This window comes from Quercus lobata, chromosome 4 (genome assembly GCF_001633185.2).
Source record: "Quercus lobata isolate SW786 chromosome 4, ValleyOak3.0 Primary Assembly, whole genome shotgun sequence".
Classification (NCBI taxonomy): Eukaryota; Viridiplantae; Streptophyta; class Magnoliopsida; order Fagales; family Fagaceae; genus Quercus; species Quercus lobata.
Genome location: NC_044907.1, coordinates 12,291,007 through 12,349,240, shown reverse-complemented (window position 1 = coordinate 12,349,240; position 58,234 = coordinate 12,291,007). Strand labels below are relative to the sequence as shown.

Below are 58,234 nucleotides of genomic sequence, written 5' to 3'. Positions count from 1 at the left end.
CCTCAAAAATTACCATCTTTTTTTATTGGTGGATTATGAATCGTACACAATATAATGATGGATTATGAATCAATGATTGCTAAAAATACCATAATAATTTACTTGCTTCAACATTTATCAAGTCTTTTCCGTCTAATTCAAAGATGGTTATTCTAATCATTTTCAATTTAGCCAAGATTAGCATTTTCAGTAGCTTCTCTACTTATTAACTAGTGTCTTGCCTTAGCCTTAATTCATGTGCTAAATCAACAACAGAAGCTCAGGCTTCAAACATTCTTCATTGTGATTGCATCATGAAAGCATTTTTTGGAAAATATGGTTATGCTCAAATACAAAATAGTATGCCTTTTAATTTTTGTAATCTCAAACTAATGAAACACTAAAACATACATGATAATGAATCACCTTTTTCAATCAAGTATGATAGTTTAGATGATCTCAGTTGTCTGCTTTTCGAGTACATTATTTAGTACCCAAAAATTTTCGAGATGCTAATTCTTTGTCTATCTTACATTTGGTTAAATAATGTTTTCAAACCACCGCACACCCTCGGTGCAATGGTCACTCCACAAATATAAGTGTTTGTGAGGTGTGGAGAAAAGGGTCGGGGTTCAAATCTTCAGGAGGGAGCTTCGCACACATATACATTTAGATTATACTAGAGTAAAATTTATATCTTATATCATAAAATAATAATTTCAAACATTGGGCTTGTTTGTTAGTGTTGTTTAAACAACAGTTTTCGTTGTTTAAACAATACAACACGTAATTCCACAACACTTTTTCACTCACACGTATTTTTGCAAAACTAAAACAACGTTACTAAATGGCCCTAAATTCCATTCACTATCCATAACTTTCCCATTACTTCTACAACGTCCTTAATGTATTAAACTTCATACCAAACTGTGAGTTCCAGTTAACTCAACTGGTAAAGTTTCTTATTGCTGAATAAAAAATTTAAGGTTCAATCCCCCGCTTACACTATTCAGTGTCTTGGTCTAATGATAAAGAGCCATCATTTAAGGTCCATTTGGTTAAGGGTGAAACATGGAGGATGAAAAATAGAAAAGAGAAAAGTGGAGAAAAAACTAATTTTATGGGTGTTCTGATGGAAAATTGGTGGAGCCTATGTGTTTTATCTCCTAGCCCACCAAAATTGTATCTCTCCAATTTGGGGAAAGAAATAGTTGTAGTCGATGATTGACCTACCACATTTTCTTTTTACATGTTGGACTTGGATATATTGTTGCCTATTTCCTATATTCTTTTTTCTTTCTTTCCTTGTGCTTCCTTTCTTTCTTTCTTTTTGGTTGTTGTTAATGTTGTTGTTGAGAAAATCGTGCTTTCTTGGATAGTGGACATATTGTTTGCCTCCTTTTATTTATTTTTTTTTTTTCCTTAAACTATAAGTGATTATTTCTTTTACTTTTTTTTAGGGCATGATTTTTCTTTTTTTAATAAATTTGGGTGATTGCCTTTTTTATTTTTTTTGCCACTTTTTTGTTTTAATTGGACATCGTTTTTTAAACAATTAATAACATATGAGTAAATTTATACTAACTCACTTTTTCCACTCCCAACCAAACACAAAAGAGGGAAATTAAAATGTTTTCTATCCTCCCACTTTTCCATCCCTTCCCTATTTTTTATTCTTCTCATGGTTTTAAAAACCGGACCGGAGGCAAAACCATTTTTGCCTTCAATTTCCAATTTAACTCGGTTTTTGACCGATTTTGGCTGATTTTGGGGGTTTTCTAACCAAAGTAGTACCCGATTCCCAGTTGAACTGGCCTATCCAGTCCAGTTTTTAAAACCATAATCCTCCCACTTTTCTATCTTCCCAACCAAATAGACCCTAATAGTGGATGCCATAGCTTGAAAATATCTCTAAAAAAAATTACATACCAAACTTTGGAACCCAAAGCCATCATTAAGAGTGGATTTCATAAGTTGAAAATATCCCTAAAAAAATATAAATAAAATAAAAACTACATACCAAACTTTGGGATCCAAAGTTTTGAAAGGATTATTTGTCATCCTATAAAAACGGTCATTAAACCAAATACGTAATGTTAAGTACAAAAAAAAAAAAAAAAGGGCAGATTTTATTATTTTTCATTAATAATGGATAGCTTTCCTTCGAGCTTAAAAATTCTATTAATATTAACATTGGGAAAAAAATGCACAAGATTTAGAACCCAATTCTGTTAAACCTAAACTGGATTCAATTGTTCAAATTAAAATTTAGACAGACACATAAATCTTCCAAAAAATTAATGCATTTGGCTCCTAATAGGTACAAATATATGACAAATCTCCCACATTATTTTTAAGATTGTTCACATTTGAACACAATAATGATTGTCACAAAAGGATATGTCGGGACGTGGAATCCCAAACTTAAGGAAACAACATTGCCGACCTTATAGGGTCCTTAACCCTCAGTCTAGGCATGACTAAACCATTTGAACCAATCAGGATAAATGTACATGGACATAAAGGCATCCTACCAAAGTATGAACTACATCCGAGGATGCCCAAAAGCCTAAGACATCCCACCGAGTTACGTGTACTATCTGAGGATGCCCAATGACCTAAGACACATCACCGAGGTACGTGTGCTATTTGAGGATAACCGAAATACCTAAGACATACCATCGAGGTACACATAATGTCTGAGGATGCCCTCCTAATCTTCCTATTGAATCCATAGCTATCCACCTGATGTAATTGCATTCAATGCAACAGATAACTTATCAGAATAAAACAAATAAACCCCAAAAGTCTTCATTCATTATAACCTCAACAAAAGAAGAGCCTGATGGGATAGAAAGGCCGCCCAACCATGTTAGGACAGCACCTACTGTGACATAAGGGGAAGAAGAAAATAAGAAGAGCCATGCACAGGATAAGAATAAGGAAAAAGGAGAAGAAAAGATATAAAAATGAAAGTAGACAAACAATGAGGGTGTTTGAAACATGAGGAGTTAAAATTATAACTGAAAGAAAGAAGAGAAATAAGAAACTTTTCCCTTTATGAACTTGTATGAGAGTGAGATAAATTCTTGGTTCTTATTTAAACTTTCCATTGTGGATTGTTGCAAACCCACAATCTAAATTAATTGTGTATTTAAGAAAGTTATTAATCATGGATTATTTCCTCTCTTCTGCAGGATATAAAATCATAAATCATGACAAATCTCCCACATTATTTTTAAGGTAGTACACATTTGACCACAATAAAGATGTATAAAAAGATATAAAGCCGTGGAATATTCAACCATTAAGACAATAATACTAAGAACAAGATGATGTATTTAGGGTTTGTTTGGGATCTGTTTATTTTGCTAAAACTGAAAATTTTTTGTTGAAAGTATTATAAATAAAGATAGAAGTTAGTTGAAATAGTACAGTGAGACCTGTAAATAGTAGCAAAAATAAGTAAATAGTAAAATAAGCTGAATTTTTAATCTGAAACCTAACATACACTTAATATTGGAAGAATAACATTATGAAGTACCGTCCATGGGTTTTAAGAACAATAAAAGAGAGTGGGAAATAATAATCTTTTCGTTAGGACACTCTAATTTAAACATAAATATAAACCTAAACATATTAAAAACAATAATTATGAAACAAATATAACTAATATACATAAACGTGAAAAACAAATAACAATAATAATAATGATATTTGAAACATTGTTTCTTCTTTCTTTGTTCCACACCATTTTACTTTTTATTTTATTTTTTTATAATTCCATAGTTATAATGGGTAAGGAGAGAATTAAACCTTAGATGTCTCTATTAAACATCAAGAGGTGTCAATTGAACTATGCCAATTAAAATGTAAGGCTCTTAGCTCACATTATTTTACTAAACTCACATAAAAAATATTACCTTGTTTTTCCTTAATTGATATCCAAAATCAGGATAATGAACTATTTTATTTAAAATATTACAAAAATATTTTACATAGCATCAAACATAAGTGTAAAGATTCTGAAATTATGATACAAATTAATATGCACAAGAAATTAATGTCAAGTATTTTATAAATTTATGAAAGCATCTTAATCATATACCTTAAATGACACTAAAAAAAATTCTTATTTGAATTTTGATAACTATTTTGTCACAAGATTCTTGATAATCATCATGGTATAAGGTTCGTTATATATTTAATTATAACAAAGCTTCGGTTACATTCTTCGTACGTGTATTAAGGACTTTTCCATTAACATACGGATGTAAAGGTAAACAAATTAAATATTTTTACTATGAATAAAGTAACATTATTTTGAAAGGTGTATAAATCACATTGTTTTGTAGTTCATAGAGTATTATTATACACATTAAAAACAAACTTGTAAATTATTTAACTATCTAATAAATAGTAAATTTCAAGTCAACGACAAATTAAATATGAATTAATTATTGACCCACATTTTTTCCAAACTAATGTTTGGTGCAAAATTATGGATTTTATGTGAAAATTGTCAATGACCTTTGAATATATCAAATGGTAAACTCTTAATCCTTTTCAATCCTTACAAAATTATTAATGATAACGTATACATCATTAGTCGCTTGGCACGTTCCAAATGGTAAATTTTCAACCCTTTCTTCAAATAATATATAAAAAAGCATAAACATAAACATAATAAAAATAATAATAACAAGACATAGGGTCTGTTTGGATAGAACTTATTTTGCTGAAATTGAAAACTGAAAACTGAAAACACTGTAGCAAAATAATTTTTAAATGTATGAATAGTATTGTGGGACCCATTTTTAATGAAAAAGTTAATGAAAAATGTAATTTGTGGGACCCGTGAATAGTGCACTGTTCACTGTTGACTTAGTCAAAATGTGCGGCTGAAGCAACAAAAAAAAAAAAAAAAAGGAAAACGCGCATGGCCCAGAAAACACAACGCAGAAACGTGGGATCCAAACTGCCCTATAATCATCACTAATGAAAGGTAAACATAAAAACAATAACACCAATAATGCAACATTGTTTCTGATTTCTTATTTCCCACCATTTTACTAAATTTACATAATCAACCTCTTTTTTGTTTTTTGTTTTTTAAATTGGATATCCAAAATTGGGATTATAAACTAGTTTTTTTTTTTTTTTTTGCTTGGTGTGAAGACACCTTATCTTGTACCAACCTGTATTAAAGTCCTTGATTCCTATGACATAAAGTTATTTTATTTACTAAAATTACTTTACCTCAATGTCAAGTGCAACAGTGTATTTACAAAGACTCAAGCCCACTCCCCAATTTTTCAAACAAAGTGAAGAGGCTACTCAAGGACAAGAACCCTAATATCACTCCATCTCCCACTTACCCCCCCCCCCCCTCCTCCAAATGTGCCTATGAATTCAACTTAGCTAGAAATTCCATACATCCATCCACATACATACATGCTTATTGTTTCCCTTGTTTTGAGTTCATTCTTCCTAAGATAATAATTAAGAAAGGCCTTGTGAGGGGGAGATTCTTTACATTCCATCGTTAGGGAAAAAAAATAGTCTCTCTCTCACAGAAGGCACACCATTTATATTCCATATTATCTTTCTTGAAATCATTAACCATTTCATCTTGAGTCATGCTAGATCATCCATACACCATCTCTAGTTTGCATATCAAACTACAGTAGCAATCAAACGAGGGGCTTATCAATTGATCACACAATTGCTAAGAAAAGAGGGAATGAACTTGTCATAATATTTGTCCTCTTCCTTATATGATTTTATAAACTCCTTTTGTTTGTTTGTTTTCTTGTATGTTACAAGTTGTCTCTTTTATGTTTTGTTGTTTATTTCAAAATAAGTATACACACAACACACAAAGTCAATCTGAGTATATAAGTTAGTTTATTAGCACATTGGGCTTAGGCCCATTTATTGTTGTACTTGTCCAACACTTATATTATTTGTACTACACACATATTGTGCCTATATAAAGGCTTGCTCTTGTACTATTTATACATCGAATATTTAGAAGTGACCCAAACTTAGAGGGTTAAATAGTATTTAGCCCTATCCGAAAAATCTAAAACAAAAAAAAGTATTTAGCCTATAATAAATAATAAATGTAGTGTCCACTTTGATTGGGACAAGTAAATGTTGTCTCCATATGTCATACGAACAATTCTTGTATCATTTTACTTTATTCACTTAAGATTATTGTACATCATGCTTTTGTGTCAAAAGCCTTGTACTTTAATTGGTTGATACCTTCTAATGTATTAATAACGTTTATGGTTCAAATCTCCCCTCCTTCATTGTAACTAATATCAAATTATTAAAAAAAAAAAAAATCTTGTTTTTGGTATGTGACTCACCATAGTATATTAAAATTTTCAAAATAGTTTGCTCTAGCTAAAATTCTATTATTAAGCTTTCATAAAGTTTAAAATACTACTCTAATTAAAATTTTGTTGTCAAAACGTTCCAAAAGAATTTTTATTATTTATTTTAAATTATTTTAATAGTCTAACATGACTTTTTATTTGGCCATGTTATATCATGACTCAAAGTAAGTGTTACATGTCATACAATACTCAATATGTTTAAGATTTAACTTTAATTAAAAATTGATTCTCAAAAAGAAAATACTTTAATTAAAAATTTTATTACCACAATATTTAATATAAAAAAAAATGAAATAAGTTCTATTGTTTGTTTTAAATTATTTAAATAATTATTAGCTTAAAAAAAACTTAGTATTTTCGTCACATATCATAAGATAAATTTCCTTTTCTGAATCTATTTTATTGGGCAATTTCAATGATAATAGTTTATGTTTTAATTACATATAATTTAAGGACTAAATAAAAGTTTGAACCGTTGAAGCCAATTGAAGCCTAATTATATAGGTTCTTTCATTCTGCTTTTCAATTCAGTATAGGAATAGTCTTTATTCTCAAAAAAAAAAAAAAAAAAAAAAAAAAAAAAAAAAAAAAATCAGCATAGGAATAAATTATAACTACAGTGAGGAAAAATGTAATAGCAATATCAGCGTACAAAGCCTAATTCACAATTTTGGGCCTAAACCCATCTACTATGCCTAATAATGCTTCTTGAGCAAAAATCACCCACAGAAATAATGTCCTTCATTTGTGCGATAAATGTTATATTTCACATTACTCTACATGAATACAAATCTTCTATTTTACTTTTAGTATTTCACTTTATTAATCCTTATTCAATGTAATGTCATGTGTCTATTTTTTAATTAAAAAAACTTTAATTATTTTATTAAAAAAGAAAAAAATACGTAACAAATTATAATTGATGGAATATAGAATAAAACATTTGAAATATGATTGATGGGCATTATTCCCCACACGCTCGTGTTTACACTCACTTGCACACTTGAATACACACAAACTACACAAACAGAACACACACAAATAGTAAAAAAGAAAGAAGAGTTCTTAAACAGCCTGGCCAAGACAAAATAAGAGAGTTTTAACTTCTTCTCTTTTTTTTTTTTTAATAAAAGATATTAAAAATTATATATAATTATTGTTCAGTCTGGGACCAAAAATTGAATTTTTAAAAATTAGGACCGGACTCAACCGGATACCTTAGAAAGTTAGAAATCCTTTTTTTTTTTTTTTTTAAATTAGTAGTGGAGAATAAATGGATTTTTTTTTCCTTTTTGGATTTTGGTCTTCTTAAGAAGGGAAAAATATATATTTTTTTGAATTTTAATAGTTGTCAATTTGATTCCTATTATTTTTAATTTACAGCTAATTTGGTCGCTATTGTCAAATCACAAATTTTCTCACATTTTCTTACTCTTCCTTAGTAAATAAACAAAAAAAATACAAATCAAATTTACCAATTTCTAACTCTAGTAAACACAGATTAACTTAGCAATTAAAAGAAACCCAATTTTGAACCTACAATGACTGCAAATTAAAAATAATATGAACTAAATTAATTATAATTTGAAAATAACGGTTGGGTCAAATTGATTACTACCAAAATGCATAGATCAAATTAACACTAATCCCAAATTTAGGGACCAAAATATATAATTTTTTTTTTTGCTATCGAAAAATGGGGGTTAGGTAAGCTACACCAGCTCCCGGATAGGGTGCTTAGGTTTAGACCCACAGACCAATCCTTAAGGATGTCCACTAACAAGGGACTGTTAGTAGTGGAATTCGAATTTAAGTGAGTTAGACGAAGTGTCCGAGCCTTATCAACTAAACCATCCCTATTGCACCAAAATAATATTTTTTCTTATAAAGATTTGGAAAAGAAGAAGCATACGGCAGAATTACCCCAAACATACGGCCAATGTTGCGCAAGGCTCTTGAGGATTTGGGCCCTTTATTTTCTTTATATGGTCTAAAGTTGGATTGTTGTCTTGTCGCTACAAAAAAAGGGCTTCATGCCTAGTACTCTTGTGATTACTGCTTTATGGTGCTACGGCCCATTACAACTTTTTTTTTTTTTTTTTGAAGAGGATAACATCCTCATAATTCATTCACCAGAATAATCGAATAACAAGGCCTCCACCACAGGGGGAGGTGAGTCCTCAATCCATACAATATCTTCCACTAAATCCTTGGCCCATTTAGCTAAAACATGGGCCACATTATTTGCACTTCTCTTAACAAAAGAAATCTGAACCCACGTAAGACCATCAAGCAAACATAAAACATCCTGGAGAACATGGCCCAGCCAAGACGACTTCCTCTGTCTCGTGCGCAAGGCCTCCATGAGAGCTTGATTATCACCCTCAAGAATCAGCTCTGAAAAGCCACACTCCACCGCAAATTCCACTGCTCTCCGACAAGCAAATATCTCCGCCTCATCACTGCCTGTCACCGGTGGACCCTTTGCCGATATCGCCGCCATGACTTCTCCTCTGTCATTTCGAATGATGGCTCCGACCCCGGAAGATTCACCATCCTGGAAAATGGACGCATCAAAGTTCAACTTGAACCGTCCTACAGGTGGTGTTCTCCATCTCGACGGCCACTGTGTGTGAGGTGAAGCGGAGAGCTGAGCGTTGGCTTGCCGAAACTCCGCCAGAAGGTCTTGCGCCCGCTTGATCATCATATCAGGTGGTTGAATCTGTTTTCCATGCATTATACCGTTTTGCTGGTTCCAAATGATCCACGCTTGGACAAGAAAAAGCTCCAATTCTTCAATGGATAATCGATCAATCAGCAGCTCCATTAGCTGAAGAATATCGCCTTGGACTCCAGTACACTTCTGCAACCTCGCCGAGCAACCTGCCCAAACATCTTGCGCCACACCACAGTTCCAGAGTACATGTAAGCCCGTTTCAGCTTCCATTTTGCACAGCTCGCATCTGTTATCCTGTATTACCTTTTTGTGCACCAAATTGACCCGGGTTGGTAATATATTACGACAAGCACGCCAGCCGAATACTTTGATTTTGTTTGGCACTTTCAACTTCCACAAAACCTTCCAAACCGCACCTCCCACCACTCCATTTGAACACTCTGCCCAGTTCGCTTCCTTCTGTACTTGCCGAGCTACATGATACCCAGACCTTACCGTGTACTCCCCTGACTTGGTGAAAGTCCAGAACAGCGTGTCATTGGTAAGCCTTCTGCTAAGCGGCACACGTAGGATAGCCTTCCCATCTTCCTGGTTGAAATGTTGCATGACAAACTCTCTGTCCCACCACCCCGTTTCCGGATCAATGAAGTCGGCAACCATACAATCTTCATCAACAGCTTGGGCCGGATGTAACACTTTATTGGTAGGATAGTTCGGAATCCACGCATCCTTAAGAGCCCGGATTGAATTTCCATTACCCACCCTCCAACACGACCCCCTTTGGATCAATGGCTTGGCTGCTAGAATGCTCTTCCAAGTGAACGAACAATTGGGAGAATCAGTGGCCTCCAAAAAACTGCTTCTAGGAAAGTAACGTGCTTTCAAACATTGGCTAAGCAAGGACTCTTGGTCTTGAACTAATCTCCACCCTTGTTTAGCCAACATGGCCAAATTGAATTGCCGTAAATCCTTGAATCCCATTCCCCCATCCATCTTTGGTCTAGTTAATTTTTCCCAACTCAACCAATGGATTTTCCTCTCATTTCCAACTTGCCCCCACCAAAATCTAGCGCAAAGGGCTTGGAGTTCTTCACATAATTTGACCGGCAATTGAAAAACACTCATCGTATAAGTTGGTATCGATTGAGCCACAGCTTTAATAAGTATCTCCTTACCTGCTCTTGAAAGCATTTTCCCTTTCCATCCCTTTAATAAGTTGTAATGCATTGGCCCATTACAACTTAAATGAATAGTTTTCATTTCTATTCGGTTTAATGATTTAATCAGATAAACAGAGAAACTACGATAACAATCTTATATTATAATTCAACTAAAACACATATGAATGATACTTTTAGTCGGAAGCTTTAGTAATGAAAATATAAGAATTAATTTTCTAAAGGCAATTTTATGAATTTAATTGATTTTGCACGAGACAAAATTAGTCAATTAATTTGTATTATGTGTTTAATGTGCATGAAGTCTACGTTAAATCAAAAAATGATATACAATAACATATTTTTGCATTTTTATTGTTTCTGTAACTGAGACTGATTTGTGAGGAAGACATGGGTTTCACTTAACTCAACTAGTAAAGTCTCTGATGGTTGAATAAGAGATTTGATGTTCAATTTCTGCCTACACCAAAAACTGATTGATGTCTTGGTCTGATGATAAAAATTTTTTATCATGAACAGAAGTTACATGTTGAAATTATCAAAAAAATATTTGTGAGAAAGAGAATGAAGAGGCAGAGAAGGAGGGAGAGGAAGAGATTTGTGAGGATGAAAATGAAGAAGAGATATGAACGTGTAGGTATAGCTAAGTAGGATTGGAAAAGTAAAAATTATTTAAATGAGTGGATGAGAACAGTTCAAGATAAGAGTAAAAAAAAAAAAAAATAGAAAGAGATAAAGCTGAGATAATTTCAAATAAATAAATAAATAAATAACTGTGGAGAAAGGAAAAAACGGATTGGACGTGCGCTAAAAATTTTTAGCTTTTGGCAATACTTAAAGCTATTTTATTTATTTTACCACCTTATGTTATAAAATATCTAATATTAATGGTTTTATTTTAGTATTTAATCACTTAAAATAATATAAAATAAATATCTATTACAATAAACAATAGCCACAACTACAACCATAAGTAAAATATATTACATTGCTTTAACATTTGAGCTACAATGCACAACTATAGATAGTTGTGCACGGTAGCTAATGAGTTAAATTTTTTACTTATAGCACCACCAATATAGCATACTTTTTGTATATTGTGATGTTAAAAATAGCATTTAAGTAATTTCACACTACCAATATGGATAATATTAGGAATTTAAAACTTCTTTCTACCATGTAATTTCTTACCCTCATGTCACTTTCTCTTCAACGGTGCTTATTGATTGATTTTTTTTTTTTTAAAATTATAAAATAGGCTGAGTTATAACTTATAATACTTATTTTCTGGACCCTACTTTCAACTTTAGATAAAGAGCTGCAAACTTAATTATTGCTTCCAAGTTTGTTAACAATTTCTTTAATCTTTTAAAAAAATATTGTTCATATTGCCTATGATTTTTAGGTATTGGAAATAATTATTAATTAATGTCATCTTTAGCATAAATTTTAGGTATAACAAATTATTATTGGTGTTGGACTTTTTGTGTGTGTGACTTATTTAGAGCTTACCATGTAAGTTTGAAAGTCTCACATTTTTCTATATCATCACTATATTTAAAAAAAAAAAAAACCTATTTTTCACTATTTATCCACCTAATACTTCTTCTAAAAAGAAAAACTAGAGCATGATAATCTATATATCTATTTATACTATAAAATCGAAGTTTCTGACTTTTTTTTGAACTTCTTTAAAACTTACCATGTAAGGTTTGAAACTTTCATATTTTTTTAGGTCAGTACTATTTAAAATAGAAAACAAAATAAAAAGGTTGTGTTAACGTGCACCGTTAACAAAGTTTATTGTGTTAACAATAGTTTTTTGACTTTCTGTTTACAATTTTTTTTTTTTTTTTTTTTTTTTTTTTTTTTTTTTGCTTTATGTCAATATTTTTCACCTTTATAAACTGTTGGACCAACTTTATAAAGATAAAATAAATATTAAAATAAACTGTAGGATTCGTTTTGTCTTTTTCTTTTATTTATTTAATTTTTTTTTATTAAATAAGACCTACATTAATCTAAGTGCCCATTAACATTTGCCCAAAAAAAAAAAAAAAAGAAAAAGAAAAAGAAAAAGAAGGTATTTTTTCACTATTTATCCACCTAACTCCTGGTAAAGTAGTTATTAATAAATCTACTTTACATTACCAAAAATTACTTTATTTATTTTAACTACTCACTTTTTAACATATCCTACATCTCTTTATTTTTTTCCTATCCAATCCAACTACCACTCAAATGCCTAGCAGTTTTCACACAAAACCCTACAACCACAGCCACTGCACCACAAAGCCAACACACACCAACCCCCCCCCCCCACCACCACCCCAAAAAAAAAAAATCCTCAACAACCTATGCAAATGACTAGTGCCACCACAACTACAATAGGGCAAAATCTATGCAATCTGGTATACTTATACCAAACCTTTTACTACCTTTTTTTTTTTCTTTCTATCCCACCAGACTTTGCTCATAATGGATCTTTGACCTAACCTAAGTTTTCAGCATTATAATCTTTACCAAATGTTGCTTCTCAACATAATACATTTTTCACAAAAGGCATTTACAAAGAAGGCACTTTTTGGATAAGTTTAATTCCAAGTGGAGTAGCGGATCTAAATGGGGGCTAAATGTGACTAATGTAGATATATTCAGACCACGGTAAGTAGAATGCATCAATGAGACCTGCATTGATGGTTCCTTTTGCACGTTTCAGTTTGTGTGCCAAAAGCCAGAAGCTGAAGTCTATGCTATAGTCTGGTATGTATGTTGATATATGGGGTTTGGATTAGTAAAGGGACTCATGGAGCACCATGCACCGCTCAATATATACCATAGTATAATCCAACCCCATACACACAAACAAAAACTAAGACAAACCATTTTTGTCCACTACATTGAAGGAGGAAGAAATACTCTCATCCGAAAAGAGGTAGTAGCATTAGGCAAGGTACTCAAATTACTGGAAAATGAGCATCCACATCCATGTGCATATGAAGCACATTTTCAAGCGTAGGATAGTGCATTACAAACACCACCAAAATTATTGGGTTGTCACATACTTAGAAAGAAATTGAACCAAAAAAGAAGAAGAAAATTCCACAATAATGGGATACTCTTTTTTTTTTTTCGAGAAACTATAATCGGATACTCTATTTAATCAGTTTCTAGTACAATATCAAATGTTATAAATTGTGCTAGAAATTGGGCCTAGGCCAGCCCAATCTAGGAGCCATTATGAGCCCAACCAAGCTGAAGGGAGCTTACTCTTCCAAGCTATTATAAGGGATTAAGAAAACCGTATCATTAAACAATATGGCAAGTTTGCTTCAAGAAGTATTTATTACCACAGCAACTTGATCAACTGAGATACACAACCTAATACTTTCGAAAGTACCTGCATTTTCACTAACACAAAGATCATACCACATACCGACATACGGCCACTGCCCCCAAGATACTTAACATTAAGTCTAGTACATAAAACCCGACCTTTAACTTGAGATTAATGCACAAAACATTATGGACAAAATAATATAAAAAAGAGAAAATCAAATTGAGGTTTAAGTTAGTCTACCCTCTCAAATGAAAGCTAAACTTCCTATAAGATCCACCACTCTGATCTGGAATCCAATTTCAGCATCAAGATGTCAATAAATTGAGATATGGCAGCTCATATACACAACAGAAAACAATCATAGTAATCGGAATAGAAGCTTTTGTAAGTAACAAGTGAAAACTCAGTAATATCTCTGAAAACAAACTCAATACATTAAAATTGCTCCAGCATTTCAAACCTACCGTCTTCAGCAATGCTTAAGCATAATAAAAGCAATATAAAAGCCTAAGTATGTGTTTATACTATGCTCATAATCCCTACATGTTAGGACATAGGATTCTTCATCTCAAACTGAGTAAATAAAAAGCAGATTAATAGTAGTACACATATGTCTATCCAATTCTCATCATCTTTTCTTAAAACTATATATATCTTACGTTCATAGAATAGGTCCGTTTTGGCACTTCCTAAATTGACAATGATTGATACTCATCTTTTTTTTTTTTTTTTTTTACAACATTTTCATAATAATTTCGTAACAAATTCTAAACAGCTAGTTATTATTGGTTGTTATAGGTGGGTAAAAATGTAATTTAAGTGGTAAATTAAATTAAAATGAAAAATAACTTACTACTATAATTTGTTGTGAAAATATTGTAAAGTAATGGCTATTTTCAAACTTTTTTTTTTTTTTTTTGGTCATAATGCAAGTTATGGATACAATATTTTTACAAAAATTTTGCAATAAAATCTATTTATTTATTTATTTTTTTTTATAAAAAATTATGTAACAAGTTATTAATGGTAGATAAGGGTACAATATTTTCACAAAAAATTCACTATAAAATCTATATAACTTTTTATAAAAAATTTATGTGACAAATTGTTAACGATAGATTAAAAAAAAAAAGTGATATTAATAGTGTAGGGGTAAAATTCCCAAGTCAACAATGGGCCTTGGGCCCCGTACGGAGTCCAACCATGACCAAAGGGGAAAAAGGGCACCAAAAGACTTCCGGCCCAACCCTGTTGAGCCCAACTTATTTAAAAGACGTCCAAGGAGGAATGTCTCCTCGGACGTACCAAATACGGGTCCAATGTGCGCCCTATCCATAGTGAAGAATCACCCCAAACAAATGTGGGTAGTAGGATGAGCCTCACAAAGCAAGAAGAAGGAAGAAAATGTAAGACGTCCAAGAGGAAACCACAACTGCCGCATTAAATGCAAGGAAGTTACTTTTCCAGCCGCATTAATGTGGAGAAGACAGGCGAACAGTGTTACATTGGCCAATGCAACTCACAGAAAGATAGAGTGGATGTCCGATGGGACAGGCACTCAAGTGAAGGTCCAGATGGTTAACAAGTATAAGGCTCTTATTAATTTAAGAAGGCTATATAAGAGAAGGAAATCCCCATGAAGAAAGTATCGAGAGGGAGGGAAGAAAAAGGAGATAGAGAGAGAGAGGAATGCTATAGTCTTTAATCAGAACCAGAGGTGCACCCATACGTCTCCTCGGACCGAGTATCCTGTGGACATAAAAGAGATATTCTTACGTTCAAACTGCTACATGGCATACAATTAACTAACGTCCACTTCGTCAAGCCCTAGTTTTGTAACCCGCTCTCTACAAATTCATTGTCTAGGGTTCTTTGGACCAGAATCACTTACTTGCTGGCCCTGGGCCTCAAAAACCGACCCTACAAATAGTAATTCCAAATAAGAATTAATAATAATTTGCTAAATAAACTTCATTCTAAAACTATTGTGAAATTAGGGTGTCAACCGTGAACTTCCTCCAAAAAAAAAAAAAAAAAAAAAACTGTGTAATAAAATATCATGATATTTTCATAAGAGTCTTTGTTTTTTAACTGTGGTTAGTCCGGTTTAATATTTTATTAATAAATTTAATTTTCTTTTGGCGTTCACACCACGCTATTATGATATATTTTATTTTTAATTTTCATTCCATTTTTTTTTCGTCTTTTTTCTCATCCACCCGTTTGTTCCTAATCTCATCAAATATCTTCTCTTTCCCTTTTCTTCAACTTTCACAGAGCAAAGTAAACCTCTTTCAGTCTTCACTTCGAACTCAATTTTCTGATCAGGAGTGTCACTTTGGTTACTTCATTTCATTTTCAGTATTTCCTTGTTTCCCACGAGCGAATCATGTCTGTAATTGGAGAGGCTGCTTTATCCGCTTTCTTTGGGAAGCTGTTTGACAACTTAACTTCCTATGATCTGCTGAAGTTCTTTCAGGAAGAGAAAGTCGATGCTGACCTCAAGAGGTGGAGGACAACTTTGATGAAGATCCATGCAGTTCTGGATGACGCAGAAGAGAAGCAGATGACAAACAGGTTCGTGAAGATCTGGTTGGATGAGCTGGAAGACTTGGCCTATGATGTGGACGACATCTTGGACGAGTTTGCTACTGAAGCTTTGCGACGCAAGTTGAACCCTGAACCCAGCACAAGTAAGGTACGGAAGATCGTTGATGCTTGTATTGGTTCGAATCGAAGTTTTGCTACCTCAATGCGGTCCAAGATTGAAGAGATTGATACAAGACTGCAAAATATAGTGACCGATAAGAAAGATCTGGAGTTGAGAGAAAACACTGGGGGAACTACTAGAACAACAAGATTAAGGGTGCCCACAACTTCTTTGGTGAATGAAGGTCGTGTTTACGGCAGAGAAGAAGATAAAAAGGCTATTGTCAAGTTGTTGCTGAGTGGTGAATCGAGTGATGCTCAACTCTCTGTGATTCCCATACTTGGTATGGGAGGGTTGGGTAAGACAACTCTTGCCCAGCTAGTCTACAATGATGATGAGGTGAGCCATTATTTTGATTTGAAAGCATGGGTTTGTGTTTCTGAAGATTTTGATATCATAAGAGTGACTAAAGCAATTCTGCAATCTGTCACTTTTGAGCATTGTGATGCTAATGATTTAAATTTAATACAAGTTAAATTGAAGAAGACATTATCTGGAAAGAAGTTTTTCCTCATTTTGGATGATGTTTGGAATGAAAACTATGATGACTGGACTAAACTACGTAGTCCATTTGAATTTGGGGCTCCAGGAAGTAAGATTATTGTCACAACTCGGAATTATGGTGTTTCATCAACAATGGGAACTACTCCAGCCTATGAGTTGAAAGAGTTGTCAAATGATGCTTGTTGGAATCTATTTAGCCAACATGCATTGGGGACAACAGATTATACTGCACATCCAAAACTCGAAGAAGTTGGTAGAAAAATCTTAGACAAGTGTAAGGGCTCACCTTTGGCGGCAAAAGTACTTGGAGGCCTTTTACGCACTAAACATGATCATGACGAGTGGAAAGATGTGTTAGATAGCAAGATTTGGGATATTCCAGAGGAAAAAAGCAGTATTTTTCCAATTCTTAAATTGAGCTATCAATATCTCCCTTCACATTTAAAGAGGTGCTTTGCTTATTGTTCATTATTCCCAAAAGATTATGAATTTGAGAAGAAAGAGCTAGTTTTGCTATGGATGGCAGAAGGTTTTTTCCCCGAAACAAAAAGAAACAAGTTAATGGAAGATCTTGGTGATGAGTGTTTTTGTGATCTCCTTAGGAGATCATTTTTTCAACGATCAAGCAGCAATGGCTCACTCTTTGTCATGCACGATCTTATCAATGATTTAGCTCAATGGGCAGCAAGAGGCTTGTGCTATAGATTGGAAGACGTATTGGATGGAAATAAGCAATTTGAGATTTCTACAAAGGTACGTCATTTCTCTTACCTTCGAAGTCTTTATGAAGGCATGAAAAGGTTTGAAGACTTCCCCAAAGATATGCATTTACGGACCTTCCTACCGCTACCAATAAATGGGTCGGGCTACTTAACAAACTACATTCCTAATTGTTGGCTACCACAATTAAGATGCTTAAGGGTATTATCTTTATGTGGATATAAAATCGTTGAGCTACCAAGTTCAATCGGTGATTTGAAACATCTAAGATACTTAAACCTTTCTGATACTAAGATTACAAGTTTACCAGAATCCACAACTTCTTTGTACAACCTGCAGACATTGTTATTGAAAGGTTGTAACCGCCTTATAAAGTTACCAGAGAAAATTGGGAATCTACTCAATCTTAGACATCTTGATATTTCTTATGTGAATTCAATTGGAGAAATGCCAGCAGGAATAAAAGAATTAAAGAGCCTACAAACATTATCTAATTTTGTTGTGGGGAAAGATACCGCATCTAAGATAGGAGACTTGATGAACTTGGAGTCTCTTAGGGGAACACTTTGCATTTCAAATTTAGAGAATGTACTTGATGGTGAGGATGCAAGAAGGGCCAATTTACTTGGTAAGAAGAATTTAGATGCATTAGTGATGAAATGGAAACCTGAGCTTGATGATTTACAAGTTGCAAGATCTAGTCTAGATATTCTTGAGATGCTACGACCTTGGACAACAGTGAAAGAAATTTCAATTGATGGCTATGTGGGAGCGAAATTTCCAACTTGGTTTGGACATCCGTCATTTTCTAATATGGTGCTTCTAAGGATTGAGAGGTGCAGGAAGTGCACATCCTTACCTGCAATTGGACAATTACCATCCTTGAGAGACCTTGCCCTTGTAGGATTGTCTGCATTGGAAATCATCGGTCTTGAGTTTTATGGGGAATATTGCCCAAAGCCTTTCCAATCCTTAGAGACACTTTGCTTTGAGGATATGCAAGAATGGAAAGATTGGATTCCATGCAAAGTTGAGTATGAAGAATTCCCTCGGTTGCATGAGCTTTCTATTTCTAAATGCCCTAAATTGCAAGGAAAATTGCCTCACCATGTTCCATTATTGGAAAAAATTTCTATTAATGGATGTGAGCAATTGGACGTTTCAATTCCAAACTTCCCAAAGCTTCATGCATTAGAAATTAAGGGATGTAAAGGGGTGGTGAGCAGAAGTACAGATGAGTTATGCTTTCCAAAGTCAACTATTCTTTCTATTCCACATGTGAAAAGCTTGACGGAGGAGTTCATGCATGGGTTAGCTAAGGTAGAAAATCTAGAAATAGATAATTGTAAGGAGCTAACATCTTTGTGGCAGGATGAATTCAAATCCCTTATAACGCTGGATATAAGAGATTGCTCAAGCCTTGTCAACATCAGCTTGACATCTACTTTAAGGACACTAAATATTGTGGGTTGTAGTGGTTTGAAATCCTTGTCAATCTCTAATTGTACATGTTTGGAAAAGGCAAGCATTAGGAGTTGTAATTCTTTGACGTTGATTTCAAGAGGTCAGTTGCCTCAAAATTTGAAAACGCTAAATATAAGTGATTGTGAGAATTTGCAGTTTTTGGTAGATGAGGGAGAGGCTTCTTCTAATTCGTCTTCTCTTCTTGAGGACTTGGTTATTGTGGGCTGTCCATCTCTAAAATGGTTATCATCAAGTGGCGACCTACCTACCACGCTTAAACGCCTTCAGATTTGGTCATGCATAGAGCTCACATCCTTATCATCAAAAAACGAGTTACCTACAGCTCTTAAATACCTTGCTGTATGGAACTGTCCAAAGATGGAGTCAATAGCGAACAACTTACCCAACAATGCGTCTCTCGAACATCTTCAAATCGTAAATTGTGCAAAGTTGAAATCCTTACCGGTGGGCCTACACAAACTCTGCCACCTCAATAAGATATGGATAAGTAACTGCCCTCGTTTTGTTTCCTTCCCAGATGGAGGGTTACTCCCCACCAGCTTGAGAGAGCTTTCGATCTACGGCTGTGAGAAACTGGAGGTCTGGCCCAACTGCATGCCGAACCTCAATTCTCTTCATATCGGCAATTGTCCAAGCGTCATATACTTTCCAGAAGAGGGTTACCCCACCAGTCTAACATCACTCTCATTTCGCGGGGAGAATATCTGTAAGCAAGTAACTGTGTGGGGATTTATGGTGGATTTCCAGATTGGCAGTCGTTTCCAGATGAGCAAGATGGGAAGCTGACGATGACGCTTCCTTCATCTCTTACCCAGCTAGAGATTCGTAGCATTCCAAATATAGTAATTCTATCTTCTTTGGGCTTTCAAAATCTCTCTGCTCTTGAACAATTGTTCATCGAAAATTGCCCTAAACTCGCATCCCTCCCAGAGAAGGGCCTACCTCCCTCGCTTCTGCGACTTTATATTGTCGAGTGTCCATTGCTGAAACAACACTGCAAGAAAGGCGGGCGAGAGTGGTCCAAGATAGCCAACGTCCCTTGCGTTCTGATTGATTGGAGGTCTGTCTATGAGTTGGAGGAGGAGCAGCAATAAAAAAATTGTAAAACAAAGAGCAATATTTACTCGTAATAGTTACTCCTTCCTTCCAGGTACAACATTATTTGGTTTCATAATATTTCTCATTACATTGTTGACATCAAAAGGAGAATACAACAAAATCCTCTATGTTTGTATATGAACAATACAATTTTAATAATTCAAACCCTAACCCAGGCTAATTCTTGCAGTGTTGCAGCAGAGACTAGCTTCTGAACCGCTAAACGTTATATTGGAATTTCAAAACAGGGAGGTAAGTTAAATTTAATTATTTTCCCCTTTTAACAATTGAACTTCTGGCACTCTGAAATTTTAGTGTCAAATAGTTTGTAATTTATTTGAATTATGTGAACACCTTATTCTCAGGCAGGCAGCTATTCGATAAAATGCCTGAAAGAGATATTTTATAGTGTTTGAAATTTTATTACCTCATCAATATCTCATATACTTTGTAATTTGTTTAAATTATTGGCTTGGCTATCAGCTGTGATTTGATGATTGCAGGTTATCAGTAAATGTGCAGAGAATGGCAGGATGCCCTTTTAGTGCTATGCTTGTGCAGAACGTCGTTTTAAACATTTGTCGTGCCTTGCATAGATTGATCAAAGCATTGTCACCTATGCTGCAAATGGCAGGTATTTCATAACTTTGAGTCCATTAATATTTTTGTTTCCTTAAAAGGTGTACCCACCAAATATTAGTATGATAAAAATGGTCTTGACCACTTCATTAGACAAGGAGGAGCAGCAATAAACAGAGAGGAAAAAATTTTAGATATTTAATTGGTTTCATAACATTGTTCATTATGTATTTACATGTCCAAATCTGAATACAACAAAATCCTCTGTGTTTGTATTTAAAATACAATAATTCAAACCCCAACCAAGCTAATTCTTGCATTGCTACAGAGACTAGCTTTTGAACTGATAAACCTTCTATGGGAATTTCAAAACATGGAGGTATATTAAATTTTGGTTACCATATGTTCAATTTTTTTACCTCATCAATATCCCTTATAGTTAGTAATTTATTTGAATTTTGCGAACCTTATATGCTCGGGCACACAGCTGTATGATAAAATGCCTAAAAGAGGTATTGTATCATGTTTAGAATTTCACCTTAATAATACCTCTTATACATAGTAATCTATTTAAATTATTGGGCCGGCTATCAGCTGTGATTTGATGATTGCAGGCTACATATTGTGTTCTGTAACACTATGATCAGCTGATGTGCACAAAATGTCATTTCAAACAAATATTGTGCATTGCATAGACTGATCAAAGCATTGTCACATGTGCTGCAGATGACAGGTATTTCATAACTGTAAGTCCATAAATATCAGAATTTCATTTCAATGTTAAAAATAGTTATTTCATTTTAACTTCTTATATTGCATGCATTATTGATTCATATTCTCTGCAATATATTTTTTTTAACTGGTTAGAAATCTATCCTAAAGTGCTCCCCCTGGAGCTCATTTTATGGTACTTATTGGCTCCTATTTCGGTGGAGAGATGCTCTTTGGATAGTGATCTTTCTTATTCTATTATTGTTGTAATTTTAGCCACTCTTTGGGATATTCGGAATGCAGTTTTATAGAGCCATGCTTGAAGGAAAGGCTGCCAATGCTTCTCAAGCTCTTAATTACGGCAAGCATGTGGTCATGATCTGTCACAAAGCAATGTTTGGGAATCATTCCCTAAATGTAGCTTTAAACCCCCTGTCTACAATTGGAAACGATTTGTTGAATTTAAGATCAAATAGGGAACCAAATTTTGGATCTTAGTAGAAGTTATTACAAAAGGAAGAGTTGCTTGCTAGGTGCAAGCTTTGTTTGCAAAGATCAAATGAGGAACCAAATTGTGATACACTGTTAAAGTTGGTTGGCTAAAAGTAAATCTGTAGTACTTTCTCAAACAATTCGTGAATGCTCAATCCATGCACTTATTAAAGGGGTGGTAGTAGCAGTTGTACCTACTAGTCTCTCTGAGGATTGCAGCCATTATGGTGCAATGCAAAACACCTAGTTCTGAGATTTGAGCAGTTAGGAAGACATTGCTGAGTGGCATTAGTGATTATCGAAACACTGGGTTGATCAAATCCCAGGAAAATCCTCACTAATGCTTGTTAGCATGCCAATTCTGCAGCTTCCTCTTTTATGCAAACTAGTCCTCTTTTTGACCAGAATTTTAAGGCTTTCACTCTAACTTAGTATCCATGTTGAAGAGAAAATAAATTTCTTGATGTGCTGAATCTTGTTTGATTTGCTTAATAACATTAATAGATGATATTGCAGATTGGTAAGAAATTATTAAATTTCATTCACATTCCACAAAGATGTACTAATGTACAATTTCCAAAGCATTAATTTTTTGGCAATTTGAGAAACTAGACAATTGCTTCTGCAAAGTAGCTTTGAGTAAAATTTTACGAGTCAATTGTCATCATGTTCGCTGACTAATCTGCTCCATTACTAATCAATAGTATTCTGTATTGGTATTGGTCTTTTAACTTCTTTTTCTGAACTGATGCATGTATGTACTACCAGAAACCACCCTACCAGCGAAGCTGCAGAATCAATAAGAACCTTCTTAGACCAATGTAATTTATTGGTTCTCCAATGGCTAAGAAGAAGAGCTGGTTCAACATAGTGAAGAGGTTCATTTTAAGAGAGACAAACTCAAAACAAGAAATGGTAAAGTAATTTGCTTATTTGTTCAGTTTTGGTCTTTGATTCTGTTCCTCACTGCTAGAACAATTATTAGGATTTTTTGAGGGCTTAAGATCAAAAGGTTAACCTCGCTCACTTCACCATCATCATTAAACGAAAGAACTCTTGGTGAGGCTGGGGAAGAGCAGATTAGCATGCTCTTGCTGTGGCCCATTCCACCACTGCTGCTGCTGAAGCAGCTGTTACGACTGCTCTAGTTGCTGCTGTGGTTGTCCAGTTCACCTGCATCCCTCAATATAACCATTAATGTGTAATTGAAGTGAAAGAGTTTTCAGTCATTAGAGTTCAAGGTGAAGCCCCTCTGTCCAACCATCATTGTGTGAGAGAAATCCATGAATTTGCTACCACTAGAATTCAGTCTGCCTTTCAGGGTTACCTTGTGAGGTTAAAGAAGGTCTCTCTATCTCATATCTCCTTTCTCAAATTTTACTTTTTCTCTGGTAATTGACATGTGTTGGAAACTATGTATATGATATAGTTCTGCCGGTTAGAAGAAAACATATATCAGGAATTTGGTATTGATAGCAAATTTATGTCAACTTTTAACTCTAATAATAGCGGGGGGGGGGGGGGGGGTGTGGGGACACAAATTAGACCTGTTTTTTAAGTTCTCATAGATTGTATAATTATGAAAATATTTGCGAGAGTTTTGCAGTCAAGGAAAGCTTTGTGGACTTTGAAGGGAATTGTGAGGCAGAGCTGTAAGATGCCAAACTATAACTACCCTAAAGTTCTTGCAGTCTACTGTAATTATTCAGTCACAAGGCTGCGCAAGAATATATGGAATGGTGGAAGGCACTTAGAATTATGATGGAAGTGAACAATCGCAGAATTGGAAAGACAAGATAACAAGGGTATGTGATGCAGCAAGAACTGGCTTATTCTATTGTGAACAACCCAACTCCCATAAAAAAACCTGTTTCTCATTTCTCTCTTTCAAGAACATTAGTCTTCTGCCTGTCTAATTAACCATTTTACTTAACAGTATTTTAACTTATTTTCTCTTTAAGTTATGGATGGCAAAATGTTATGATTTTCAGATAGACACAAGGAATCAAAGAAGGTGGGATGACAGTGTTTTGTCAAAGGAAGAGGCAGTTGCATTGTTTATGAGTAGGAAAGAGACTGTGCTTAAGAGAGAACGGATAAAGGAATGGTAAGGTCCTTTTACTTTATGATCTTATGATTATACATTTCTCAAATTTTTGTTCAACTACTGATGTTTTCAACTGAATTTTTTCAGTAGTCAGCAGGTATGGATCAAAACTTAGTAAGTGGAAGATGGAGGCATTGGTTGGATCAATGGGTAGATACACAAATTACCCCAGGTAGAGAACTTGAAGATTTGGACTCAGCTTTGACTTCAAATCGAAGACAAAGAGATGACTATGAAAGACGGCAACTTAAGCTAAGAAATGTTAAGGGACAGAGTAAGTTGGAAGGATAGGATTCTCCAACATTTGTTCCCAGTGGATCAATTCATCATAGGAGGCAATGCTCATTGGGAGATCATAATTCTTTGTCAAGCTCTCCTGTTGTTCCAACTTACGTGAATGCAACTAAATCTGCGAAGGAAAATGCAAGATCAATGAGCTCGTGAAAAATAAGGCCCAGGAATTTTGATACATGCTGTGAAAGCTCTTCACCATATAAGAATAAACTCATATCCTTTATTACTATTGAATTGCCAAGTGGTGGTAGGATTGGCAAGACTAGTGGTTTCTAGCAGATCTCCTAGTTCAACAGGCCTTCCAGGTCCTATAAAATCAAGTGATGAAGTACCTGATGTGTTGAGGGTGATTTTGTGTGATTCTATGTATTTGGTACTTTATTTTACACAAACAGAGTCTAAGACGACCGTTTTTGTCCACTGCATTAAAGAAGGAAGAAATACTCTCACCCGAAAAGAGGTAGCATTAGGCAAGGTACTCGAATTACTGGCAAAGGAGCATCCAGATCCATGTGCATATGAAGCACATTTTCAAGCGTAGGATAGTGCTTTACAATATCAAATGTTATAAATTGTGCTGGATATAGGGCCTAGGCCTGCCCCATCAGGGAGCCATTATGAGCCCAACCAAGCTTAAGGGAGCTTACTCTTCCAAGCTATTATAATGGATTAGGAAAACCACATCATTAAACATGGCAGGTTCCTTTCAAGAAGAATTTACTACTACAACAACTTGATTAACTGAGATACACATCCTAATAGTTTCTGAAGTACTTGCATTTTCACTCACACAAAGATCACACCACATATGACCACTGCCCCATGATACTTGACATTAAGTCTAGTACATAAAACCAGATCATTAACTTGAGATTAATGCACAAAACATAATGGGCAAAATAATATCAGAAAGAGAGAATCAAATTACAGCTTAAGTTAGTCTAACCTCTCAAATAAAAGATAAACTTCCTATAGTATCCACCCACTCTGATCTAAAATCTAATTTCAACATTAAGATGTCAATAAATTGAGATGTGGTAGCTCATGTACACAACAGAAAACAATCATAGTAGTCCTCAGAAGCTTTTGTAAATAATAAGTGAAAACTTAGTAGTATCTACAAAAACAAACTCAATACTTTAAAATAGCTCCAGCATTTCAAATATGCCATCTTCAACAATGCTTAAGCATAATAAAAGCAATGTAAAAGCCAACATATGTGTTTATACTATACTCATCATCCCAACATATCAAGATTCTTCATCTCAAACTGAGTAAGTAAAAAGCAGTTTAACAGCAGTACACATATGTGATATGTCTATCCAATTCTCATCATCTTTTCTTAAAACCATATTTCTTGCGTTCATAGAATAGGTTCGTTTTGGCACTCCCTAAATTGACAATTATTGATATTTATCTTTTCTTTTCTTTTTGTGCACAATATTTTCACAACACTTTCGTAACAAATTTTAATCGATTGGTTATTACTGGTTGTTATGGGTGGGCAAAAAAGTAATTTAAATGGTGGATTCAAATTAGAACCAATAACAACTTACCACTATAATTTGATGTGAAATTGTTGTGGATGTAGCACTTCTCTTAAAGTAATGATTATTTTCAAATATTTTTTTGCCCGTAATGCAAGTTATGGGTACAATATTTTTACAAAAATAGTCACAATAAAATCTATGTAATTTTTTTTTTTTAATTATGTGATAAGTTGTTAACGGTAGATAAAAATAAAGTGATGTCAGTAGTAAGTCCAAATAAAAACTAATAACAACTTGCTACGTAAACTTTATTATGAAATTATTGTAAAAGCATTGTGTCAGTTGCACAATCTTTTTTGTTTTTAAAGAAAAATAGCACTAATTTAATAAGTCTAAAAACATAGTAAAATATCATAATATTTTTACAAGAGTCTTTGTTTTTAGTTGTGGGTAGTCTAGATTAATATTTTATTAATTTATTCAATTTTCTTATGACGTTCACACCTAATAAAATTTTTTTTCTAATTTGTTGCGACCTAATATAATTGTAATTTAAAAATTAAAAAAAAAAATCCCACCAAAACTCCTCTTTTTGGTCTTCTTTTCTTTCCATTTTTTTTTTCTTGTCTTTTTTCTCATCCACCTGTTTCTTCCCAATCTTATCAAATATCTTCTCTTTTCCTCTTTTATTTTTTTATTTTTTTATTTTTCTTTTCCAATTCTTCTGTGAAAAAGTCTCACTGCAAGACCAAAGAAAACACTTGCATCTCTTCAACATTCACAGAACAAAGTAAAATTCTGTCAGTCTTCACTCCGAACTCAATTTTCTGATCAGGAGTGTCACTTTGATGGCACAATTTTAGGTGCAACGACCATAGAAAGAGTGAATAGTCAAACTTAAACTTACTGCTTTAGAAGAAATCTCATGCACCACTAGTTCAAGATATTTTTAGCCATTGAGCTAAATTTTCTCACGCATGTAACTATTTTCCAGGTCAGTCTACACTCCACAGACTCTATACATAAGAACTCATCAGATATCAATTGAGCCTTACAGTCAATTATTGAAGATGTAAAGCTCATGCTGAAGTTTGTTTTTTGATTTTTGGTTTTCTTTTTCTACATCAGAATGTAAAATTTCATTGCTCACAATCTTGTCATGGGCTACTTTTATAAGTCAGATGGGCTGATTTTGTAAGGCAGATAGTTTTTTAGGACTGAAAAAGAATAGTGACTAGGCCCATCAAGCTCTCTTTCTTATTGATTTATTTAATAATAATTATAATAAAATAAAAAGAATAATAATCACTCGGTGCACTAAATTTGAAGAACTGTTTCCTGACATTTTTGACTTGGGGTTGACAAATAGAAGAAATTGATAAATTTTTATTATGTGGTATGACCGTACTATCCATTTAATTGAACTTATTGGACGCTAGGACGACAAGTTGTATTTTTCATTGATGTTCAAGTGAGAAAGCAACAAAGATAAGGACGACTTTACATTGCAAAAATCATTTCCAAGTTTGTATGGAAATAATGGAATAGAATCTCACCTTCGTGGAAGCTATTTGTTGACTCATGACTTGAGTCATGAGTCACGGCTTCAATTTGATACAAAGGTGCAAGGAACATCTTGCACATCACTCACACCAAAATTGTCCATTATTGTCTGAAGCCTTTTACCACTGAATGTCCAAGTAAGTTCTTACCCTCCACTAACTTTTCGATTTTTAAGTTCTTACCCTCCACTAACTTTTCGATTATTTAATAAATAGAAATCACCACAAGAAATTTGGTTATTTTCAACGGTTGAAAAAAAGTACTAAAAATTGTCGAATATAGCATTTTCGATAGTTGAAATGACCATTGAGAACCGCCATTAATAACTATGTCGAGAACTTTTTTTCTATTGCCTATGCAACCATTGAAAAAAAATGTTACACTTTTATCAACAGTTAATAAACGTCGAAGTATTATTATAAAAATATGCTTCTTACTTTTTTCCACATGCACTCAACCGTAGGCAAAAGGTACTTTGAGATAAATTTCAACCGTTTGTAAACGTTGAAATAAGTATTTTCTTTAATAAAAAAAAAAAATTGAATGCACTCTTTCACATTGATCAAAATTTAATAACCTGATTCAAAACATAAACATAAACGCAATTGTTCAATTCCAAATTGAATTACAACAGCCAATCAACTACTCTTTTTAACACAATGAAACAAATTGTACAAATCAACATAACTCAACTACTCTGTCTATTGCCCTTTATATTTTTAAATTTGAAACATGAATCACTACTTTCTACACAAAACCTGTTTTGAATAGTACACTTAAAAGTATTTACAATAGCCAATCCTTGTACACTAAAAGGTATTTGGAGAGTTCTCGTTTGCTGCATAATTTGCTACATACCTTCATCAAGATCATCACCAACTTCATACCCTCTCAAGGCTCTACTAGCATCAACAACATCTTCTTTGTATTTCATGGAATATTGTACTTTGCATTATTTTCTTGTCACTTCAAACGCCAGGGAAAAGGAAATATAAGGATTGGGTGAAGAACACATACATCTCTCTGAGATTCTATAAGCCTGTAAAGACATTGTCAATTGGTCCAGATAACTAATTGTGGTTTAGATTTCTACAAGAAAAGAATTAAGAGATTTTGATTGAATAACCAAAAAGCAAAAGCAATTCAGTAAATAGGCACTTGGGGGGAGAAGTAACTCATTGATGTTAGAGACATTTCATGGCTGGTAGAGAGTGGGGAATATTTTGTCTCAAATAGTTGTATGCCATATTTCTCTATTCCCGAAAAAGTAGAATAATCACCAAAAACTTAAAGAAAAAAAAAATTAAGCATACAAGAATCACAATTTACAAAACAGACATCCTACATATTTGTGGCATTGGGAGGTAAGCTATATGGAATTTCACCCTGAATGTTATTGTAGCTGACATCCCTAAAGAAGAAACCAGAATAAAGAATTATATAAACAATGCTGGTACAACTTCAATAAGAGATAAATATAACAAGACATATTCACTTGCAGGTGTTTGAAATGATGCAGGTTATTAAGCTGGCCTCCAATAGGTTTAGTCCTTGAATTTTACTGCACAAAGGGTAGTAGAACATGGAAGGGTAAGGTTTTGGGCCTTTTTGAAAATGTGGCATTGTTAATAGAAAAATAGGTTAGCTAAGTGCATTACACTCTTACAGGCGTATAGCAAATGAATCAAAACATGACACTCCTGTCCATGACTCCTCACATGGATCCCCACCATCCACTCCCCATCCCTTAATATACAGCCTTACCTACTTGACCATTGACTACTGCTATTTCAAGGCAGTTAAGCACTTTTTCAATTTAACCTATAGCTTAGAGATCTTAACAAAATAGGTTAGCTAAGAGGAGCATATGGATGCTGCACATTAAGTTCAAAATTTAGAGTACTCAGTCTAACATGCTTAGCCTAAATTTATTTTTTCTAATTTATTTTTTTATTTTTTTATTTTTTTGGAGGGGGTGGGGGTGAAGCTATGAAGAACTTACAGTGGGGAGTAGATAGGACAAGAAAGAAATATCCTGCTTAAGAAAATTTCACAAGAAGCTCTCAATACATTGATCAAAGGGCGTGGGGTCTACTCAGACAAGGAATTCCTAGTGACAAGGCCAACCAAATACAAATGACAAACCAAGGGATTTTAATACAACATTTAAATTACTTTATGGAAACATGAAAAACAAGGCAACCGGCCATAGACTTGAAGCTGACAAAAAGAGTTGATTGCAAGTTGTAGTTTATCCAAATTAGTCATGCAATTGATATGGAAAAAAGATGCTGGAACACTGAACTTATCAGCAACTTATTTTCAAGAGAAGACATAGATGCAAATTTGGATATTCCTCTTAGCAAGAGATAAAATAATATGGAGTTTCACACCGCATGGTCAGTTCCTGTTTAATTGTGCATACAGTGTGGCTAGTGAGGCTAAAACAATAGGCAACAAAAAGAAACCGTTTTTGGTCAGCACTATAGAGGACCAAAATTTTAAGAATCACATTAAAGTCTTTGCATGGACGGCATGTCATAATGCAATTACCAAAATGAGTATTGTCAAAAAACTGCCGGAACAAGTACATTAATAAATTCAATCTTACCTGCTAAAAACAATCAAAGTAGCATCATTACCTCCATCATTCATCGCATTAGTTCTTGAGTCAAATCTATCCTTGGGATGGGGTTTCTGTACATTTATCAAACATAACTAATCAGGGCAAAATCTGATTTGTTCTAAAGAACTAAAAGCTTGATAAGATGAATTAGAGTTGATAGGAAAACTACTAGGGGCTTAGGGAATGAATAACAGGGTCCCCATAATAATAATAAAAAAGAACAAGTCAATCATCCATTGATTGTACAATAACAACTCGAGCATATGTTAGGTAAAATTTATTTCCCCATGAAGAAAAATTAACAAGAACAAGAGGCCAAAAAGGGGGAGAGCAGAAGAAATCAATTATGTTAGCAAGAGTTGTAACACAATTAAAATAAATAGTTGTTAGCTTCTCAAGCTGGTCACCCCTAGTGTCAACTTCCGATAAAAATTAAATGTAAAACGTCTGAACTGCTTTTAAGCCAAGCTCAATTGTAACTTTTCTATTAAGTTTTCAATTATAAAAGATAGTCAGTCATCAACCAATTAGCTATAGGTCAGTTGGCATTTCCTCCTCTCATAATGGGTTTTCAGATTCTTGCATAAGTAATGAAGCTTCCAAGGATTAATAAAGTGCCTAAAAAGGATTTAACTTTCAAGGGAAGTATCACACCCGTGTTTTCTAAACAAAAACATATCATAAATCTCTCACAGTCTGAACCATCATCCAACTCAAGATACAAGTTTACATTCTACAACTATCATTGCCATTAGAAACATGAATTTGTGATTCACCCAACAAAAAAGAGAGTATCTAATAAAAAAAATGCAAGTCAGTTCCATCATCAATGCTCAGTACCATATATTGCACATATGCTGATAATCAAATGGTAAGAATATCCTTCTACATATTCAATCTCAAGAATTATTTCATAAAAATTAACAAAATTCATTATGAAAGCACATTTGATGGGAACAAAAACAAGCAACAAACCACACCCCAATATCAACCAATCACTATAAATTAACAACAACAAAAACTACAATGATCAATAATAACAATAATAATAATAATAATTGAAACAGAGAACAAAAATTAGAAGAAACTTACTTTATTAGCTTGAACATCCTTTGTAGTAGACTCTGAAACAAAACACAAAGCCATCTAAGAAAGATACAAAAACCTATATATAGGCATATACTCAGGAAGAGGGAGAATTTAAATCTTCATCCTAAAATTTTCCCAGGAGCCGAACATTACAATTTATAAACAAAACATGAAAACGCACCGAATTTGCCTCCATTGAAGAATCGAGACGAATCAAGCAAAATGATCTTCGTGTCGCAGTGGCGATTGAGCTTGAAACCCTAGAAAATTGGGGGAGATTAGATGAGGCAGGGGAAGAGCAGAGGAGTTGACGGAAGACTTCGACTTCGACTTTGTGAGTGACGATGAGACACAGCCACCGCGTTGAGACCAAGAGCTATGCGATTGCCATGACCTAGAGTTTTGAAATTTCCATGATTTGAGAGCTATGAAATTGGCTTTGAAATTTCTAAGTCTTTCGTGAGAGAGATTTGAGCTACAAGAGAGAAAATGAAAAACTGTGAGAGCTATCTATAAAACTTTGATTTGTTGTTCTGTAATCTGTCGCTTTATATAAGTTCCATGTTTCTAATTTTCACCGCTAACAACCGTAGAAACTTAGGGGTTTTATTAACATTTTTTTAGTAACTTTAGATAATAATAAAAATGTTGAAAAAACTTTGTAGTGAATGTATGTCCACAATATTTTCATAAAAGTAAATTATAGATTTTATAGTTATTGTGTATGAAAAGTTCTACCTTTCTTATTTATTTATTTATTTATAAATTCTAAAAATTGTAGTGAATTGGATTAGCATTGAGAGTTCATCTGTCTCTTGAAGAAAGCTCTCTTTAGCTCTCTCTCTTGGATAGTAGAATAGGGGGTCACTTTCCTTTACGGAGGTGTTTTAGTCTTTCTTTGAATTAACAACATTAGTTCAAAGCTTGTGAGGTACCTCTTTTTGTGGGATTCGTGGGAAACAATTTTTTTTGTGTTTCTATATCTCTATCTTATTTCTCTTTCCAACTACTATGGAGGAGTTAACTTCAAACTAGAATCGTTTGTCCCTCTCTGATAGGGAGGGACCAGGATGTTGTCTTAAGGATGAACTGAGCTCCCAAGAGTTCTTCTTGGCTGCAAGGTTTTTAACTAGGAGGGCGGTCAATGTGGACGCCATAGCTAAAACTTTTACACCATTATGGCGCTCAAGGAATGGTTTTCAAGTCCGTAACTTGGGTAACCATATGGTTTTGTTTGTTTTTTATAACAAAGAAGAGGTTGTTAAAGTGATTTAGAGTGAGCCGTGGAGCTTTGACAAACACTTATGGTTCTAGAGAGGTATGATAAGAACAATTTAGTCGAGGAGCTTCAATTCAATAAGACTACTTTTTGGGTGCAAGTTCATGGTCTCCCAATAAAGTTTATGAATGCAAGGGCTGTAGTGAAAATTTGTGAAGTCTTAGGAACGGTGTTACCTTCTACCAATCAACAGGAAACCGAGGGGGGCAATTTTGTTCGTATTAGAGTGTCATTGGACGTCACTATTCCTTTGTGCAGAGGGCGATTAGTTTCGATAGGAAGAGATAAGGAAGTGTGGGTTAGCTTCAAATATGAAAGGTTGCTAAACAGTTGCTATTGGTGTAGCTGTTTTGATCATGATAATAAGGATTGCGAGAAGTGGCTGAACAGTGAAGGTACTCTTACACCAGATCAAAGGCTATTTGGTCCAACTCTTAGAGCAGCACCTTTTTTCCCATCAAGAAAGCAGGTTGTCTCGGTCCCAGGCTTCTACAAGTCCAAGCAATCCTCTACTCCAAAGTCAGCTCCACCATTCTCAGCTGAGTTGAAAGAGCAGAAGATGGGCTGTTCAACTATTCCAGAGCAGATGAGAAGCAGCACAGGCGGAGAGGAAAGGATGGAATCAATGCCACCGGAGGAAGTAATTTCAAGCATTCAAGGTAATAATCAATACAGTATAACGGACCACAGTCAACCATCTGCCAGCTGCACATCTCTTCTAGCCACACAAAGCTTTGATGGGGAAGTTACTGATTTAGACAAATCCTTAAATGCCAATAACTACCAGAAATTTCCTAGCCATGCAGGTAACGTCCAACAGCCCTTAAATACAAATTCCTTACCTTTTTCAACCATTATTTCAACCCCAACCATTAATACCAATCCAGCTCACCCAAACCAAAAAGGAGACTTTCTACCACATTCAATCTCGGTTTCTAGCCCTTTACTCACTCCCATAATTGATTCCCATGAAACACGTGCCCCTCACTCTTTTAACCTTAACAAAAATGAAAACATTCCATAACCTTTACTCAACCCCATTAATGATACCCAACAAACCCATGCCCCTCACTCAAATAACCTTAACCAAAATGGAAATATCCCACAAACTTTCAATTCGAACCCTAATCCAAATTTAACCCCATCACGTGACTCTTTAATACCACGTGCTAAATCTGAAAACCCTAAACCCTCTTCACAGCCACCTAAATCGAAATGGACCAGACTTGCGAGACCAAACCATCCAACCCTAACTAATCCTACCCATACGCCCCTGACCCTAGGAAAAAGAACACCCATACAAGCAGATAGCTCCCCTGCATTACCAAACAAACGTCAACAGGTTTCAAAGGAAGCAGCAGCACAAAAAATGATAGTTGTGGAGGCTAATGCTCAACCCCACCAATCACAATGAATTGCCTAGTTTGGAACTGTCATGGGCTTGGGAACCTGCGTACAAGGAAGGAGCTTGGAGATATGATCCGGGCAAGAGACCCCTCTGTCGTGTTTTTAGCTGAAACACTGACGGATGAAGCAAGGCTAGATACAGTTCAACGAAGCATTGACTATGAACACAAATGGGTAGTACCGAAAGAAGGCCGTGGAGGCGGTCTTGTTCTGTTTTGATAATCAACAGTGAACTTGGAGGTGATTGACTCATCACAATACTACATTGACACTTGGATTGATAGGGTTTCTGAACATGAATGGAGGTTCACTGGTTTTTATGGGGAACTAGATACATCAAAAGGAATTGAAGCTTGGGACAGTTTGCTAACTTTAAACCACCATCCACAAACCCCATGGTTATGTACAGGTGATTTCAATGAACTCACTAGGCAGGAGGAGAAACTAGGCGAGGCTACCAAACAACATAGGCAGATGCAACTCTTTAGAGATGTTATTGATGAATGTGGGTTCTTGGATCTTGGGTTTGTGGGTAATCGGTTCACATGGAGTAAACATTTTGAGGATGGACATTCAATTTGGGAAAGACTTGACCGAGGCTTGGCAAATGATGCTTGGTTTATGAAATTCCCGGGTTCATTTGTCCAACACCTTCAAAGTGCCTCCTATGATCATTGTCCGCTTTTGATCAAACTGTTGGGTTTGGATCCTCCCCCTAAAAAAAGAATTTTTAGGTTTGAGGAAATGTGGCTTTTAGATGAACACTATACAAAAATGGTGGAAGCATCTTGGTCTTCCTATTCCATGGTACACCGTGACAGTGATATTCTAAAAAGGGTGGAGATTTGTGGTAGGGACCTAGCATGGTGGAACCACAACATTTTTGGCAATGTAAGGAAGGAATTAATGAAGAAAAAAGCTCTCTTGGTGGAGGCCGAATCTGCTGCTATTGTAAGTGGGCAAAATGGTCGGGGTTAGGGAATTAAAGGAGGAAATCAATATCCTGCTTGATTGAGAGGCGAGAATGTGGAGCCAAAGATCACGTACTCTTTGGTTAAAAAATGGGGATAACAACACCAAGTTCTTCCATTGTCAGGCTACCAAGAGACACAGCAAAAACAAAATTCGGGGAATTATGGATGAGAACAACATATGGAGAGTGGAATCAGAGGAGATAATCTAGTATTGGTAAACTATTACAGGGATCTCTTCTCTACCTCAAGGCCGAATCCCCAATGGACTCAATTAGAGCACATTCCTCTGATGATTACTGAAGATATGAACTCAGCCCTAACTGATACCTTTACAGCTTTGGAAGTAAAAGAAGCTTTGAAACATATGGCACCTCTCAAAGCTCCGGGTCCTGATGGCATGTCACCTTTGTTCTTCCAGCATTTTTGGGGGTTGGTAGATGCCGATGTCACAAATTCAGTTTTATCTTGGCTCAATTCAGGTACCATCCCACATCCGCTAAACCACACTTTTATCACCCTTATCCCAAAAATTAAAAACCCTGAAAATGTGAGTGATTACCGCCCCATCAGTTTATGTAATGTCTTGTATAAAATTTTCTCTAAAGTGTTGGCCAATAGATTAAAGAAAATTTTACCAAATATTATATCTGAACATCAATCAACCTTTACAAAAAATATGTTGATATCAGATAATATCCTTGTAGCTTATGAGTCACTTCACTATATGAATAATATGAGAACAGGGAAAACATGTTACATGGCTGTAAAGTTAGATAGGAGCAAAGCCTAGAACCGTGTGAAGTGGGTGTACTTGGAGAATGTCATGAGAAAAATGGGTTTCAGTGAGAGGTGGATTGGTTTGATTATGGTATGCATAAAAACAGTGACATACTCTATCCTAGTCAATGGTGAACCACAAGACATCATTCAACCGACCAGAGGGATTAGACAAGGGGATCCATTTTCCCCCTTTCTCTTCTTGTTGTGCACGGAAGGATTACATGGACTCATACAACATTCTGTAAGAATGGGGGAGTTAAAAGGGCTATCCATTAGCCAAAATGGCCCTCAACTAACACACTTATTGTTTGCAGACGATAGTCTTCTTTTTTGCAGGGCAACCATTGAGGAGTGCAGAAAATTTTTGGAGATTTTGGAGACTTATGAGGAGGGGTCAGGCCAAAAGGTGAACAAAAACAAAACTGCTATTTTCTTTAGTCAATCCACTCCGAAAGCCATGAAGGTTGAGATCAAGGAGGCTTTGGGTTTACAAGAGATTGTACATTATGACAAATACCTTGGGTTGCCATCTCTAGTGGGAAGGAAAAAGAAGGAGAGCTTCAATTTCATCAAGGAAAAAGTTTGGAGAAAACTACAAGGTTGGGAAGGAAAGCTTTTATCTCAAGCGGGGTGGGAGATCTTGATAAAAGCGGTCATTCAGGCAATTCCAACATATGCTATGGGGTGCTTTAAAATTCCGTTGGGACTTTGCCATGAGATTGAATCAATGGTAAGGAAATTTTGGTGGGGTCAAAGAGGAGATAAAAGAAAAATTCATTGGTTGAAATGGGAGGAATTGACTAAATCAAAGGTGGAGGTGGGTATGGGTTTTAGAGACCTAGCAATGTTCAATGATTACTTGTTGGCAAAACATGCTTGGAGGCTTTTGCAAAATTTAGACTCACTATTCTATAAATTTTTCAAAGCCCGGTTCTTCCCAAATTGCTTTATAATGGAGGCTAAGGAGTCATCCACTGGATCCTATGCTTGGAGGAGTATTTTACATGGGAGAGATGTGCTACTTAGAGGTTGTAGGTGGAGGGTGGGAAATGGGAGGTCTATGCACATTTGGCAGAGTACATGGCTGCCACGGAAACACCTAACCAAGGTAATTTCTCCCATTATTGATACCATGGCAGATGCAAGGGTGGAGGTGCTGATAGATGAAGCGACACACCGCTGGAACCATTCAGTCATTGAGGGTGTATTCATTCCTGAAGAGGCTGAACTGATCAAGTCCTTGTCATTGCTTCAACAAGGGGTGGAGGACAAACTCTTTTGGCCTTTCACTCAAACAGGGACATATACCAACAAGTTGGGTTATCGATTCTTGAAGTCAGAGGAGGAAGATTCACGTAGTGCAGACCGGTCTTTGGAAGATAGGGAGTTATGGCATGGTATTTGATCACTACAGGTACCAAAAAAAGTAAAAAAATTTATCTGGAGGGCTTGCCGAAACTCTCTACCCACCAAGGAAAATTTGGAGCGTCGAACCGTTATTGAGAATCCTCTCTGTGATCGCTGCTCTTGTGCTAATGAATCTGCCCTCCATGCCTTGTGGTCGTGTGGGGAATTGGATGTAGTTTGGGAGGACTCAACCTTATGGAGCTGCCGTAATTCACTCACCTTCATCACCTTCAAAGAGCTACTGTCATGGCTGATCAAAAACCAGCATCACGTGGAGCTCTTTTCGGTCACAGCGTGGTCCATCTGGACTCAACGGAACTAGGTCAAACTTAATAAACCCAGCTGCAGCCCGTATCTAATCACCCAACTAGCAAAGGAACATCTGCAGGAATTCCAAACTGTTAATGCGCACCAACCTTCAAATCGGACTACCACTCCCACGGCTCAAAAATGGAAACCACCTAAGCACAGTTTGGTGAAGGTTAACTATGACGGGGCCAGGTTCGCTGAGGAAAATAGAGCTGGGATTAGGGTGGTCATACGGAAGGTTTGGTTTTAGGCTCACTGTCTAAGCTGGTTCCCTAGGCTTACGGCCCTCTAGAAATTGAGGTGATGACTGTCGCAACTGCTCTTGTGTTCGCTTCTGACCTGGGTTTTCAACGTGCCATCCTTAAGACTGACTCGCTTGTGTTAGTAAAGGCTTTGCGGGAAGGTACGGAGTTCCATTCAGCTGTGGGCTTAGGTTGCGTTTGGATTGGGCGTTTTTTGCCCAATCCGCGTTTGCGTTTTTCTATTTTTTTTTTTTTTTTTTTTTTTTCACGCGATTTTCCCACAAGCGGCTACTGTTCATGCACTGTTCAATGAACAGTAGCCGCAAACTTTGACTTTTCAAATTTTTTTGGACCAATCACAGCACATCGTGTACTGTTCACGGACCCACAAATTTCACTTTTCAGCAACTTTTTCATTAAAAATGGGTCCCACGATACTATTCACACATTTAAAAATTATTTCGCTACAGTGTTTTTCAGTTTTCAGTTTCAGTTTTCAGTTTTCAGCGGTATCCAAACGCACCCTTAGTGTTGGATAAGATTAGACATAAGGTTAATTTTTTTAATGAATTACACTACTCTCATGTAAAGAGAGAGGGTAATATTGTTGCTCATAAGTTAGCTCGTCATGCTATTTGTGTTTTGGATGTTATAGTATGGATGGAGGATGTTCCACCACTTTCATTTCCATTTGTATTGGCTGACATAGCTGGTTTTTCTTAAACAAGATGTGTTACGTTCTTCCTCAAAAAAAAAAAGAAGTTCTACCTTTTTTCATTATTATTTTTTTATATTGCTACTCAAAAGATCACATTAATTTATTTTTACTGTTATCTTATTAATCTCTTGTTAATTAACTGAGCTTACACCATAAATTTCTTTCTTTTTCATGTATTTTAGCATACCCATTGTTTTAGTATTAAAAATAAAAGAAAAAAATACTAATAATTAAGGACTAATATAACTAACCAGATAAGGCATTAGGGAGAGATGAAGAGATACAAAAATATTGTGAATTATTAAATGAAGCGTATTATTTCATTATTACCAAAATAAAAGATTTGAGAATGACAAAACATTCATAAGTGAGAGAAAGAGAGGAGTTTAAGGGGCCACCAACATCATCATGTTAGCCTCCCACCATTATGAAGCCACCGAAACCCCTATAGTTTTTTCTTTTTTGGTGCTTCTTACGATAAACTCATTGCTAACAAAATTCTATAACAATTATGATATAATATATGTACAAATTTTTTTAAAATTATTTTATATAAAACATTACAATATTAATGGTAGATAAAAAATCTATGGATATAATATTTTTACAAAAATGTCACAAAAAATCTATGTGATTGTTTTTTTTCTTTTTGATAAAAATCTATATGACAAGTTGTTAATGTAATGGTATATAAAAAAAAATTAATATCAGTAGTAAGTCCAAATAATAACTAATAACAACTTTCTACATAAAATTTATTATAAAATTATTGTGAAAGTATTTAATCAACTGAATTTTTTTTTTCTCCCTAAAAAAACTGCACTTTCTTTTCTTTCTAAAAAAAAATAGCACTAATTTAAAAACTCTAAGTACGGCAATAAAATATCACAACTTTTCTTTAAGAGACTTTATTTTTAATTCTAGTTTAATATTTTATTAATTTATTTAATTTTCTTTTTACGTTCACATCTATTGTGAATTTTTTTTTAAATAATTTGTTGTGACCCAATATAATTGTAATTGTTTTTTAACATAAATCCCACCAAAACCTCCTCTCTCTCTCTCTCTTTTTTTTTTTTTTTTTTTTTCCACGCGTTTCTTTCCAGTCTTATCAAATATCTTCTCTACTCCTTATCTTTATTTTCCTCCACCAATTCTTCTGTGAAAAAGTCTATCCCTGCAAGGCCAAGAAAAAACTTTGCAGATTTCTTCAACTTTCACAGAATAAAGTAAACCTCTCTCAGTCTTCACTCCGAACCCAATTTTCTGATCAGGACTGTCCCTTTGGTTGCTTCATTTCATTTCTCAAATTTCCTTCTCTCCCCCGAGTGAATCATGTCAGTAATTGGAGAGGCTGCTCTATCAGCTTTCTTTGAGGTGCTGTTTGACAAGTTAAGCTCCTCTGATTTGTTGAAGATCTTTCAGCAAGAGCAAGTTCATGCTGACCTCAAGAAGTGGAAGACAACGTTGCCGAAAATCCGTGCAGTTCTGGATGATGCAGAGGATAAGCAGATGACAAGCAAGTTCGTGAAGAGCTGGCTGGATGACCTTGAAGACTTGGCTTATGATGTGGACGACATCCTGGACGAGTTTGCTACTGAAGCTTTGCGACGTAAGTTGAATGCAGAAGATCCCAGCACAAGTAAGGTACGAAAGTTCATCCCTGCTTGTTGTGTGGGTTTGAATCCAAGTTCTATCATGTTTGATGCCAATATGCGGTCCAAGATTAAAGAAATCAATTCAAGGTTGCAAGAAATTGTGACGCAGAAGAATGATCTGGAATTGAGGGAAAATACAGGCCTGGGAAGGACTGGAGCAACAAGACCAAGGGTGCCCACGACTTCTTTGGTGAATGAAGGTCATACTCATGGCAGAGAAGAAGATAAAAAGGCTATTGTCAAGTTGTTGTTGAGTGGTGAATCGAGTAATGCTCAACTTTCTGTGATTCCCATACTTGGTATGGGGGGATTGGGTAAAACAACTCTTGCCCAACTAGTTTACAATGATGATGAGGTGAGCAATTATTTTGATGTGAAAGCATGGGGTTGTGTTTCGGAAGATTTTGATATTGTAAAGGTGACAAGAGAAATTCTACAATCTGTCACTTTTGAATCCTGCAACGATAATAATTTAGATTTACTACAACGCAAATTGAAGGACAAATTATCAAACCAAAAGTTCTTGCTCGTTTTGGATGATGTATGGAATGAAAACTATAATGATTGGACTAGACTACGTTGTCCGTTTGAATTTGGGGCTCCAGGGAGTAAGATTATCATCACAACTCGGAATGATCGTGTTTCATCAATAATGGGCACTACTCAAGCTTACAAGTTGAACAAGTTGTCAGATGATGCTTGCTTGATTGTATTTATCCAAAACACATTGGGGACAACAGATTTTAGTGCAAATCCAGAACTTCAAGAATTTGGTCCAAAAATTTTGGAAAGGTGTCAAGGATTGCCTTTGGCAGCAAAAGCTCTTGGAGGCCTATTACGTACTATACATTGTGATGAGTGGAAAAATGTGCTCAATAACAAGATATGGGATATGTCAGAAGAAAATAGTGATGTTCTACCAACCCTTAGATTGAGCTATCTATATCTCCCTTCACATTTAAAGAGATGTTTTGCCTATTGTTCACTATTCCCAAAAGATTATGAATTTGAGGAACAAGAACTAGTCTTGTTATGGATGGCGGAAGGTTTGGTTCAAGAATCAGAAAAGAATAAGCCGATGGAAGATCTTGGTGTTGAGTATTTTCGTGATTTATATAAGCGATCACTTTTTCAACAATCAAGTAGGAATAAATCACTCTTTGTCATGCACGACTTAATCAATGATTTAGCTCAATGGGCAGCGGGACAGTTGTGCTATTGGTTGGAAGATAAATCAGGTGGCAAGATTTCTACAAAGGTACGTCATTTCTCCTACGCTCATTGTGAATATGATGGCATCACAAAATTTAAAGGCTTGACAAAAGATATGCATTTGCGGACCTTCCTACCGCTACCAACAAATGACAGGAGCTGGTTAACAAATTATGTTTTTAGTTGTCTATTGCCACAGTTTAGATGTTTAAGGGTATTATCTTTTTATGGATATCAAATTTTTGAGTTACCAAGTTCAATCGGTGATTTGAAACATCTAAGATACCTCAACCTTTCTAAAACTTTAATTAGAAGTTTGCCAGAATCAACAAGTTCTTTATACAATTTGCAAACATTGATATTGAAATATTGTGGCTGTCTCACAAAGTTACTGGAGAAAATTGGGAATCTAATCAATCTTCGGCATCTTGATTTTGAAGGGGCCTCTTTAATCAAAGAGATGCCAATGGGAATAAAAGAATTAAAAAATCTACAAACATTGTCTAATTTTGTTGTGGGGAAAGATACTGCATCAAAGATAGGGGACTTGATGAACTTGGAGTCTCTTAAGGGAACTCTTTGCATTTCACACTTGGAGAACGTGCTTGATGTCGAGGATGCAAGAAGGGCCAACTTACTTGGTAAGAAGAATTTAAATGTATTAGTGATGAAATGGGAGTCCGAGCTTGATCAAAGAGCCAGTCTAGATATTCTTGACATGCTACAACCTTCAACAACGGTGAAAAAAATTTCAATTGATGGCTATGTTGGTGCAAAATTCCCAACTTGGTTTGGACATCCATCATTTTCTAATATGGTGCTCCTAAGGATTGAGAGGTGCAAAAAATGTACATCTTTACCTGCAATTGGACAATTACCATTGTTGAGAGACCTTGTCCTTGTAGGATTGTCTGCAGTGCAAACCGTTGGTCTTGAGTTTTATGGGAAAGATTGCCCAAAACCTTTTCCATGCTTAGAGTCACTTTGCTTTAAGGATATGCAAGAATGGAAAGATTGGATTCCATGCAAAGTTGAATTTGAAGAATTCCCTCGGTTGCGTGAGCTTTCTATTTCTAAATGCCCTAAATTGCAAGGAAAATTGCCTCACCATGTTCCATTATTGGAAAAAATTTCTATTAATGGATGTGAGCAATTGTACGTTTCAATTCCAAACTTCCCAAAGCTTCATGCATTAGAAATTAAGGGATGTAAAGGGGTGGTGAGTAGAAGTACAGATGAGTTATGCTTTCCAAAGTCAACTATTCTTTCTATTCCATATGTGAAAAGCTTGACGGAGGAGTTCATGCATGGGTTAACTAAGGTAGAAAATCTAGAGATAGATAATTGGAAGGAGCTAACATCTTTGTGGCAGGATGAATTCAAATCCCTTATAACGCTGGATATAAGAGATTGCTCAAGCCTTGTCAACATCAGCTTGACATCTACTTTAAGGACACTAAATATTAATGGTTGTAGTGGTTTGAAATCCTTGTCAATCTCTAATTGTACATGTTTGGAAAAGGCACGCATTGAGAGATGTAATTCTTTGACGTTGATTTCAAGAGGTCAGTTGCCTCAAAATTTGAAAACGCTAGATATTTGTGAATGTGAGAATTTGCAATTTTTGGCAAACGAGGGAGAGGCTTCTTCTAATTCTTCTTCTCTTCTTGAGAACTTGTATATTTGGCACTGTCCATCTCTAAAATGCTTATCATCAAGTGGCGACCTACCTACCACGCTTAAACGCCTTCAGATTTGGTCATGCATAGAGCTCACATCCTTATCATCAAAAAACGAGTTACCTACAGCTCTTAAATACCTTTCTGTATGGGACTGTCCAAAGATGGAGTCAATAGCGAACAACTTACCCAACAATGCGTCTCTTGAATATCTTGAAATCAGAAGTTGTGCAAAGTTGAAATCCTTACCGGATGGAGGGTTACTCCCTACCAGCTTGAGAGAGCTTTCGATCCACTACTGTGAGAAACTGGAGGCCTGGCCCAACTGCACGCTGAACCTCAATTCTCTTCATATCATTGATTGTCCAAGCGTCATATACTTTCCAGAAGAGGGTTACCCCACCAGTCTAACATCACTCTCATTTCGCGGGGAGAATATCTGTAAGCAAGTAACTGTGTGGGGATTGCACAGACTAACATCTCTTACATCACTCTGTATTTATGGTGGAATTCCAGATTGGCAGTCGTTTCCAGATGAGCAAGATGGGAAGCTGACGATGACGCTTCCTTCCTCTCTTACCCAGCTAACGATTTGGAGCATTCCAAATATTGTAATTCTATCTTCTTTGGGCTTTCAAAATCTCTCTGCTCTTGAACAATTGTACATCGGAAATTGCCCTAAACTCGCATCCCTCCCAGAGAAGGGCCTACCTCCCTCGCTTCTGCTTCTTTATATTAACGAGTGTCGATTGCTGAAACAACACTGCAAGAAATGCGGGCAAGAGTGGTCCAAGATAGCCAACGTCCCTTGCATTCTGATTGATGATAGGTCTGTCTATGAGGTGGAGGAGGAGCAGCAATAAAAAAATTGTAAAAGAAAGAGCAATATTTACTCATAATAGTTACTCCTTCCTTCCAGGTACAACATTATTTGGTTTCATAATATTTCTCATTACATTGTTGACATCAAAAGCAGAATACAACAAAATCCTCTTTGTTTGTATATGAACAATACAATTTTAATAATTCAAACCCTAACCCAGGCTAATTCTTGCAGTGTTGCAGCAGAGACTAGCTTCTGAACCGCTAAACGTTATATTGGAATTTCAAAACATGGAGGTAAGTTAAATTTAATTATTTTCCTCTTTTAACAATTGAACTTCTGGTACTCTGAAATTTTAGAGTCAAATTGTTTGTAATTTATTTGAATTATGTGAACACTTTATGCTCGGGCAGGCAGCTATTCGATAAAATGCCTAAAAGAGATATTTTATAGTGTTTGAAATTTTATTACCTCATCAATATCTCATATACTTTGTAATTTGTTTAAATTATTGGCTTGGCTATCAGCTGTGATTTGATGATTGCAGGTTATCAGTAAATGTGCAGAGAATGGCAGGATGCCCTTTTAGTACTATGCTTGTGCAGAATGTCGTTTTAAACATTTGTCGTGCCTTGCATAGATTGATCAAAGCATTGTCACCTATGCTGCAAATGGCAGGTATTTCATAACTTTGAGTCCATTAATATTTTTGTTTCCTTAAAAGGTGTACCCACCTAATATTAGTATGATATAAATGATCTAGACTATTTCATAACTTATGTTGATCTTGACCACTTCATTAGAGAAGGAGGAGCAGCAATAAACAAAGAGGACAAAAGTTTAGATATTTAATTGATTTCATAACATTGTTCATTACGTATTTACATGTCCAAAGCTGAATACAAGAAAATACTCTGTGTTTGTATTTAAAATACAATACGATTTCAATAATTCAAAACCTAACCCAAGCTAATTCTTGCATTGTTGCAACAGAGACTAGCTTTGGAATTGACAAACCTTCTATTGGAATTTCAAAACGTGGAGGTATGTTAAATTTTGGTTACCATATGTTCAATTTTTTTACCTCATCAATATCTCTTATAGTTAAATTATGCAAACCATATATGCTCAGACACGCAGCTGTATGATAAAATGCCTAAAAGAGGTATTGTATCGTGTTTGAAATTTCACCTCATTAATACCTCTTATACATAATAATTCATTTGAGTTATTGGGTTGGCTATCAGCTGTGATTTGATGATTGCAGGCTACATATTGTGTTCTGCGACATGATGATCAGCAGATGTGCACAAAATGTCATTTCAAAACAAATATTGTGCCTTGCATAGATTGATCAAAGCATTGTCACCTGCGCTGCAGATGGCAGGTATTTCATAAATATCAAAATTTCATTTAAATGTAAAAAATTTATTATTAAATAAATGAAAAGCAATATTTATTTCTTTTTAACTTCTTATATTGCATGCATTATTGATTCATATTCTCTGCAATTCATTTTTTTAACTGTTTAGAAATATGTCCTAAAGTGCTCCCCTGGGAGGTCATTTTACGGTACTAGTTGGCTCCTATTTGGATGGAGAGATGCTCTTTGGATACTGATCTTTCTTATTCTATTATTGTTGTAATAGCAGCCACTCTTTGGGCTATTTGGAAATGCAGTATTATAGAGCCAAGCTCTTAATTACTGCTACTCAAGCGAAGACTATTGATGCTACTCAAGCTTTTAATTACTGCAAGCACAAGATCATGATCTGTCAAGAAGCAATGGCTGGGACTCATTCCCTAAATGTTGCTTTAAACCTCCTATCTATAATTGCAAATGATTTGTTGAATCTAAGATCAAATTGGGAACCAAATTTCAGATCTTAGTAGAAGTTAGTACAAAAAGGGAGAGTTGCTCGCCAGGTGCAAGCTTTGTTTGCAAATATCAAATGAGGAACCAAATTGTGGTACACTGTTATAGTTGGTTGGCTAAAAAGAAATCCATAGTACTTTCTCAGATAATTCATGAAAGCTCAACCCATGCACTTATTAAAGGTGTGGTAGCTACAGTTGTACCTACTAGTAGCTCTGAGGTTTGCAGCCTTTGTTGTGCAATGAAAAACACCAGGTTCGGAGATTAAGCAGTTAAGGAAGACATTGCTGAGCAGCGTTCATGATTTTCTAAACTTTGGGTTGATCAAATCCCAGGCAAATCCTCACTAATGCTTGTTAGCTGGCCAATTCTACAGCTTCCTCTTTTATGCAGCCTGGTCCTCTTCTTGACCATAATTTAAGGCTTTCTCTCTGACTTAGCATCCATGTTGAAGAGAAAATGAATTTCTTGATGTGGTGAATCTTGTTTGATTTGCTGAATACCACTAATAGATGATATTGCAGATTGGTAAGAAATTCTTTAATTTTATTCACATTCTACAAAGATGTACTAATGTACTATTTCCAAAGTAATAATTTCTTGGCAATTTGAGAAACTAGACAATTGCTTCTGCAAAATGGTTTTGAGGCTCTAACTTATTCTTCTTAGCATCCGGTTTTCAATTCTTATACATGGAGTAAAAGTTTACAAGTCAATTGTTATTTAGTTCACTGGCTAATCTGCTCCATTACTAATCAATAGTATTCTGTATTGGTATTGGTCTTTTAACTTCTTTTTCTGAACTGATGCATGTATGTAGTACCAGAAACTACCCTACCAGCAAAGTTGCAGAATCAATCAGAACCTTCTTAGACCAATGTAATTTATTGGTTCTCCAATGACTAAGAAGAAGAGCTGGTTCAACAGTGAAGAGGTTCTTTATAAGAGAGACAAACTCAAAAACAAGAAATGGTAAAGTAATTTGCTTATTTGTGCAGTTTTGGTCTTTGATTCCGTTCCTCACTGCTAGAACAATTATCAGGATAGGAGAAGGAAATGGATTTTTGGAGGGCTCAAGATCAAAAGATTAGCCTCGCTCACTGCACCATCATCATTAAATGAAAGAAATCTAGGTGAGGCTGAGGAAGAGCAGATCAAGCATGCTCTTGCTGTGGCCCATGCCACCATTGCTGCTGCTGAAGCAGCTGTTACAACTACTCTAGTTGCTGCTGAGATTGTCTGGTTCACCAGCACCCCTCAATATAACCATCAATGTGTAAATGAAGTGGAAGGTTCAGTCATTAGAGTTCAAGGTGAGGCCCCTCAATCCAACTATCAATGTGTGAGAGAATCCATGAATTTGCTGCCATTAGAATTCAGTCTGCCTTTTGGGGTTACCTTTTGTGTTTAAAGTAGGTCTCTCTATCTCATATCTCCTTCCTCAAATTTTATTTATTATCCGCTAATTGATACGTGATGGAAACTATGTATATGATATTGTTCTGCCTGTTAGAAGAAAACATATATCAGAATTTGGTACTGACAGCAAATTTATGTCAACTTTTAACTCTAATAATAGCAGGAAAAAAAACACACACACACACACACACAAATTAGACCTATTTTTTTAAAGTTCTCACAGATTGTATGATTTTGATGAAAATATGTGGGAGAGTTTTGCAGGCAATGAAAGCTTTGCGGGGAAAAGGAATTATGAGGCAGAGTTGTAAGATGCCAAACCATAACTACCCTAAAGCTCTTGCAGTCCATTGTAATTATTCAGTCACAAGGCTGCACAAGAATATTTGGAATGGTGGAAGGCACTTGGAATTATGTTGGAAGTGAACAATCGCAGAATTGGAAAGACAAGATGACAAGGGTATGTAATGCAGCAAGAACTGGCTTATTCTATTGTGAACAACACAAGTCCCATAAAAAAAAAATCTGTTTCTCATTTCACCTGTGCTGCAGATGGCAGGTATTTCATAAATATCATAATTTCATTTAAATGTTAAAATTTTTATTATTAAATAAATGAATAGCAATAGTTATTTCATTTTAACTTCTTATATTGCATGCATTATTGATTCATATTCTCTGCAATATATATTTTTTTAACTGGATAGAAATCTATCCTAAAGTGCTCCCCCTGGAGATCATTTTATGGTACTAATTGGCTCCTATTTGGGTGGAGAGATGCTCACTGATTTTTCTTATTCTATTATTGTTGTAATTGCAGCCACTCTTTGGGCTATTTGGAATGCAGTTTTATAGAGCCATGCTCGAAGGAAAGGCTGCCGATGTTTCTCAAGCTCTTAATTACGGCAGGCATGTGGTCATGATCTGTCACAAAGCAATGACTGGGAATCATTCCCTAAATGTAGCTTTAAACCCCCTGTCTACAATTGGAAACGATTTGTTGAATTTAAAATCAAACAGGGAACCAAATTTTGGATCTTAGTAGAAGTTATTACAAAAGGAAGAGTTGCTTGCTAGGTGCAAGTTTTGTTTGCAAAGATCAAATGAGGAACCAAATTGTGATACACTGTTAAAGTTGGTTGGCCAAAAGTAAATCCGTTGTACTTTCTCAGACAATTCGTGAAAGTTCAATCCATGCACTTATTAAAGGTGTGGTAGCTGCAGTTGTACCTACTAGTCGCTCTGAGGATTGCAGCCATTATTGTGCAATGCAAAACACCTAGTTCGAAGGATTTGAGCAGTTAGGAAGACATTGCTGAGTGGCATTAGTGATTTTATAAACGTTGGGTTGATCAAATCCCAGGAAAATCCTCACTAATGCTTGTTAGCATGCCAATTCTACAGCTTCCTCTTTTATGCAGATTAGTCCTCTTCTTGACCAGAATTTAAGGCTTTCAATCTGACTTAACATCCATGTCGAAGAGAAAATAAATTTCTTGATGTGGTGAATCTTGTTTGATTTGCTGAATACTATTAATAGATGATATTGCAGATTGGTAAGAAATTATTAAATATCATTCACATTCTTCAAAGATGTACTAATGTACAATTTCCAAAGCATTAATTTTTTGGCAATTTGAGAAACTAGAAAATTGCTTTTGCAAAGTGGCTTAGAGGTTCTACCTTATTCTTCTTAGAATCCAGTTTTCAAATCTTACAAGGAGTAAAAGTTTACGAGTCAATTGTCATCAAGTTCACTGACTAATCTGCTCCATTACTAATCAATAGTATTCTTTTTGATAAGTACTAATCAATAGTATTCTGTATTGGTATTGGTTTTTAACTTCTTTTTCTGAACTGATGCATGTATGTACTACCAGAAACCACCCTACCAGCGAAGTTGCAGAATCAATCAGAACCTTCTTAGGCCGATGTAATTTATTGGTTCTCCAATGGCTAAGAAGAAGAGCTGGTTCAACATAGTGCAGAGGTTCATTATAAGAGAGACAAACTCTAAACAAGAAATGGTAAAGTAATTTGCTTACTTGTTCAGTTTTGGTCTTTGATTCTGTTCCTCACTGCTAGAACAATTATCAGGATTTTTGGAGGGCTTAAGATCAAAAGATTAGCCTCACTCACTTCACCGTCATCATTAAATGAAAGAACTCTTGGTGAGGCTGGGGAAGAGCAGATCAAGCATGCTCTTGCTGTGGCCCATGCCACCACTGCTGCTGTTGAAGCAGCTGTTACGACTGCTCTAATTGCTGTTGCGGTTGTCCAGTTCACCCCTCAATATAACCATCAATGTGTAAATGAAGTGGAAGAGTTTTCAGTCGTTAGAGTTCAAGGTGAAGTCCCTCAGTCAACCATCACTGTGTGAGAGAAATCCATGAATTTGCTGCCCCTAGAATCCAGTCTGCCTTTCAGGGTTACCTTGTGAGTTTAAAGAAGGTCTCTCTACCTCATATCTCCTTTCTCAAATTTTATTTTTTCTCTGGTAATTGACGTGTTGGAAACTATGTATATGATATAGTTCTGCCGGATAGAAGAAAACATATATCAGGAATTTCGTATTGACAGAAAATTTATGTCTACTTTTAACTCTAATAATAGCGGCCGCGGGGGGGGGACACAAATTAGACTTGTTTTTTAAGTTCTCACAGATTGTATAATTATGAAAATATTTGTGAGAGTTTTGCAGGCAAGGAAAACTTTGTGGACTTAGAAGGGAATTGTGAGGCAGAGCTGTATGATGCCAAACTATAACTACCCTAAAGTTCTTCCAGTCCACTGTAATTGTTCAGTCACAAGGCTGCACAAGAATATTTGGAATGGTGGAAGGCACTTAGAATTATGATGGAAGTGAACAATCGCAGAATTGGAAAGACAAGATAACAAGGGTATGTGATGCTGCAAGAACTGGCTTATTCTATTGTGAACAACACAACTCCCATAAAAACCTGTTTCTCATTTATCTCTTTCAGGAACATTAGTCTTCTGCCTGTCTAATTAACCATTTTACATTATAGTATTTTAACTTACTTTGTCTCTAAGTTATGGATGGCAAAATGTTATGATTTTCAGATAGACACAAGGAATCAAAGAAGGTGGGATGACGGTGTTTTGTCAAAGGAGGAGTCAGTTGCATTGTTTGTGAGTAGGAAAGAGACCATGCTTAAGAGAGAACGGATAAAGGAGTAGTGGTTTATCCATCTGGTAAGGTCCTTTTGCTTTATGATCTTATGATTATATATTTCTCAAATTTTGGTTCAACTACTGATGTTTTCAACTGAAAATATTTTCAGTAGTCAGCAGATATGGATCAAAACTTAGTAAGTGGAAGATGAAGGCATTGGTTGGATCAATGGGTAGATACACAAATTACCCTAAGTAGAGAACTTGAAGATTTGGACTCGGCTTTGACTTCAAATCGAAGACAAAGAGAGGACTATGAAAGAAGGCAACTTAAGCTAAGAAATGTTGAGCGACAGAGTAAGTTGGAAGGATTGAATTCTCCAACATTTGTTCCCAGAGTATCAATTCATTATAGGAGACCATGCTCATTGGGAGATCATAATTCTTTGTCAAGCTCTCCTGTTGTTCCAACTTACATGAATGCAACTGAATTTGCAAAGGAAAAGGCAAGATCAATGAGCTCGTGAAAAATAAGGCCCATGAATTTTGATACATGCTCTGAAAGCTCTTCACCATATAAGAATAAACTCATATCCTTTATTACTACTGAAGTGCCAAGTGGTGGTAGGATTGGCAAGACTAGTGGTTTCTAGCAGATCTCCAAGCTCAAAAGGCCTTCCAAGTCCTATAAAATCTAGTAGGAAGGTAAAGGATCTCAGTTTTAACTCAAAGTGCTCATTTCAGACTTTGGATAGACATGGCTTTAGATAATTTTAGAAGTTTGGTGCAAGAAGAGAACTTGGTTAGTGTGTCAGGTAGGAGTGGAGAACATAGTCTGTAATTTAATCTAGTTTGAATGGTTAAACAATGGTGTGCTATTTAATCTCATCATCAAATGAGTAGCTCACTGTAATGCTGCATTGTAATTTAATCTAGTTGGAACTCTACTCTCCCTCCCTCTAAATTGGCCATTAAAGTGTATCGAGGTTTGAGTTGCATGAGACTTTTTTTTCTGTGTTCAATACCAATGGATAAGTGTGTTTAACTTTAACCCCCAAAGTGCAAAAGAAATAAATAAATCTATTTTACATCACCAAAAATTACATTATATATTTTAACTACCCACTTTTTAGCCAATCATTTTTTTATAGGTAACTTTTTAAACACATCCGACATCTCTTTTTTTTTTTCTTTTTTTTTTTTTCCTTTGCAATACCGCTAATTAAAATAATATTTTTTTTCCTACCCAATTCCAAAATCCAGCAGCAAGTCAGCAACTTTTATCTATAAAATTAAAAATAATAAAAATAAAAACACCAAACCCAATAGCAACCACCCTCACAAAAACCCAACCACCGCTCAAATACCTAGAAATTTTCACACAAAACCCAACAACCACAGCCACTGCACCACAAAGCCCAACAACCACCCAAAAAAACACTCAACAACCCATGCAAAGGGCCAGTGCCACCACTCTCGACCCAACAACCTTCCACAAAACCCATCAATCACAGCCAAATCAATTTGCAAACTCACACCCAACTTTCCAATTGATTTGCAAACTCACACCCACCACAACGCCACCTCCAAAATCTCCCCAGTCACATTGTTGGAACCCCGTAGCCTTGCATGATGCAAAGTCCTATTTCCTCCATTGCTAGCCGAAAAGATTTTTGTGGATGAGAGAGAGAGAGGAATAAAATAAGGGGGGAAATGATTTGCATATTGTACAGTGGTCATTTATTTTTAGATGTTACTATATCATTTTGTAAAAACTTAGCACATTGATGAAGTACCTGATGTGTTGAGGGTGATTTTGTGTGATTCTATGTATTTGGTACTTTATTTTACACAAACAAAATCTAAGACAGCCGCTTTTGTCCACTGCATTGAAGAAGGAAGAAATACTCTCATCCGGAAAGAGGTAGCATTAGGCAAGGTACTCGAATTACTGGCAAAGGAGCATCCATATCCATGTGCATATGAAGCACATTTTCAAGCGTAGGATAGTGCATTGCAATATCAAATGTTATCATTTGTGCTGGATATGGGGCCTAGGCCTGCTGATGCAAATCACGTTATGAAGAAACAAAGAGTTTTTATTGTTTTCCTTTTTCTATTTGAATTAGGATTTATTTACTCTAGTACTTTGAATTAAAATCATTTTCTTAGTTGAATTGGGATTTTAATTGTTTTTCTTTTCCTAGTTAAATTGTTTTTCCTTTCTCAAGTAGAAGTAGGTTTATAATTTCTTTTCCTAAAAGGAGTAGGAGAAATTCTATTTCTATAAATACTCTTTATAGAAAGATTATTTATGTTATGTGTGTTTTTGAATAAAAGTTCGCTAGAGAGGTTTTCTCTATTACTTTGCCTATTAGCCTAGTGTTCTTGTAGAACTTAGGTTTAGTGGAAGAGTTGTAATATTTGTGTGTTATAGATTCTGCTTCTACACGTCTACGCTGCATCACCTGCCCAATCAGGGAGCCATTATGAGCCCAACCAAGCTTAAGGGAGCTTACTCTTCCAAGCTATTGTAATGGATTAGGAAAACCATACCATTAAACATGGCAGGTTCCTTTCAAGAAGAATTTACTACTACAGCAACTTGATTAACTGAGATACACATCCTAATAGTTTCTGAAGTACTTGCATTTTCACTCACACAAAGATCACACCACATTCGGCCACTGCCCCAAGATACTTGACATTAAATCTAGTACATAAAACCAGATCATTAACTTGAGATTAATGCACAAAACATAATAGACAAAATAATATCAAAAAGAGAGAATCAAATTAAGGGTTAAGTTAGTCTAACCTCTCAAATAAAAGTTAAACTTCCTATAAGATCTACCCACTCTGATCTGGAATCTAATTTCAACATCAAGATGTCAATAAATTGAGATGTGGCAGCTCATGTACACAACAGAAAACAATCATAGTAGTCCTCACAGAAGCTTTTGTAAATAACAAGGGAAAACTCAGTAGTATCTACGAAAACAAACTCAATACTTTAAAATAGCTCCAGCATTTCAAATCTGCCGTCTTCAGCAATGCCTAAGCATAATAAAAGCAATGTAAAAGCCTACATATGTGTCTATACTATGCTCATAATCCCGACATATCAAGATTCTTCATCTCAAACTGAGAAAATAAAAAGCAGTTTAATAGCAGTACACATATGTCCATCCAATTCTCATCATCTTTTCTTAAAACCATATTTCTTACGTTCATAGAATAGATCTGTTTTGGCACTCCCTAAATTGACAATTTTTGGACATCCATCCCTATCTTTCTCCTGCTGTGTACACTCTTTGCAATAGTAGGCATCAGAAATACCCACTCCTCCACAAATAACACAGCGACCTTGAAAGGATCCATAGTTGCATTCATCACAAACTCGAACAAGTGTGCAAGGGCGCACGTAGGAATCACATATTACACACTTTCCATCACATTTTTCACAAAGTCGTCCAATAGCAATTCCTGGCTGCTTCCGGCACATAATCAAATCTGGATGATGCTTGGCCATGCTTTCCGCTACACGATCTTAGTTCCTGAACAAGAATAGGAAAAGAGAATGTTAAAATCCATGCATGGCATATATAATCAGGATATTTCATCACAAAAACAGAAAATCTCAAGTACAAACATGAAAGAAAACATATAAATATTAAATTAGGGGATACTTGTAGCTAGAAATTATGATGTCACTAGTAGATCTCGAACCTAAACGATGATCAGTTGCAATGTCCACCCTGATCTATAATGTTTTGTAATAAACACACTAATTTGAGATCAATTTGCAATGAGCATTGTGCACCCACATTTTAAACTAGCGGGATAGGGCAGGATGGATGATGGATCTACAAATTAATGTGCACAAATCGGTTAATTGTGCACCCACCACCTAAACTGCCCATTAATTTGATAATTTTGTGTTGGATGTTAACAAGGACACTACAAATTAATCTAGGCAAATGATATTAATTGCACAAATTTATTTGATAGATTCCATCAAGTGAATTATCACTTTGATACATTTATTCAAAAGTAAAGAGATTTTTCTTCTAATTTCCACTTCCCCTCTCTATGACCGTACAAATACAATTAGACATGAAGTTGGACTAAGCCTATTAAAATTTAAATGTGAAGATTAAAATTGAGATACATGTCAATGCTCTTTAACTTTCTGTGTTCTTTTTTTATTTATTTAATCAGTTTGTCATAGAATCAAATACAATTAAGCAAGTTGCATGTTCCTTAAATTCCAAAAGAAACGGAAAAGAGAAAATGAATATGGCAGATTTACAATTGGTGTCAAGATTCTTCTCAAAAATAAAAAATTAAATTTAAAAAAAAAAGGTGTCAAGATAAACTATATACATTTCCTGATAAATAACTGTGCATGGGCAACAAGAGAAAGAAACCAATGCAGTGCCTAATAAACACAATTTCAAACATTAGTCCAGGACGGAAAAATCCTACAATTATATAAAAATTTGCAGAAAAATGAAATTAAACAATGACATTTACAAGCATGCTTATGTTCATGTTCATGCATGACTCAGGTTTTCAAACAAATTCAAGAATGGCACAAAAAATCCACTTCAGGGTATGCATAAAAATCCACTTCAGGGTATGCATCAATCATTCCGCTTCCATAACTACGCAAGCTACCAAATCAAGTTATCTAGACAAATCAGATCAGAAACTAGTCAGGAATGCAATATGTTACCATTTTTCATTTTCATTTTTTCTAAGTAAACATTAGGTGGAATATGTTTCTGTATACACATTACACATAATTACCAACTGGTCAAAGTTTTCCCAGTCCTAACCAAAATTAAGGGTTACATATCATCACACTACAGAAATAACTGCCTAAAACAATCACCATGGTCCAAGAGCCAAGTCCTACAGTTATGAAACCAATATGCGATATGGAGGATTAGGCTATTCTTCATGTTTATCCTAAGTCCATATGACAAATAATGGGTACCAAACTCAATATATCAACCGCTTGAATTTTGGGCCACTAATGCAAACCAGGATGTTATCAGGTCCTCAGGTTCCAAGCAATGTATAAAATCAAAAGACCCGCTCCAAAACTAATTAAACAAGAGTAAAAATTCCATTTAATTAAATTTGCTTCCCAATATTTAACCCAAACAATCATACCCCCCACCCTTGTCAGTGGGGTGGTATCTCCCCATGCATGAAGTGCTTGGGGGTTAGGGGGGGAGAGGTTCAAGCTGCAAGGTCAGCAGCACATATTAATGTATATATTTCTAACAGCCCAAAAATTTAACCCAAACAGTCATGTTTCTTAGTCATCAACAATTATTGTCATAAATAAAACAGAAACACACAACTAAAGGACATATGAAAAGCAAGATGAAGCCTAGTGACACATAGGCCATCATCAAATAAAATCTGACAGTTGATAGAACTCCATAATTTATTTATTTATTTTTATTTATTTTTTTTGTATCAGATTAAAAGAGCCCTAAAAACCTACCTTGTTCTACAACAAGTATTTGCACCACTAGATCCCTGACACAAACCCTTCATTTCGAATAAATTTAAAAAATAATAAAATATGAGAGTGACCAACTCAACAGGGTAAGGCCTCCTAATAATCACTTCGAGGATGATTAGCATCCAAAGAAGAACTTGAGAATTTTATACAACAATAACGAAACCTATACCAAATCTACCTCTTTATATAGGGCTCAAAACCAAATTCATAAGGAAACCATAACACAAAAAAGGAAATAAGGCTAGGTCAAATGAAACTCCTATAACATTTTCTCACTGCTAAACCAAATCAAATAGGAAAAAGTACAAGTATTTTTCATTAGTAATTTACACAAACACAAGGTGGGTCTTGAACCCACAACCTCACCCTCCACCTTGCTCTTGCAAACCAAGAAGTGCCATTTGAGCTAAAGCTCATTAGCCCAAAAATCACGCCAAAAGCTAAAATCAATGCAGCCAAAAACCTCATATTGTAGCTCCAGAATAACCCACCCACAACCATGTTTTTATCTTTACACTTTCTTTGGGGAATTTCATCAAACACTTAAGCGGCACTTTCCCTATGCTATTACTTTTAGACAAATTTGATAACTTTCATAACCCATCTAGAACCCAGACAAAACCCCACAAAAAGAATCAAACTTTAAAGAGAACATCGAAAATAAAAAGTGTACTAATGGTGAAAGCATCTAAATATTGAACAAAAATGGATGTGTGGGTGAGTCACTAATCACTATCACAGAAGCAAATGCAAAACCCCAAATCCGAGAAGAAAGAGATGAGGTACTGCAGTACATACCAGGAGGATTGATCGATCTCTTTTAAGGTTTTATGATTTTCTCAGCCTCTGGACTCTGGTCTGCTGTTAGTTGTTACTTGTTAAACGGAGCAACGACTGTCCTGCTTATATTTTTTTTAGGGAACTTTTTTTTTATTTGGATAAAATAATTTTTTTATAAATAATATTATTAGCAAAAAAAAAAATTATTACAAATATATAACACGAATATAATTTGTTGTGTCACTCAATACAATTATGTGATTGAAATTAATTATAAAAAAATTTAAATTATTGTACATTGAAGAACTATATCTAGATTTTACTATGCTATCATGGACATTGGTTCAATTTCATAAGTAATTTTAATGCATATTTATTAGGGACTTAACTAGATATGAGTTTCTACATTTGTTTTATGAGGTAAAAATATTACTGATTTTCTCAGTCTCTTATTTTTGTCCAAAGAATTAGGGTTTGAATCTCATTTACACTAAAAATGATTCCATTAATGTCTTTTTCTAATAGTAAATAGTGAATAACAATTATTGTAAATTCAAATTAGCTCAATTAATAAAGTATTTTATCATCAAATAAGAGAGACTTGATATTCAAGTTCTACTTACAACACCAAAACCAATTAGTGTTTTGGTCAAATAATTAAAAAAATCAATATGGTGTGGATGTCAAAATTGAAAATTTATTTTATCTATAAATTTTATTAAAAAATTTTAAAAATAAAAAAAATAAAAAAAAATAAAAAAATAAAAAAAAAAAAGAAGAAGAAGAAAAAGAAAGAGATGAATCATCATGCAATTGACACCGTACCGTACATTTCAAATCATATAAGATGAAAATATACTAAGACTTTTATTTTAATAAGTAAATTTTGAAAAGTTTATTTTCAATTTTTAAAAAATTTGTAAACATATCAAATAGTCATTTGGGTTAAATTCTAATTCAGCAGTTGAAAATTTAAATTGAAAAAAAAAATGTAAACATTCCAAGTTATCTTTTGAAATTGAATATTTACTTAAAAAAAAAAAAATGTAAACATGCCAGGTTATTTCTTGAAATTGAATTCTTCCAACTCAAGAAACGTAATTTTTCCCTAACATTATACTCAATCTCCTATTCCTAATGTCACTTTTACTACTTTCAAAATACTGTAAAAAAAATAAATGGACAATCCAAATATAATAGCAAGTAATTTTTAAGTCTTTGTTCAAACTTTCACTAAGTTGAGTACTTTGCATCACTAAAGTAGATGTCATATTCATGTAACATTTAGCCATTATCTCTTTATGTCATTTAATGAACAAAGAATCTTAGAGTTCGTTTGGGAACAACTTATTTAGTTGAAACTGAAAACTTTTTGCTAAAAGTATTACAGATAAAATTAAAAGGTGGCTGAAATAGTACAATAGGACTTATGAATAGTCCCAAAAAGTGTAATGAAACCCATGAATAGTAGCAAAAATAAGCTGAATAGTAAAAAAAACTAGGTTTTTAAGCAAATGCCAAATGCACACCTTAGCTAATGCCTTTGCAATTGCATGATATTGATCAGTAAAAATAAATTTAGGGTTTTTACTCTTGAATGCATTAAAAATGCTTTCATGCTTGAAAGATTAAGTTATTTCATTGTATAAAAGTGCAGCCTCAAAAATTACCATCTTTTTTTATTGGTGATTAAAACTTATAAACAAAACTAATAGACTCAAATTTTTATTTTCTTCTTGTATAGTGTCATAAGTCATAACACTGTCAATAATAAATTATCATTTTAGTATCAACCCAAACTATATTAGCTATCTATTTTTGGCTATCCAATCGTACACAATATAATGATGGATTATGAATCAATGATTGCTAAAAATACCATAATAATTTACTTGCTTCAACATTTATCAAGTCTTTTCCGTCTAATTCAAAGATGGTTATTCTA

At 34.9% G+C, this 58,234-nt stretch overlaps 3 protein-coding genes and 1 long non-coding RNA gene across 16 annotated transcripts; 2 read left to right on the top strand and 2 right to left on the bottom strand.

Annotated features, from left to right (window-relative positions):
- Window positions 1-15,814: 15,814 nt before the first annotated feature.
- Window positions 15,815-50,965, top strand: LOC115984179 (putative disease resistance RPP13-like protein 1). Of its 11 annotated transcripts, XM_031107116.1 has the most exons (13): window positions 15,815-20,150; window positions 20,289-20,350; window positions 20,602-20,732; window positions 21,006-21,056; window positions 21,292-21,410; window positions 22,649-22,795; window positions 46,456-46,726; window positions 47,097-47,391; window positions 47,653-48,859; window positions 48,930-49,283; window positions 49,534-49,732; window positions 49,917-50,048; window positions 50,138-50,965. In XM_031107116.1, exon 1 carries the CDS (start codon window positions 15,971-15,973, stop codon window positions 19,784-19,786), a length of 3,816 nt encoding a protein of 1,271 aa, XP_030962976.1. In that variant the 5' UTR covers window positions 15,815-15,970; the 3' UTR covers window positions 19,787-20,150; window positions 20,289-20,350; window positions 20,602-20,732; window positions 21,006-21,056; window positions 21,292-21,410; window positions 22,649-22,795; window positions 46,456-46,726; window positions 47,097-47,391; window positions 47,653-48,859; window positions 48,930-49,283; window positions 49,534-49,732; window positions 49,917-50,048; window positions 50,138-50,965. The 11 variants fall into 11 exon arrangements, with proteins under 11 accessions (XP_030962976.1, XP_030962974.1, XP_030962977.1 ...); XM_031107114.1 differs by lacking the exon at window positions 21,006-21,056; XM_031107117.1 differs by lacking the exon at window positions 21,006-21,056 and having other exon boundaries at window positions 21,292-21,423.
- On the bottom strand, window positions 27,920-31,616 carry LOC115984183. 2 transcript variants are annotated; one of them, XR_004090419.1, is made up of 4 exons: window positions 31,231-31,616; window positions 31,053-31,084; window positions 28,680-30,031; window positions 27,920-28,585 (listed from the first exon to the last, which is right to left on the bottom strand). It is a non-coding gene; the product is annotated as an uncharacterized LOC115984183 (long non-coding RNA). The 2 variants fall into 2 exon arrangements; XR_004090418.1 differs by having other exon boundaries at window positions 27,920-30,031; window positions 31,231-31,606.
- On the top strand, window positions 39,303-45,180 carry LOC115984178 (putative disease resistance RPP13-like protein 1). The gene is made up of 6 exons (XM_031107113.1): window positions 39,303-43,633; window positions 43,772-43,833; window positions 44,085-44,215; window positions 44,531-44,581; window positions 44,805-44,924; window positions 45,070-45,180. Exon 1 carries the CDS (start codon window positions 39,501-39,503, stop codon window positions 43,575-43,577), a length of 4,077 nt encoding a protein of 1,358 aa, XP_030962973.1. The 5' UTR covers window positions 39,303-39,500; the 3' UTR covers window positions 43,578-43,633; window positions 43,772-43,833; window positions 44,085-44,215; window positions 44,531-44,581; window positions 44,805-44,924; window positions 45,070-45,180.
- Window positions 50,966-52,957: 1,992 nt separating the features above from the next.
- Window positions 52,958-56,419, bottom strand: LOC115983842 (PHD finger-like domain-containing protein 5B). Of its 2 annotated transcripts, XM_031106672.1 has the most exons (3): window positions 56,308-56,419; window positions 54,354-54,408; window positions 52,958-53,524 (listed from the first exon to the last, which is right to left on the bottom strand). In XM_031106672.1, the coding sequence occupies exon 3, from the start codon at window positions 53,497-53,499 to the stop codon at window positions 53,167-53,169; it is 333 nt and encodes a 110-aa protein (XP_030962532.1). In that variant the 5' UTR covers window positions 53,500-53,524; window positions 54,354-54,408; window positions 56,308-56,419; the 3' UTR covers window positions 52,958-53,166. The 2 variants fall into 2 exon arrangements, with proteins under 2 accessions (XP_030962532.1, XP_030962531.1); XM_031106671.1 differs by lacking the exon at window positions 54,354-54,408 and having other exon boundaries at window positions 56,308-56,417.
- Between the last annotated feature and the right edge of the window lie 1,815 nt (window positions 56,420-58,234).

What these genes read in the sequence shown, in the direction of transcription:
- LOC115984178 (XM_031107113.1), top strand. Translation starts at nt 39,501, where the DNA reads ATGTCAGTAATTGGAGAGGCTGCTCTATCAGCTTTCTTTGAGGTGCTG.
- LOC115984179 (XM_031107119.1), top strand. Translation starts at nt 15,971, where the DNA reads ATGTCTGTAATTGGAGAGGCTGCTTTATCCGCTTTCTTTGGGAAGCTG.
- LOC115983842 (XM_031106672.1), bottom strand. Translation starts at nt 53,499, where the DNA reads ATGGCCAAGCATCATCCAGATTTGATTATGTGCCGGAAGCAGCCAGGA.